This window comes from Canis lupus, chromosome 24 (assembly GCF_048164855.1).
Source record: "Canis lupus baileyi chromosome 24, mCanLup2.hap1, whole genome shotgun sequence".
NCBI lineage: Eukaryota > Metazoa > Chordata > Mammalia > Carnivora > Canidae > Canis > Canis lupus.
The window spans coordinates 38849929-38922017 of NC_132861.1; the positions used below are offsets into that span (position 1 = coordinate 38849929).

The following is a 72089-nucleotide window of genomic DNA, read 5'->3' on the forward strand; positions in this document are numbered from 1 at the left end:
TGCCTTTTCTGAAAATTTCATACAGATGGAATCCTAAAACACTCTATATCTAACTAACAATGAAGTTTTGGGTCAGTGGCCACTGAAACAATTATTTTCTGTATTAAATTCTTTCTGATTTTACTAAGAAGCAATCTCTATTTAGTGCATGTATGGCTGTATGTTGTTCTTTTCCCAAAGAAAAGTTCTAAAAAATGCACCTTCCCACACCAAATAGTTAATTTTATTGAACAAACTTACTTCATAGGTAACAATTAGACTGCAGAAATAAAGATAATGTATTCTAGAAAATGGTCAAAATTCTTACATTAATCTAACATTTTACTAGTGAAAAAGTAGGTGCAGGCAAAGAAAGTTCTGTGTATTTTATTTAGGAAAAAAAAACTGTATTATTTTCCTTTATAGTTAGTTTAAAGGATCTCTAAAGCTTTTTACAAATGTAAATATAAAAATAAAATATAGTGTGCCTGTAATTTTTAAAAGCTATATTTTTTACCAAGCACAGTAATTTTACTCAGTAAATCAGTAAAAATTTGCGGAATGAACTTGCCCTAAGAAAAAATATCTTTTTAGGGGATTAAAACAATACAAAATGACTTAGTGTTTTAGTAAAATTTTGTCAATTTTATTAAAAGCAGGTTCTATTTCTTAAAATAATTTTAAGTTTCCTTTTTTTAAAAAAAGTCTATTTTGTGGTATTATTTCATCAGAGTAAGTTGGCCCAGTGAGACTGTCACTGACAAAGACATGTACAAAGTTAGCACCACATGTCTATAAATGTAGTTACCCAAAACCTTTCCAATAAAGCAATCTCCCTTTACTCATACACACATATATTTACAGCTAATAAATAACATTTAAAGCCAAAGCATTATTATTATATATATATGTATATATACATATACATATACATATATGTATAATGAAGTCTGCAGAAGCCAGAGTTCCTAGGGCCTTTACTGACTGGATTTATATTTTCTCAAGGTTATGCACCCTTGTTCAAAACCCAAATCCAGAAAATTAATGAATTAGCAATAAAGGGGGATGACAACAATAAATCTCACAATATTTTATTTTTAGAGAAAATTCATTCCAAGTTGGCTGACATCAATCACAGCATTCATCCTACTTTGTATAGGCATAATCATATTTCTCAAATGAAGGGCTGAAGTTCTAGCACCTCTGGGATAATTTTTACTCCAATACATCCTAATACTATATCCCTTGATTATTTGCTTTCCAAGGTATGCTGAATAATAAATGTACATGTGGGATTTCATGTATGAGTAATATGTTCAGATACCCACACATGTTCACAATTTGGATTCCCAGCAATAGCCTTTGAGACATTTTACTTCTTTATCAATTTATATTAAGATATAGATCATTCTGAAGATATGATAGCTAGTTTATAAATAACTGTTCACTCACTCTTGACTAGTTGTTAAAAACAACATCTCCCATGGCATTTCATGTGGCAGTGGCAATTGAGAATTTTTTTAATTGCCCACGATGGTTTTTAGCACTGTTTATGGGTAAATACTTTCACCTCTAAACTTAGTAAAAATGGTCGTTGTCTAAAATTTATAAGACTTTACATGATGCATGACCTTGAATACATATTTTCTTTAAAACCAAGGAAGAAAAAGACATTCTCAAAGTATGACTGAAGCATGACTGAGATAAATCTAAAATGGAATAGTGCCTATAGGATATTAAATGACCTCAAATTGATGAATATAATTTCTGAAGTCTGATAATGAAATTGTGGTATCATCTCCTTCCCCCATAGTTAAAATTATGTGTTTGTTGAAAATAACAAGCTCATGTAAAACACCAACCTAGAAAACACTGTTAAAATATAATCTTGAGACAAGAGGGGGCAGAGATTAAACAATAAACTGTAAAGCCTACTGAGACTGAAATGGTCTGAATTTTATATCTCTTTTAATTTGTAATTTAGCAATGATGCAACCAGCTGCAGGGAAGTTTTAAAGTTTCAGTGATTTATCATCTTCATTTTCTATTCCTCTCCTCAAGTCTCTAGTCCCTGGTTAACTCCTGGGCAACACAGAACCCAATGGTAAGAGAAGAATCATTCCAAAAAAAGTCAGACGTTTTGACTGGTAAGTAAATGGGTCCAACTCATGCCACCAAAAAAAAAAAAAAAAAAAAAAAAATCACTTTCTTTTTTCAGACTTGAAGAAAACTTTGAGAAGATATCAATCCAGAAAATGCAGACTTCCAATTAAAATATGAGATTCTACTCAATTTTAGGCTATGGCTAAACTCACTAGATAAAGAAGGCATCTTCTTTCCCATGGGCCAAAACAGTCTTATCTCTTTCTCAAAAGACAAAACAGTGATTTTCAAATCTATAATCTTTTAAAGTTAGATGTGCTATTTGGCCACTATACTCCTCAAATTGAATTAGCCACTTTTTTGAGTGTTTGAGACTGTATCCTAAAACAACTAACAAAGACAGAGCTGGGATTAATACTCAGTAAAATTCTCTTTGAAACACCCAAAGCACTGGGCATCCTTTGTAAAAGTTACTTCATTCTTCATAGAATTTATGTGCTGTTCTTCCTTCTGTAGATTTGCTCAGGTTCTGAGAAAAAGCAGAGGAGGAAGGGCAATTTATTATTTGCTTAGTGTTTTACAACCATCCTCCCTCCCACCTTCATGATGAAAAAGTATTCAACTGGAAGTTCAGAACAAAGGTTATGGGATCAGATGTGGAAAATGGCAGGAAAGACTCTCTAAGATCTATTTAGAGGTGTCCCAATAAAGACTATCATTTTTAGAAGACTGAACCAAATGATTTCAAAGAAGGTATCATTTAAGATTTCTTAATCCTAAAACCTGTCAAATGAAATGCCTGATTCTTTTCTTTTCTTGTGATGAGTCTTCTAAAGAGTTATATCAGAAGATAAGAGACAGAGAACTTTTGTTTTAATTTAGTCACAGAAGAGGGAAACTGCAGAAGGTTATTAGTCTGATTCATAATTACTTCCTAGATAAAGTTCAGATGTATAAAACAAAAGCCACCTAAATATCTGTGGTCTCAGTAATCCTATAAACAGATAAGGAATGTATCATTAATCTTTCTCAGATAAATGATTGTGACTTATATAAAAAATATGACCAGAAATATTCTTAAAACTGCCGGATATATTTCCTAATTTTTCAGGTTTTGCTTTTACATTCACATATAGATTTAAAGTTATGGATGATTTGGGGAGAATATGTGTGTACAAGTGTGTTTGTGTACATTTATATGTAACATAAATGCATGTATAAAACTTCACATGGGAGCCCCTTTTTTTTTTTTTTAAGATTTTATTTATTTATTCGTAGAGATGCAGAGAGAGAGAGAGAGAGAGAGGCAGAGACACAGGCAGAGGGAGAAGCAGGCTCCACGCAGAGAGCCTGACGCGGGACTCGATCCAGGGTCTCCAGATCACGCCCCGGGCTGCAGGCGGCGCTAAACCGCTGCGCCACCGGGATGGGAGCCCCTTTATAAAAATTAAATAAAATATAAAATTTTCTCAGATTTTTGATGAGGGAAAACAAAGCAATGAACCTCTGAGTAGAACAGTCTCCACTCAGATAAAAATTTATTTATACTGCCTGGCTTAATACCATTAACTATTTTTTATTTCAAGTTTATCTTGAGTGCTCTTATATTAATGTGTTTTTTTTACATTAATGTTTTTAATCAAGTGGTTTCACCTTATCGTTCAAAGTGTATGTCACAATTCTATTTTTGTAAAAAATGAAAAAAAAATAAATGTTATATATGCATAGAGAAAGTCTGAAAGAATATAAATTTAAATGTTAATTGGGAGTTGTCCCTGGGGTATAGTCACAGTGATTTTATTTTAGCCTATTTCTCCTAATTTATCCATAATCCATAATCTATAATTATCATGGATAAATTATAACATGAAATAGAAATTTAAAATAATAGAGATATTCTACATAGGGTCTTTAATATACTTTTCTTATTAGGCACTTCTTACTCTCTACTTTTGTCTATAAATGTAACAGAGAAGACATACCAGAAGCAATTGTTTTTTCTATTTCTAGATAATGTTGTGACCAGCCTTTCCCATTGTTCCTTGTGTCCCTGGATTGTATGACATGATCTAAGCTTCTCCCCCTTATGCTTCTAACCCATTAGTACTTGGTATCTGGCAAGGGAATTAGTAGAGAAATGAAAGTAAGATAATGTGAGAATTCAGGAGGGGATGGGGATGGTCACACACTTAATCTCCATTTAGTCTTTATACTCTGGAAAGATTCAGCTGCCATATGATTAGTCTTAAAGTTCAAGTAGGAAAAAGCCAGGGGATTGTTTTGAGATGGAAAAGAAAACTATCTCCTAAATTCTAACTCCATTAGCTCCCCATCGTTGGGGATTTTGAGATGGGTGCTTGGTGGCTGCCCCTTTGGCTCTCTGTCCTAGAGTCTGCTGCCACTTGGAACACCAAGGATTATGTGCTATAGTTGATGTTTTCCTCCCCTGAAGGAAGTATGCCCACAGCCACCATGATGACTACCGTGCTGTGTGCTCTGCACACAGGATCCATAAAGGTAGCAGGGATACAGTACTGAAAAAAGCAGCAGTAAAGATTTTGTAGTAGTGTAAGAACTAAAATAAAAGAACAGAAAGAGAAAGAAAAAAGAGGAAATACTGCCCAAAACAAGTGGGCCAGTCCGATGTATATACAGAAAAGCTAAGAAAGACCCCTTGAAGATTCTAGCCACAAGAATCAGTGCAAGTCTTTAAGTTATGGGATGAAGAGCAATGTATAAAGCCGTGTCCCCTAACTGCAAGCTCAGGATACCCAAGGAACTTTAGCCCATGATGCTCACCAGCCAGACTTCTTATTCAGAGACTTGTCATGGCATTTCACAAATACCACAGACGACTTTCCTTTCTGCAGATGAGACACTTTCTCCCTGGAACAGAAGATTACCCTGTAGAAGAAAATGAATGTGAACATGTCATATGGGAAAAGAGAAACAGTTGTTCAAAAAATATATGATTTGGTTAGGGCTATTTAAATCCCACCTGATCATTCTGATTAATTATTTTGATATTTCCAATAAGCTGTTTAAAATCAGGCCATTCTGGTCAGCGACACATCTGATTCAGAATTTGAGGGCCTCACCCACTGTTCAACAATAATCAGTCCAGACAGGCATATAGACAGCTTGGTGCAGCCTTAAAATCACAAGGCTTTCACCACAAGGTGATAGATACAAGATCATTATCTTGTATCCTTGTATCTGCCTTCAGGAATTCACAAACCATCCCTCAACTGTTCTGTTAGAGAAGCAAATGCTCTGCATAGCCTCTCAATCCACCTCCTTTTTTGTTTTTATGTGTTTTATTTGCTATAAAAGAAAATGACCAAAGATAAAAAATTTATCAATCCTAATTCAAAGAGTCATTGTTATTAACAATAACATTTTTATTAACACTATAATTTGCAAAATCCCTATACATTTACTATAAAAGTTTTAAATCCTACAGAGCTCTTGATGCAATTAATTTATAGATATATATGAGGTGCAGGTGGGGAGACAGGATGAGACTACAGAATCTCATTCTTCTTGAAAAGAAGATTAATCTTATTAATTAATCTTATTATTTATTATTATCATCTAATTATTAATGATTAATCTCATTAATCTTTGAATGTCAACATCTCTGAAATTCTTTCCATAAGTGTTTTGTGCTTGCAAGAGACAGTGTTAAATGAGAAGCTGAGATCCTCAACTTAAAATCTTAGCTCTCACTCAGTAATTGTGACCAATTCGGGGATTATATTTTCTTTCCATGAAATTCAGAAATATTATACCTCCATAGCAATGACAATAAAAAAACACCCCTCCTCAAAATTATAGGTGTAATTACCTAGGTGATAGAGTTTTAAAGAAAAATCTTGCTAAAATTCCACCTGAGTGTTGAAGGCTCCATTATCCCTAGGTAAGGATGCAGTGAGTCTAAAGTGAATGGAGAAAAATAAATTTAATTACTTTTTCTGAGTCTCTCCAGCTTTTACTCTGATCTTCTCAATAGCAAAGCCAGGGCTGCTCCACCAGTCTGACCAGCTGAAGTATGAATCACTCTTCCATTTGAGTTTCAACATTAGCAGTTCTCCAATATCCACCTCCGTGTAAATTAGAAAAGAGTATGTCTTATTAGCAGAAACTTCAGGCCTGAAGAAAAAAATCAGCATATTTGGTTAGTTTAGAAACAAGTTTTTTTGTTTTGGGTGTGTGTGTGTGTGTGTGTGTGTGTGTGTGTGTGTTTTCATTTTTCTTCCTCCCAAGACATAAATAGCTTTATTGTTTGGGAAATATTTTAAAAACGCAAAAAATGTCCAACAAAATACTCAAGATGAGGATCAATGGCATGTAGGGTATTTTAAATTTTTTTTTTAATTTTTTTATTTATTTATGATAGTCACAGAGAGAGAGAGAGAGAGAGAGAGAGAGGCAGAGACACAGGCAGAGGGAGAAGCAGGCTCCATGCACCAGGAGCCCGATGTGGGATTCGATCCCGGGTCTCCAGGATCGCGCCCTGGGCCAAAGGCAGGCGCCAAACCACTGCGCCACCCAGGGATCCCCATGTAGGGTATTTTAAAAGATATCTACACCCTTTTAATCTATTCTAACTTTTACACTAACAGTATGAATGATTTAATACAATTCTTAAGAAAAAATCCATAAATCAATCATTCAGAGATATTTATATTTTAATATATCCCCTTCCAATCTATATTGCTATGTGAACATGTTTACCTTGTTAAAATCATAGGATATATATAATTCTCTATTCTTTCTTTGTTTATTTCATATTTTACCTTCCATTTTTTGCCATATTTTACCTGGTTTTCTATAATTATAGTTTTTAGAAAATAGATTGATTTTATGGACTTTAAACCACAATTCATTTAACTATTGCCTCAATGTTGGATATTTATTTTGTTTCTAATCCATGCTATTATAGGTACCAATCTAATGGATATCTTTTGCCATAAAGCTTTAAAAAAAAAAACTCTGTTGAATTATTTCTTTTCCAAGTGTCCTACTCTTCTTCTGTTCTAAAGACCAATGATTATAGCAGGTAGCAGTGCCATTTAAGCCCACATGCTGGAGGTAAAACCATGTGGCTACTCACAGGGTAAAAGGGATGTTCTCACTCTCAGCCACAGTGCCATACAGAGAGATCTCGAAGGCCTGGTTGGTCTGTGCATCACTCTCAGTCCCAGAAAAATGTATCTTTACTTGGTAATGGAAGACTGTAGGGAGAAAATGTAGGGAACAAGTGCTAATCAGTTTTTATGCAAACACCACAGCCCCAGATAAGCAGGCAATTCAGAACCACAGAATTCTGAATCATTAAATAGGAAGTGCTCACGCATGACTGTCTGTGTGGTTTGGAAAGATTTCTTCATGTCTACACAGTGTTTGTTACTAGAAAATACAGACCTTGAATTCCACTCCCTTTCAGTAAAGTGTGGTTGTAGTCAATAGGAAGAATACAGGTGTGTATGAATTGCTAAGCAGTCCTAGAAAGTAGTCACCTTTGATGGGGCACAACGGAGATCACATCAAGTAGCCAAAATACCCATGACTCTCTCCATGAACTCTTCCCTTTCTTGGACATCTTATCCCCAAATATCTGTATGGAGCATATTTGGCATTTGTTAATGGGACGTGGGCATTTGTATGTGACTGTATTTCTTCATGTTTTATGGGTATGTCCGACTCCCTACCCTATGTGTAAATTCCCTCAGGCCAGAAGATCACATTTATATTCTTTATCCCCCTCACCATCTAGCACAAAGTAGATATTATAGCAGGTTCACAATCAAATTTAGTCATTGAATCACAGTGAGGCCATAAAGACTGCTGGTTCCTGATGTGTTCTGTATTAGGGAGAGCTTCTGGAAGCAGATACTTGGACTTCTACATTTCCTCTCTCCTCTCTGTATCGCTACAAAAACCCTGAGTAGATAGGATGAGGGAGGTTAAGGAGATAGGAAACTCCGCAGGCTTAACACACAGCTACTAAAGGGTGAAGAGAAACCGAGTTTGGGGTTGAATGGAGCCCTTGCAGGCATCACCACAGGTCAGAGCAGGGGAAGCTGAGACTGCCGAAGTTCCCCCAAGAATAGTGAATAGTGATGGAGCCCTGTGTGGCACTGAGCAGAATGCCTGGGTGATAAGCGAGATCTCCCAAGTCTTTGGAAGATTCCAGTCTCCTCTATACCTCACACACAGTTTCTCATTCTAAAGAGTCAAGGAAACAAAGGTTTCCTCATTGCTTAAAGGCTTCCTTGAATTCCTGCTGCTCCAGGCCTTTGGGCCACCAAATGAATGCTGTAGAGGTTCTAACAAACCACTTTACTAATGGTTGCCTCCACCAGATATATTTTACCTTGGAAAATTGTATTTCAATGCCATCGCTTTCCTCGGATTTCTACCTGGGCTCCACATAAGTTAGCTTTTCGGGTCGTAGTTCCTCTTGCCAGATTTCCCTGGTATCTCTTCTCCTGTTTCCCTTCAATCCCTATAAATCTTTCTCTAAACAAACTGCCAAGTTTGAAGTTCAGCTGGTACAAATTCATGACAAAATGGAAATATCTTAGAGGCTTGATATATTCTTCCCTCTCAGGAATAGATGAATTTAAAATACAGGTAGCTTTTGCCTTCATTGAAAGCAAACTTTAGGAGGGGAGCTTGGGTGCTCAGCAGTTGAGCATCTCCCTTTGGCTCAGGTCAGGATCCCAGGATCCTGGGATCCAGTCCCACATCAGGGTCCCTGCAGGGAGCCTGCTTCTCCCTCTGCCTATGTCTCTGCCTCTCTGTGTGTCTCTCATGAATACATAAAATCTTTAAAAAAAATAATAAAGCAAACTTTAGGAGTTGGCAAATGTTTTTCTGTGAAGGGCCAGATACTAAAAAATTTAGGCTTTGTGGGCAATACAGTCTCTATAATTACTTAACTCTGCTGTAGTAGAGAAAGCACCCTGAGCCAATACAAAAATGAATGTGTGTGGCTGTATTCTAATAAAACTTTATTTACAAAAGCAGATGGGGGGCTGGATTTGACCCATGGGCCACAGTCTGCTTGCTGACCTGGATAGATGAATGGTTTCAAATGAACTCTGAGCCAGGTACTAATGGGCTGGCCCATGCTAATGGTCACAACCAAAGAGGAGGGTGGCAAGCAAGGCTGCTGCATAGAGTAGTGCAGGTTGTGCATTGGGCCTTACTGGCAATGGGAATTGGGAGCTTCAGTAAAATGGACCAGGGTAACTCCATCTCTATCAATAGAAATACAAGTAAGGGTTCAGAGTCTAGTAACATCATCTTGCCACCTCCGTTGCAATGGACAGACTCAGTACATGGGAGGCAATGAGCATGACAAAAAAATAGGATCAAATTGATCTTCCCTACTCACAACATTCTCCAGCCTACCTTTGTAAGGCATCTGAGAGCGAGTCTTCAGGTACATTTTGCTGCCTCTTTTGGCTCTGACCTTATTGATCTCATAGCCCATGTTGTTGCAACGGTTCTTTCTGCAACTCAGGCAAAGCCCTTTCTCAAAGGCTTCCTTTGAGTTGCACCGGTAGGCCTTACTTGGATTTTCTTCATTCAACAGAGAGTCAATAAAGAGGTGAATGGACCGCTCATGGGAGCATTTCACTAGCTGGTCCACATCTGGGAAGAAAGAAGCACAAAGAAAATTCAATTCCATGAAAGTCCATAATAAGTGTTTCATCTTGCATGTCTAAACAAGCTTAGGTGTGTAGTCAGAATAAAATTACCCATAATCTAGTCTTATGACCTTTTGAGTGTAAGTCCTACTTAAGGAGGTATTCTTGGTGGCAGTTTCTCAGCTCTGAGTGTCAAAATTGCAAATATGCCGAGAACTTTTGCCTTTTCTGCTGTCTTACATTTGTATGTTTATGGAAATGTAATAAGAGACTTCAAGGTAGAAGCTGACTTCCCCAGTTTGTTACATCCTTCTCTTATATTGAAAACATAAAACACTTCTACATGCTTCTAGAAACAACATCATGAAAGGCAGAAATATTAAGTGAAAAGTATTTTATCATAGATACTATGTATAATTGAAGATTGTATCACTGCTAATGGTTTTTACATTAAATGAATCACAGAAATAATTAGCAATGTAATAAAAGTGTATCGCTTACCATAAACTTTTATAACTATTGAAAATAGTAACTTAAGCTGTAATTTCTAAAACCTATGTACAAAAGACCTGAGCTTACTGACTATAGGTTGGTTGCATTGCCCACAAAGGATGAAAAAAAAGCCCTTAAAACAAATTATAAATTTAACACAAACATAATTATTGAAGTAAATATTAAGATAATATTAAATTGCATTTTTTCCTTAAATTTTGAGATATTTATTGTTAGAGAATAGTGATTTGGTGGGATTTTTAAAATTCTTTTAAAGATTTATTTATTTATTTTAGAGAGAAAGAGAGAGAACATGTGTACATGAGTAAGGGGAGGCCCAGAGGGAGAGAATCTTCAAGCAGACTCCCCACTGAGGGTGGAGCCCCATGCACGGTTGGATCCCATGACCCATGAAATCACGACCTGGGCTGAAACCAAGAGTTAGATGCTTAACAGATTGAGCCACCCAGGTGTGCCTGATTTGTTTCTTATTTGTATGTCCTTTAAATGGCTGTCAAAGGGAATTTGGACTAATTAACATGTATTTTACTTTCAGTAAAATTCAAAATAACTCTAAAGGTTTCACAACCACATTCATTCAAAGTGCAATAACATGTGACCAGATATCATTTTATCCTGCTATTATCCAAGGCAGTGGAGTTTTCTTGTGTAGATCTCACCTTTCCTTTCTTTTATTTCTGGAAGTGCAGTACTCAGTGTAGTCTACAACATAATACATAAAATAAAAAGTGTCTGTCTGACCAAAGGAAGTAGTAAGGCTGTAAAGGTAATCATGCTGAATATGATAGCTTCTTCAGAAACATTTCTTGGCTAAATGTATATATTAAAACTACTTACTTGTGGGGAATGGGTAGGAGACTAGATCAGTAAGAATTAAGAACGAAACAGTTTAATTAACTTCTAAATCATAGTTACCTCCAAGGCCTCTCTCTGCAATCACACGGATGGCTTCCCCAATGTTACATCCTGGTTGAAAAGTGCCTCCATTAGGATAAATATCAACATGTCCTACTGGTTTCTGGATTCCAATACTTCGGCCAGGTGACCCTCTTGTGAATGTGTGTAAGACATCTACAAAATCTGCATCATCAGGAGAAAGACGACTTGGAGCTTCTGCATACTCAAAGTTAGGTCCAGCTGGATCTAGACCTTAATGGGGGGAAAAAAAAGTCCTCACAGATATTTAAATTCCCATTCATTTTGTCCTCCATTAGTTTCACCTTAGCATTGGATTGTTCATCATTTGAATTGTAACTGGCAGCCACATATGTTCTTATTAGCTCCTTATTCTGTAGTGATTGGATCCTTAGATTACAGAGAATATTAAAACTAGGCTTAGCGCCTTTAAAAGGAATTTGAGTTTCTTGAACTAGCTATTAAATAGCAATTTTCATTCAGGACAAGAAGAGCCTCTTTTATAAATTATTTTTGAACCTGGTGAGAAGGCCTTCAAACAGTGGTGGGTTCTTTCTTTTTCTCTAGTCATGCCAAATCATCCATTGCCTTTGCCCTGGTTGAGCGTCTTCCTTTTTCCGAGCAGCCTCTTGGATTAGTCCTTTTCCATTTTTCCCAGCACTGATATGAGAGGTGACATACATGCAATATACCACCACAGGAAAGAGCAGAGGGAGGAGGGAAATGAGCTTCCCAGGGACTCCATTGGGCTCTCTGTGCTTAACTCTGTTCTATTTCGCTTCTGACAGTAGGTGGTAAGCCCAGGAGAGCAAAGGCCCATATTCTATCCTACTCCAGAAAAAGAGCCCTCCCACAAGATAATCAAATGTCAGGGCAAACAAAGAGGAACATCACATACATATGGGAATTTGACAAGCATCCTATTCTCTTTCAGAATGACAGGCATCTCAACTTTTCTATGATAAATCTACTGGCATTGCCTTCTTACCAGTAATTCTATTGACCTTCTTATTGGTCAGACTTCCTGCAATGCCAGCAGCATGCGCTCCAAGGCTGTATCCCAAAAGATGGACATTGTCCAGAGGATACTGAAATTCCTCCTTTGGAAGAGAAAAAGAAAAAGGGGTTCTTATGGCTCTGTACAAAAAGATCAAAGCTAAAATGAAAAAATGAATATAAATACTGTTTTTGAAATACAGGCAATGCTGAAAATTAACTCTACTTATTTTAATTCTGTGTTATAGATCAAAGAAATATTCTAGTGTTGACATTTTCTCTTTCTTTAAAAACATATATGTAAGTTAGAAAGTTGTCCCATACATTTGAAATTGAAACATATGGAAATCTGAATTTCCATATATCTGAAAATATATGTATGCATGTATAGCTATATATTTATATGTAGATATGTGAATGTATATATGTGTGTATGTATCTGTATGTAGATAAACTATCTGTAAATACATACACATATATTAAACAGATATTTAGCTTTAACCCATTATTCCCTACTCTAAATACCCAAATCATTTTATTCTTTAAGGTTAGTCAGAAAATGACTTAAAACCAGAAAATATTACAGGGAGAAGGAATCATAGACACACACGGTCCAGCCTCTTTATTCAACAGATGGGAAGCCTGAGGCCCATGCAGATGATCTGATTTGTCCAGGTTCACTTTTCTGACAAGCAAAAGAGTCAAGAAAAGAACTTTTCTCTTTAAATGGTCCGTCCAATAAACAGAGCTTATTTTTTACCTCCAAGTATCTGGCTTAAATAATTGGGCCCCATCAGAGTATTAGGTTTGTTTTTTTTTTTTTCAGCCAACCCCAAGATACTTTTCAAAGGTAATTTTCAGAGGATGGCATCAGAGAATAAAGTGGATAAGGTGGCAGCTAAATCAGAACTCCTCACCCTTAGCCACTTCATATGCTACAGACCTTCCCTGACATTTTCTTCCTAGCTCAAATCAATCCGTCCCCTAACCCTCAACAAAAATCTGGATCTTTAATCTACACTAAGGAATGGGTATTGTTAATCTTTTCGTGAAAAAGATTGCTATTCTAATGGGTCAAAGCCAGGGTAACATTTCCATGTGCCAGTCAACTGGTAGAGAAAGATTTGGCTAAATATGACATCTTCTCTCTGCCCTGAAATAACAAGCTTTTGTCTGGTCTGCCCACTTAGTTCTTGGTCTCCCCAGATCTATTCACTATGAAAATATCAGAGGATAGGGCGGGGCTGGACTATGGCTTGACTTTACAGTTTTATCATTCTTATCATAATGCTGCTTTCTGGCTAAAAAAAATGCCCATGCTTATTCTGAAGATTTGAAATGCTCCAGAAAATATTTATATTTAAGTGAAAAGTAATAAAAACCAGTTTTTTGTTTAGTACTAGTGAAGAGATATGTTTTGGACACATGTCTTCTTCCCCCAGTCCTTACCGCCAACCAGTTGATGAACTTGGCCACATCTTTTCCCACCAGCTTGGTGTACCCTGCAGACACTGGATAATGCTGCTGGGCTCGTGACAGCCAGTCCACCACAATGACATTGGAGTCCGGTTCCCTCTTGTACAGGGCAGCCACAAGTTTTGGCACCCAACTCTCATACATTCCTGTCACCTGGAAAGGATGATACAAGCTTTCCTAAAATAACCACTTACAACTTGTCATAGATATCTCGGCCTAATACACTTCTATGAAATGGAAAGAAAACAAACATACAAACTTGAAAGGAAGCCCACCGCCTCAGAAAGAAAATTCAAATCATGCAAAAGAGTGTTCAGAGTGTGCCTGACAAGTTTGAGCATGCCAAAGAAGGGATGTGTTGAGCTGAGGAACAGCAGATTAGGGTTTACACCATCAGTTTTTAAAAACTTGTTTTATAAATTCTGTAAAACCAATAATTTATATGAAAGATCCATCTGAATAAGTTAAAATTCTGCAGAATTATAGACTATTTTAAAATAAATTTAATTACGTTCAATTAGGCTAATAAATCTTTCACAACTGCATTGTTTTGGAGGATGCAAATACACTTTTTTCCTATAAACAGTCATTTACGTACAACATTGGATGTGCTAATGAAAAAAATAGTTTTAAATGTACTATCCTAACAGAAGGTAAATTCTATTGGCAATCTCTTTGTTAATATATAAGAAAATGATCAGCTTTGGTTTAGATTTTTTTTTATAAGTCTCTCAAATTCTTAATTATCAAAGTAGAAATTAATGAGGTTTAATAGTCACACTTCCCAAATTATTAGATTGGTCCTGTTTGGAGATAAGGAAACTGGCAACTATAAATCTTTGCTTCTTGTTTTAAAAAGGCTCCCAAATTTAAAATCGAAAGAACTATAAGAGTTCTCAAGTTAACTCTATTTATGTAAAATTTTAAGTTTTCAAGGAGGGCATCGGACACCTCTGCAAAGATGCATACTTTTAAAAAAAATTGAAACACACTTAAAAACTGCAGATTGGAATACTGTGCACTATCTTGCCCTGAGCTCAAACATCCAGTAACCTGATTCAAATCCCCAAGTCTCCCTGCCCTTACCATAACCTGAGAGAAAATCATGTTGTAACCACTGTAAAGGTTACTTAAATATGTACTCAATGAAGAAGGTTCTGAAATACATGTTTAAAGTAACTTTTCAAGGGAGGCCTATAAAACCTACATTTTTCTTAGAATAATTCCAATAGCAAAAAATAGGACTCATGAGTTCTCAAACCAAGAGACTTCATTTGGAATTTTGATCTTATATAGTGGATTCTTTCAGATATGCTTACATTTTATTTAGTTTATTTTCTAGACTAAAACTATCAAAACATGAGCTCCTGATACTAACAACTGCACAATTTTTCACCTCATTGCTGTGCCCTGTGGTAGGAAAAAGCAAGCCTGAAACCCAGGAGATCTTGGTTTCAGTCCCAGCTCTTCCAATAATTACTTCTATGAATGGAGGCACTATTTTAACCTTTTAGGCCACCTATAAAACAAAGGGGTTGGGTTCAGATGATTCTGGAGTTACTTGCCACCTCATAAATGTCTTCTTGTATCCATTCTGACTCCCAATCTATTTGCAGTGATATAATACCAGCTCTAAAGCTATTGCCATTTCAAGCATGAAGAGGAAAAAAAAAAGTTTTAAAGCCCATTAGAAACTCATTTAAACCTTCTTTGAAGGCAGCCCGGGTGGCTCAGCGGTTTAGCGCCGCCTTCAGCCCAGGGCCTGATCCTGGAGACCAGGGATCAAGCCCCACGTCGGGCTCCCTGCATGGAGCCTGCTTCTCCCTCTGCCTGTGTCTCTGCCTCTCTCTGTGCCTCTCATGAATAAATAAATCTTTAAAAAAATAAAAAACCTTCTTTGAACCTGTCTCAGTGAGAGGCTGCTTTAAGATGTCTTAAGTGTGAAAGAGGGTACTTGATGGGATGAACAATGGTGTTATGCTATATGTTGGTAAATTGAATTTAAATAAAAAATAAATAAAAATTAAAAGTCTTAAGTGCAGCCTGGGTCTTTGAGGGAACAAGTTAGAATACCACCTAGCCCAAAACTCTGATAAATTGGTCCTGTCTCTCCTTCTCCTCTCTTAGCTGTTGGGAATTTGCTACCCTCTGCATCTTTTCAAGAAAGGATGATGTCAGGTGTTCAGAATGCAATGTTAACTACTGATCCTTTCAGCCAGGCTTGAGGACCTCCTACTACAATGAGAACTCTGGTCTATGAGACCTAAGCAGGGGCAAAGCTGCAGGACAGCTGTGTCCAACTTGTAATCTGGGATGTGTGCTCTAATGCACACTAAGCATTCTTCTGGATTTTCCATGAAAAGCTGCAGAATTTCCTTATTTCCCTTTGTCTTAGGATCTTGAGCTGCTAAACAGTTTACCTCACATAAGGCAGAAAAATCTCATTTGCTCTAAGCCCCTATTGTAAGTTTTTCTGTACTATCAATATTTTCAAGTTAGGCAATCTGTCAAAGATTAGGTAACCCAACTTACTCCTACAGTGACTGATACTTTTATTAACTGCCTAAAAATTAGTCCTTTCTTTTTTTTTAACTCAACATAAAATACTGCTGTAAGTGACCTGGAACAGCAAAGGAGTGGAAAACCCAAGCAATCACCTTTTAACTCTAAAAAGGTATTATTTACTAGGGTTTTTCTCTGAGATTCCTTAAATCAGCACAAATTTTTGAAATCTTTGATTTCAAAGACACACAGCTGAACTGAAGTCCTCCTGTCCACTCATTCCAGGTGGTCCAACTGAAGCAGCCAGGCAGTCCACCGAAATAAGCTGAGATCAGTTACCCAGTGTATCTGGATTAGTTATTGCATAGACCAACCAGCTCTTTATGATGAGACTCCATACCACAGCCGGTGGCCTTGGCACCTGAGCTCAGAGACTTAAAATGTCAGGACACACAAGGTAAAGAATATGGTGGGCTTAGTGGACCAATGATAGAAATTGGCACTGTCTACCAATACTGAATTAGCCATTTCATCTTTGCATGAGAAGGAACTATGCTTTTCAAAAATTCCTAAAGTATCAAGTTCTCACAGGGATAAGATTGAAATACTCAATTTATTCTGTCATATAAAATGTTTATTAAGCTTACTATACTTTTTCAAAAGGTATTTAAAGTTCTATATAAAATCAAAACATCTCTAAAACTACCAATGATTACCACTTATTTAAATATCTTATAAAAGACCTATGTTAAGAATTTTAATATGTATTTTTATCATAACATATGAAATTTACAATGTAAAACTAGTAAACTGATTTTTTTAAAATACACGTCCATGTAATTCTGTTAGTAGTTGCCTTCATCTCCATAAAAGTCTAGCAATTGTTCTAGATTGTTAATAAGAAAGGCACTTAAGTTACACAGGAAAAGAATGGAGATGGAAGTCAATCAAAAAAAAATCAATCAAAAAAAAAAGAAATCTGTCAATCATTCTCTAATTCATCTCATTAGAATTTATTTAGTATCTATTACTATATTCACAAGCTCTGACATAATGGCAGGATTATTTCTCTTTAACCTCCCATTTTATTTAAGTCCTTTTTATATAAAAAATGAAATCTGCTCACTTTGGTTTGAAAATATTAACCACCAACTGAAGTAGTTACATAAGAACTGTACCATGGAAAGTACATGTCTGGCACATTTAGAAGGCAGTACTTTAATCATAGTCTTTATTTTTAAGTTTTGTTTTTCTTTTTAAGAAGTTTTTATTTAAATTCCAGTTAGCTAACATGCAGTTTCACATGTAAAATTTAGTGATTCAACACTTCCTTACAACGTCTGGTGCTTATCACAACAAATGCACTCCTTAATCCCTATCACTTATTCATATTCTTTAAAAGTAAAAGTAAATGAGCACTGGCTGTTATACACAACTGGTAAATTATTGAACACTGCATCTGAAACTAATGATGTTCTATATGTTGGCTAATTGAATTTTAAATTTTTAAAAAATATTAGTTGAAAAAAAGTAAAAGTAACTGTAACCAAATGTAACCAAATATAACCACAGCTTTCACTTTTTCTAATCATTCTGTATGACACCTTGTCTCGCTAGCCTTCTTTCATTGCTAAAAAAGTTCCCGAAAGTTTACAATTGAAGAATTTTGGAAGTAGAGTCTAACCTCTTTGTCTTACACATCAGTCGACTGAGGCCTAGAGACGAGAAGTAGCATCAGTCACATCACAGAGCTGGAAAATGGCAAAGCCAGAACCAGAATCAATACTTCCTCACTCTACTCCAACCCTCTCCTCTTTCTGACAAGTTCTCCCTTAGGAGAAGACCTTTGATAATGTGCTGCATGAATCCGGATCACACCAGGTGTCCAAGGGCATCCTAAAGCGATAACCTACATTCTGCTCTGTAGTTGAGCAAAGCCTTGTTTTCTCACCTCATAAGAGTGGCTGGTTCGAGGGCACCAACTAAGTACCATAGTAAAATGAAGGATGGCCCTACGTGGGGGAAATACTTATGAACCTGTAATTTTAGATTCCACAGTCCTCACCCCAGCCAGAATTGCCTGCACTCAAGTTCAGAACAAAGCCATCAGAAAACAAGCAGAAATACGGGATATGGAGACTCATCATGGTGTTCCCAACAACTGGAGCAAGCAAGTCAGATGCCTGGTCTACCCCAATCTGCTCCTTCCCTAAGAAACTGTCTTACCGTCCAGCCATGGATCACCACAAAGGTCTTGCTGGTGTGATTGAAGTGGCAGTTAGCCACAGATTCTATCACTCCGGGAATGAGGTGGCAGGTATCCTCAGCTGTGTCTTCAGGGGTCCTTAGAGCAAATTTACTTTCGATATCTACAAAATCATTTCCTCCTGGAATTCCTAAAAAAGGAAAAGTTGGAGAGGTGGCTAATTGGAGGGTTGTCTGTTTTATTTGCTAGAATGGTATGTTTTAGGTTTATAAGCAACTACCACCGATGCTATTTTTGTTTCTATTTTGTCTAAATATATGTAGACTGAATGGAGAATGACTAATCCTCCATTCAGGTGAAAAAAATTGACAGAGACCAGAATCCAAATCTTTTGGTTACGATTCAAAACTCATTCTCCTAAAGAACATTGGCTATTGGCTCTTACATGGTAAAGTTCCACTTATCTCATGTATTACTTACCTCTTTCAATCTCTGGTTACATCTAAGGCATAATTTCAAAATATTATATAATAGGCTTGAGGAAATGTTGTTTCCTTTTCACTAGCATAATTTTTAAAAATATAAGCTATAAGAAAAGTTGGAAGCCTAGGGAAACTTTTGTATAAAATTGATCCCACACCCACAGCAAGGTAAATCAGTTAAAAATGCTTAGAAAATAATTCAGCGGGTTGTTCAGAAATACCTGTGCTATGTGAGAACTGGTTAATTCTTTTCCAATATTTCTTGTATCTGAAGTCTTTCACACAAAGTCAAAGCTTTAAAAACTATAGCAAAGCAAATTTGGGAAAGAATCTACTTTAACTCTTCAGAGTTAATCCCAAAGTGAATAAGAAGAGAAATAAAACTTCAGCCTACCTTTTGACTCTCTTAACAATAAATCTAAATTTTTATAAATTTCCATTTAATACTATAGTGAACACTTGAAGTAAATCTCATTTCAAATAAAATCAAACTCTTCTACAAGGTGGACAAGTCAAAGGGAAGTCATATTAGTGGAAATTATTTAATTTCTTGACAAGTAAAAAAAATTAAAACTACTATAAGAAGGTAGATTTTTGGGACACCTGGGTGGCTCAGTGGTTGAGCATCTGCCTTTGGCTCAGGGCATGATCCCGAGGTCCTGGGATCGAGTCCCACATAGGGCTTCCTGCATGGAGCCTGCTTCTCCCTCTGCCTGTGTCTCTGCCTCTCTCTGTGTGTGTCTCTCATGAATAAATAAATAAAACCTTAAAAAAAAGAAGGTAGATTTTTGTAGATTTTAGATTTCTCTATTTTTTAAAAATTGTATTATTTATTCATGAGAGACACACAGAGGCAGAGACATAGGCAAAGGGAAAAGCAGACTCTCTACAGGGAGCCTGCTGTGGGACTTGATCCCAGGACCCTGGGATCAAGACCTAAAAGGCAGACGCACAACCACTGAGCCACTCAGGTGCCCCTAGAGTTCTCTATTTAAAACTCAGAAGATAAATAACCGGTACTTCTAATTTCTTAATCTAAACTCACTCTTTTCACAATTCAAACATTGAAAATCTGAAATTTTAAATAACATTGCAAAGCCAGGCCAAAAAATGAAAAAAAAAAAAAAAAAAGAATGATATAGGCATTCAAACCAGGATTATCCTGTAATTAGCTGAATGCTGGCCAACATTTCCTTTTTAATTATTTTCTAAAATTCCTTAAGCAATATTGTGGCTACTTGCTAAGTAATTCTTTTTTTAATATTTTATTTATTTATTTGAGACAGAGAGAGAGAAAGAGACTGAGAATAAGCAGGGGGAGCTTTAGAGGGGGAGGGAGAAGTAGACTCTGCTGAGCAAGGAGCCCAGGATTCCAGGATGACCTGAGCCGAAGGCAGACACCCAACTGACTGAGCCACCCAAGCGTCTTGCTAAGCAATTCTTTATAGATGACAAGTTGATCACATACACACATTCACACACACACACACACACACACACAAATTTCTAGCATCTGAACATTCTAAAATAAGTTATTCAAATAAGAGCCTGTGGTAAACTATTGATATTTAAGGCTTTTTTCATTTCCATATTGCACTTGAAAGCCACTGACCCATCAAAAATACACTCTGCCTTCCATCTTATTTGAAGGTGTAGGTTTTCCTTTTCCTTCCTGACCAGGAAGTATTCTGGTGGCCTTATTATTTGCCTAACAGAAGAAAAAAATATTGTAAATTTTTAATCTACTCTGCTTTCAATGCCCAAGAGAGTTTTTTTTATTGTTAGAAAGTACTTTAGAAAATGTAAAACTAAATTAGTTTCACCTGTCCCATATCTCTCCACATCAAATAACTCATCCCTCCTCAATAATCATATTTTAACATTTGATCACCAATTTTTTTGAGGTAGAAATCACCCAAATGACATGACAGACAGATCTCACCCACCACCTATCTGTCAAACTGATATTTAAGACTATTGCCTTGGCACAATTCCAGAGGATGGCACTCACTTTGGTCTATTCTTCCCTCGAATTATGGATTACGGTAGCCCTCATGTTGCTGGTGGTTTTAAAATGACTAAAAATATTGTCGGACACTATTAAGTCTAGCTTTGCATATTTCCATGAAAAAAAAAAGGTCTATTAAACTCATTGATTTTGGGGCGCCTGGATGGCTCAGTCTGTTGAGCACCAATTCTTGATTTCGGCTAAGGTCATGATCTCAGGATCATGAGATCAAGGCCCATGTCAGCTACGTGCTGAAGGCGGAGCCTGCTTAAGGTTCTCTCTCTCCCTCTGCCCCTCCCTTCTTGGGCTCATGGGCTCACTCTCTCTATCTCTCTCTCTCTCTCTCAAAAAAAAAAAAAAATCGTAGCTCCTGTAGAGATTATCTGCATAGCCTTGAGAGGTCCAATTTTCACAACTAACATTTCCTGTGGGTACATAACTTCTGAATCAAAAAAATAGGAAATTCCTACATTCTCAAATTTGTATTTGGAGATTTTTATTTCACTTCTCAAGGAAACTATTTTCCATTTTAAGTTACAGAAAGCATACTGAAGCATTTGACAAGAAGATAGCACCATTCTATATGCTACGTGATATTTTCAATTCTATGTCAGTTCTATACATGAAATCATAAATGTTATTAGCGATTACAGTCAATCTTCCCTTCTCTTTGGTATTCTGATAGAAATTTTCACATTACTAGTGTTTGTAAGAGTGTCTCAGCATCCTAAAGATGAATGTACTTTCCAAGTCTCACCTTCTCACACAACTGATGTGGGTCAGTCAATATGTTTAGCTGTCCCAGTATACACTGGGATTGCTCTTGGCTGGCAGATGAACTGATTTGACTCAACTGTTACTAAGTGAATTATTGTTTTCCATACATAAAAATGGTATTAATGACTCTGCACTTACCTTTTTTAAGGGGGTAAGGATCTTTTTTATCAGGTGCCCTTAGAAAGTAAGGCCTTAAAATAGTGGAAGGGCAATTGCCTGAGGTATATTCCTTCATAAGAGCTTCCATTCTGAATTCAACTTATCACATCAGCATCACCACACCAACCTGTTCCCATCAGACATGTCCTTATTCAGCAGTAAGGTAAGATTTGGGGTAAGTTACAAGTTAATTCACTCCTTGACTATGTAATCTTCATTTCTAAATTCTTAAATAGCTAAAATTCTACATGTATAAACAAAGACAAGGACGTTTACTTAATGTGGATAATAACTTATGGAGATGAAATTATGTTAAGAGATCAAATTATTTCAAAGGTAAATTTATAGAAGGTACAGTATTGTTCCTAGAAAAGAAGGAACATTGAGCATCCCATAAAAGATAGTCTAAAGTCAGTTCACAATTATCCGATGGATACAATTAGTGTGCATATGAAGACATGAAGCACAAGACCTCAATTTTAATGAAATTCTCTTTGAATTTTCTACCCGACTATACACATACCTAAAGGACTTCATCAATAATTTACCTTCTCTCTGAAACTGATGGTCATACTTAACTGACTCAGGCAGCTTCTACAGAATGCCAAAAACCAAATGGAATGGGTGAGAACAAAATAAGATATGGTGAGGGGGGAAAGAAAATCAATATCCTCTGACTGAATTGATTGGTCTTTTCAGATATTCCAACATAGACAATTGCTCTTGACTTATTTAACAGGTTTGCTTTTCATTTCTTTAGAAAAAAAAAATGTTCATAAAACAGGAGCAGTAAACTATAGAGCCCAATTTCTCCTCCTGGAATAAAGCAAAGAAGGAAGGCGAAGCTAAAAACACATTGGTGGAAGAAAGTGAAATTTTTCCATTGTAACTCTACCTCTGTGTCTGACTTGCACTTTTCAATACTATCAATCAATCATTCCAGTGGTGAGCTCTGCTCCATTTGCAAATGGTATCAGCTATTTTGCTGTCATCACCCATCATATTTAACTTAGATGTTAGCCTGGAAATTCACTATGGCAGGTCAAATAGACTTATAGCTACTGAGTACTGATCCATATGCTCCTTGTCTAGCTCCAAGTTCCCTAATGAGGCCCTGCAGAAACTGAGGTGGCTTCAAGAATAAAGAACCTGAGGGCAGTGCCTCATAGCCTCACATTCTTCTTAGAAAAAAAAAAAAAAAAATCCAGAATAAATTAAGTCAGAGCCCAGAGAGGTGCTGTTTGCCATTTTCTCACACTCCTATCTTTTGGCTCTGAAATTGTTACATTCCTAGATTAATTCATTTGGAGGAGAAAAGGAGGGGAAATTTGCTGTGATGGGAGAAGCATAATATAAAGGGAGGAAGTGGTAGAGTGAGAGTGGGAGGGAAGAATAGGAAGGATTAATTTCAAGTCTACTTAAAAATGATTCCTCCCTTGGACCCCTTGGGTGGCTATGTCAGTTGTGCATCTGACTTTTCATTTTGGCTCAGGTCCTGGTCTCAGAATCCTGAGTTGGAGCCCAGCATCTGCTGGCTAGTGGGTGCTGAACCTGCTTAGGATTCTCTCTCTCCTTCTCCCTCTGCCCCCCCAACACTCCCCTCCCGGCACACTCCTGCTCTCAAAAAAACAAAAACAAAAAGTGCAAAATCGTTTAAAAAAATCCTCCCTTAATTTACAGCCAGCTAAAGCATGCATTGGTTAAAATCCAATTTAATTCATCAATCACAAAGTGTCCATTTAAATCGAAGAGTATGAATTAGAGTAGCTTAAGAGAATTTTGAGTGTGGTCTGAACTCCTCATTTTAGAATTGAGGAATTTAAATCCAGGGAGGTGACACTAACTAGACCAGGAATGTAGGGTCCTGAACTTCTAAGAAGCCAGCAAGAACAAGGGGCTCCTGCATGGCTCATTGGGTTAAGTGTCTGCCTTCCCTCGGGTCAGGATCCCAGAGTCCATAGGCTTCTCCCTCTCCGTATGCCCCTCCCCCGCCCCTTATATTTTCTCTCCCTCTCCCTCTCTCTTAAAATGAATAAATAAAATGGTTTGTTTTTTTTTTTTAATGCCAACCAAACAAACTGTGGACAACACATATTTGTGTGTTCTTCTATGGTAAAAGTAACTTTACACCATGGTGTATTTTCTGAAATAAGAATATGGAATTTGTTCTTACCATCTTTTGGGGCAGAGTTCAACACTATGGAAGGAAACTTGCCACTATATAAGATACTTAAGACTTTCTGATTGAACCTTTAGTGTTCTTAAACACGGAGAAAATACTTGTCTTTTTACCCACTCAGACTTGGTGAAATCTACATTTTTTTTAAAGATTTTATTTATTTATTCACGAGAACACAGGGAGAGAGAGAGAGGCAGGGCACAGGCAGAGGGAGAGGCAGAGGGAGAGGCAGGTCCATGCAAGGAGCCCGACGTGGGACTCGATCCCAGGTCTCCGGGGTCACGCCCTGGGCCAAAGGCAGGTGCTAAACCGCTGAGCCACCCGGGCTTCCCTGAAATCTGCATTTTTAAAAATAAATCTAACAGAAAGGGTCTTCTACAGCCCCTTGCTGAAATGCACTTTGAGCTGCTCTCAGAGTCAGGACAAAGAACCAGAACTCGAACCAGGCCGCCTGAGGGCACGTCCAGGCAACGCTGCCCTGAGTGCAATTTCACCGGAAAGGGAGAAGGAAACGTCGCCTGGCTTTAGGACTTGCTTCGGTCGCCTCCGGGTGGCCGTGGCCCGTTCCGTGCGCCACGCAAGGTGCAAGGGCCCGGGGCTGCCTGCACAGCGGCCAGGTGCGGCGCGGGGCCTTTGTCTTCCGAGGCAGAAAGACCTTCGCATCCCTGGGGCACCCGGCGGGCCGCGGCGGTGACCGGGGCTGTGGGAGCACGTAGACCGCCGCCGGCCGCGCCGCGTGCAGGGGGCTCCGCGCAGGGCTGGGTCCCCCGGGCGCCGCGGCGAGGGGCGCGCGCGGGGAGCGCCCCGGGCCCCCGAGGGTGCGCGCCCCCCACCCCGCGCCCGCGCCCGCGCCCGCGCCCGCGCCGGGAGCGAGCGCCCCGGGGCTCCCGCGAGGCGAGCGCGCCGCCTCCCCCGCCTCCGCCCCCCGGCTCGGCCCCCCGCGGCCCCGCGGCCGCGCGCCGGGGTCACCTTGGCCCGCGCGCCTCTCCCGCCAGGGCCGCGTCCCGCCCCGGGCCGCCCCCGACTCCCGGAAGCGCGGCCTCCGCCAGGGGGCGAGGGACAGCGCGGGACGAGGGCGGCGCGAGCGGCCGGAGCGTTCCCGCGCGGCGCCCCCGGCTCCCAGCCCCGCGGCTCGCTCGGGGAGCGTCCCGGGCCCCTGCAGCGCCGCCGCCGCTCCTGCCAGCTCCCCGCGCCCGGGGCGGCCGAGACCCAGCCGGCAGGTGCGGCGGGGCCCGCGCGCGGGACTTACGGGCGGCGGCGGCCAGACTCTGCAGCCACATGCCCAGGGCCACCAGGAGTAGGGCTCTGCTCTCCATCTCGGGGTGCGTCCGCGGCGGAGCAGGCGGGGGGCAAGTCGCCCTGTACAGGGGAGCGCAGGGCAGCCCGAAGTGGCTGGTTCCCTCCGAGAAGGAGGAAGACTCGAGTCTGACACTGTTCCCACTCCACGGCTGCTTAAGTGACTGGAAATATGCAAATAAACCTCATCACCTATTGGCTATAAAATCATAAGTTGGGGGGAGGGCCCTAAATTCGCTTCCAAGTATTTGAGCAAACTGTAAAGAGGATCAGCCCTGCCATCGAGAAGAGGGGAAAAGGGCAGAAGGGAAAATTAGCTTTCTCTGTAAGGTTTCTACTTGCTGTTCCTAAGGGCTCGGTCTCCCAAGGGCCCCCCTGCACCAGCACCAAGCACAGATTTATATGCTTTTATGTTCAATATTGTTAAGGATCACCAGTTTTCCAAGAAGGGGAAGTTAAGCTGTTAAAGTACATTTGATCAATACTTAAACTGCGCTTCTCTTTTGCTGGCTTCTGTTTGTAACTTGCAATGCTTTTGTTGTTGGTTGGTTGGTTGTTTTTCCCAAAATTCTCCTGGAAAATGTCAATTTAGGGACCCATGGACACACATTGTTCTGCAGCTTAGGTTTGCACAATCTGATGTATTAACATTGGCAAAATGGATTAGCCTATGTGGTGGAGAAAAAAAGCTTGCTCTAACTAGTTTCTAAATTTTCTCTGGCGAAAATTATGTGCGATCCTCAAGCTCATAAAGGAATCCAAGGATAGCGTTTTATCCTTAGAGACAGATTATTGAGGTCAAATAATATGAAACTAGATTGTTACTCTATGTGAAAGGACCCAGTCACCAAAAAAACACATATTGTATGATTCTATTTATATAAAAATCCACAAATAGGCACATCTTAGAGACAGAAAGTAGATTAGTGGTTGCTCGGAGCTGGGGAACAATGGAGATGTTTTTGGGGGAATGGTGATAAAAAAGTGTTCTAAAATTACATTATGGTTTTGGTTGTACAACTGGGTAAATATACTAAATAACATTGACTTGTACTTTAAATAGGTGAAATTTATGGTATGTGAATTATATCTTAATAATAATAGACCTATTAAAATGTATTGAGGTATGCAAGTAAAATAAGAATAATGAAATCACATTAGATATTGTATTTTTTGCCAAAATGTTCAGAATATTTTCAAATATCTTTCTAAATGTAAATAATCTGCATTAGCCAAGAAAAACAATTATCTTTATACTCCACACTTTACATCTGAGAAACAGGGTCATAAATCAAAACCTCCAATCCACTGTCTATATTGAATTATTTCTCTGAATATCTTTATTTTTTCTACTCATTCCATCTCCATCTACATTTGTATGTGAGAAGGATGAAAGGTCACAGAAATTAAACTGGGCTCACATTTTAAGTTTTCCTTATAAATGAAATACCTCTGATAATACCCCAATAATTCTAAATTTATTATTCTGTAAAATAGAGTTCTGTTGTTAATTTGATGCATTAAATGCCACAATACAAAATATTGTCTTGCACTTCAATTATTCAACAATATATTGTGCACATTCATTCTATACTACAAAGCATGTAGAGGAATTCTGAAACTTGTCAAGAATTAAACCACTCAGAAGAACTTTAGAACAGAATGTGCAGGACGTGAACAAATATGATATGGTAGTCCCCCAAAAATTATATAGTAAATTCTAATTGAAATAACACAAAATGAATAGAATTGCACAGTATGTGCTCAAGATAAAAATGACATATAAACATATAAATGACATATAAACAAAAGTGCAAAAATGCCTACTATCTCATATAGAATATATGTCTAATTTCTTTTTTTTTTAAGATTTTATTTATTTATTCATGAGAGAGAGGTAGAGACACAGGCAGAGGGGGAAGCAGGCTCCATGTAGGGAGCCCGATGCGGGACTGGATCCCGGGTCTCCAGGACCAGGCCCTGGGCTGAAGGCGGTGCTAAACCGCTGAGCCACCCGGGCTGCCCATGAAGTTGATTTTCACACATAAATATTGTTTGCTGAAATACTCCACTTCTGCACTCAGAGAACTACAAGATTTTATGTAATTGCTAAAGGGAAGTCTGATTCCTATAATCTATGTTTAAAACGACTTCCCAGGTTAACGGATAACAAAATCAAAGAAATTAAGGGTTAGAGGGTTTTTGGTTTTTTGGTTTTTTGGTTTTGTTTTGTTTTATTTTTAACACAAAACCAGTTTTGGTTTTGCAAAACAAAACCAGTTATGGTTATGCTGCATGTCCATCAGAGTGGAAGAGATTTCCAGGAAGAATTAACTCCTAGCAACTCAGCCTGGTTTTAAAAGAGAGAGAGAGAGAGAGAAAGAGAGAGAGAGAGAGAGAGAAAGAGAGAGAGAGAGAGAATTTGGCTCCAATAGCTGGGACAGAGAGTGAACAAGTGGGTGTGGTGGCAACGCGCTCTCCTGATTGGCTGTTCTTAGAGATGCCTGCGTTGTTCTGAGAAGGCTTAGTTGATCTGCAAGTCCGGATTCCCTGTGCCTCCCTGAAATGCCTCATCCAAACTTCAGCAAAGTTATTTCATTATTGATAGTATGATGCTTGACTTTTTTTCATAATTGACATTTCTTTTGAAACAGGCTTAAAAATCTTCAGATTAGAAGAAGCTAAACTGTTTTAGAAACGTTTAACAAACCAGCACTTTTACCGCAGGATACTTGCTCCTGGTAGAAGTTTAAAATGATGTAAATAAAAAATTAAATGGGTACACTTAAATAGGTTCTATTACCTATCATTTATTATTTACATTGAGGGACTGCTATTTGCATATTTGCATACACTGAGCACTTTTCATCTCCTGCATTTAATCATTATCAAAAAAAAAAAAAAAAAAAAAACCACCCTGGACTTAATAATAATATCCCCATTGTACAGTTGAAGGAAGATGAAACTCAAAGCAGAATAAATAACAGAAACCACAAATCACAAAAATTTTTTTCTTTGGTGATCCCAAGAAAAAAAAAATTGTTATATTTTAATCTTGCTGCAATTACAAACTGGAAAAGGCTGAGAAGCAGATGTTTGTCGGGCATGTATAATTTAGGGCATATATGTTTTGCGGCCTTTTTCTTCTAAATTAAAATAACGAAATGTCTAAGTGGGCTCTAAAAGAACATCAATACTAAAGTAGATCTGGTTTTTATCACAAAAATTATATTTAATGTAGGAAAGAACCATAGCTAACGAAAATAAAATTTACATATATAAACTCATAAAAAGTACTTAAAAATCTATTGACTTTTAATAAGAAAAAACAAAATCAAAATGTTAACCAAAAATTGCTGTGAAAGACTTTTCCAGTGCCACTTAACATGCACATATGCACAAGCTGCATCTGTCGGGGATGGTGATGTGACAGTGAGGGTGAGGATGAGTTTGAAATCATAGCTCTGGGATCTGGTGCCTGAGGCTGAAGCTGTCCTAAAGGACAGTTGATAAGTAGAGATGCTGGTCTTGCAGACTTCTTTTATTCATTACCTAGCAAAGCTATGTTGAAGAAATTCCACTTAGCAGTTCAAAAAAAGGTTAAATTCAAAGAGAATTTAATTCTCCATTGGTAAAGTTGGATATTGTATTTTGAAAAAGAGGAGTACAGATAAATATTATTCTTAGCCGATTTGCTACTATCTCCTTCCCCCACCAGGTTTAAATAAAAGAACCAGTGTTATTTTCTTTGTTTTGGGGATAAAGGAATTGTGAAGTATGAAAGGAATTGTTTCAAATGATAAAAGTATGGTGTTAGAAGATCTAGACACATTTTAAGTATTTTAGTTTTTTGAGTTGGGGATATCCATCCACTCTTCTCTTCCAAAAACAAAAGAAAGCAAACAACAACAGCAACAAAAAGCTCAAGAAAAATAAATAAATCATGTTTTAATATCAGCATTAAAATATTAGTCTAAATAAAGTTCAGAAGAGAAAAAAAGATAATTTTTAAAAAGAGAGTGAAGAATAATTTAAAAAGCCAATGCAGGGATCCCTGGGTGGCGCAGCAGTTTGGCGCCTGCCTTTGGCCCAGGGCGCGATCCTGGAGACCCGGAATCGAATCCCACGTCGGGCTCCCGGTGCATGGAGCCTGCTTCTCCCTCTGCCTGTGTCTCTGCCTCCCTCTCTCTCTCTCTCTCTCTCTCTCTCTCTGTGTGACTATCATAAATAAATAAAAATTTTAAAAAATTAAAAAAAAAAAAAAAAGCCAATGCATTGCAATGGCATGGCCTGAAACAAGGCCATATGGTAATGGCGACACATCAAAACGTAGCAGAGACAGATTCTATCACAGCAAAAATGTGATTGGTTTAGGGGGAGAAGGGTGTAGGCCTTTTCTAGAAGACAGCTTATAAAACACAAAATGAATGTCCCACAAATAACCTATTGGATTTATGACCCATGTTCATGTTTCATTAGTTTTATCTAAAAAAAAAAAAAAAAAAAACTAAAAACCGAAATCCATGTAGGAAATAAAAGGAGACTTTCTTTGAAACCCTGTTCATGACTTGAATATGTGATCACCAGTGTTTTTGCTGAGGACTACACATTCTGAGGTAACTTCAGACAAAACATTAAAGACCTGAAAATGAGCTAAGCTGACAGAGGCTCAGATATGTTTGAAGTGCCCCCTGCTGACTTCTGGTGACACAGTAAGGTTTCAAAAAAAAGAAAAAAAAAAAGCTATATTGAGAGCTTCCAACAGAATTCACTTGAATAATCATTACGCTCTTATTACTTCAATTTTTCTCATTTATTTTGTTAAATTATATGTAACATGAAGGAAGATATTGTTCTTGCCATTTCTGTGGTCCTTCCCACATCCCTTTTTTGTATATGTTTGTAGAAAGCTTACACATTTACAAGCATAAATGTGTTTGTAAATGTGTGCTGTGAGTTCATAATCTTTTTTTTTAAGCTTTATTTATTTCTTTATTCATGAGAGACACACAGCGAGAGAGGCAAAAACATAAGCACAGGGAGAAGCAGGCTTCCTGCAAGAAGCCCCATGTAGGACTCGATCCTGGACCCCAGGATCATGCCCTGAGCTGAAGGCAGGCACTCAACCACTGAGCCACCCAGGCGTCCCTGTGTATGTTCATATTCATCTACAAATTCACAACTTACTTTTTACGGTAATGTCGGCATACTATAAGAAGTGCTCTGCAACTTATTTTTTCACATAATATGTGATTTAGAGATGAGTTTATGAAGAAGACTTCCCTTTATAAATTTTAGTGGCCATGTGAGTTTCCCTTATGTGGTGGTACCATCATTTATTAAACCAGACATGATTAATAGTTATTTAGATCTTTCGATAATATAAACTGGACTAGGGGCACCCAGTATATATATATATATATATACTATATATATATATATACTGGGCTAAAATGAAAAAGACAGACTTTAAAATTATTGACTCAAAAAGTATAAATATTTATCATCTTAATAAGTAAAGCCTCCTGTCTGCTAACGAAACTGCACAAATTTAGATTCCTATCTACAGTGTAGGAGAGTTGAGTGATTGTAGTAGATATTCTGGCCATTACGGTGTATTACTGAACTATTTAATCTCTACCAACTGGAAAGCGAAAAATGGTTGGTTTGGTTGGTTGGTTCGTTTATTTTAGATAATAATAGCTAGCTCTCATACACCACTTGCTATATGTGCCAGGTATCATTCTAAGAGCTTTACATATATGACTAATGTAATATAAAATAACTTTAAGTCATATATCATACAATACACCCATTTAATACAATTAAATTGTTTTTAATATGTTCAGCTATGTGTGAACACGACCAATTTTAGAACATTTTAATCATGCCCAAAGGTCTGTATCCATTAGCTGCCACTTCCCTTCCTTCCTTCCCCAGCCGCATCCCTAGGCTACTGTCTCTATAGTTTTACCTATTCTGGATATTTTATAAAAATGAAATCATATAATATGTGGGTTTTGTGACTGGCTTTTTTATTTATTATATTTTTAAAGTTCATTCATCTTTTTTTTTTAATTTTTATTTAGTTATGATAGTCACACACAGAGAGAGAGAGAGGCAGAGACATAGGCAGAGGGAGAAGCAGGCTCATGCACCGGGAGCCTGACGTGGGATTCAATCCTGGGTCTCCAGGATCGCGCCCTGGGCCAAAGGCAGGCGCCAAACTGCTGCGCCACCCAGGGATCCCAAATTCATTCCTCTTAAAACATGAGTATTTTGTTCCTTTTCATTGACAAATAATATTTCATTATATGCATATAACATATTTTATTTATCCATTTATCAGTTAATGAATATTTGAGTTGTTTCCATTTTTTGGCCACCATGAATGATGCTGCTAATAAATATTCATGTACAAGTTTTTGTGTGAGCAGTGTGTTTTTAATTCTCTTGGGTAAATATGAAGGAGTAGAATTGCTGGGTCATATGGTAAGTAACTCTAAGTCTTTTAAGGACTGCCAGTTTATTAAGTACCTCTTTCTTCATAGAGTTTCCCAGATTTCCTTCTGAGAGTTTGTTACAATCTCCTTGTAATAGTATAGCAAAAATAGTGTTAATTTGTTGATTGCTAGACATATAATATATTATTTACTATCTATTTGTTGCCTGAGATGGTAGCCTTACAACAATGGGGATGAAATCTCAGTCATAGCCTTGTTTCCCTACCACCAAAAATAGATTTGGGCACCACTGTAAGTACTCAGACATTTATATGAACAAATGATTGAATAAAGGAAGAAAAGAAGGAAAAGTTTAAAAGATGAAAATCAGTATTACTACAAGGTATTTACATTTATCTTAAAATTTATTTTTCTCCTTTCCGTGGCAAAAATAGTTGAGTAAAAAAATCCAGAATTAAAAGGATAAATTGAAACCTTTTTTTAAAAAGATTTTACTTATTTATTTGAGAGCGAGAGATAGTGAGAGAGAACAAGTGAGGAGGAGAGGGAGAAGCAGGAAGCCTGATGCAAGGTTCGATCTCAGGACCCTGGGAGCACGGCCTGAGCTGAAGGCAGATGCTTAATCAACGGAGCCACCCAGATGCCCGGAAACCTCTGAAGTCTTAAAGAAGCTTACATATGACTGAACATGGCAATGTAATGCCATTCACCAATGAAAGGTGAATGCAAAGGTAAATGCAAATCAGAACCAAATCAAGAAGATCCAGATCTGAGCTCGCATTGTCATAAATATTTGTGATGATATGGTAATGCTTTTTAATTTTCTTGAATGATTTGAAATGTTATAGCAACCAAATATTTTATAAGCGATATTTTTCTCCCACTTATATTGATATTTTAGTATAAAACTAACCTTGCCATCAGTGTCTGGGCAGCTCGGTGGTTGAGCATCTGCCTTTGGATCAGGCTGTAATCCTGGGATCCTGGGTTTGAGTCCCATGTTGGGCTCTCTGCAGAGAGCCTGCTTCTCTCTCTGTCTATGTCTCTGCCTCTCTCTGTGTATTTCACGAATAAATAAATTTTAAAAATCTTTTTTTAAAAAAATAACCTTGCCATTTTAATGACTTTTTGTCATTACTAATAGAGTTAGAGTACTATTTACTATTTTATCAAAAATTATGTATATGTTGTCCAGTACCAATTCCAATATCTTTCATTCAAAATATGTAAGCAGTCTAATAATAATACATTGTGTCACATGTGAGCAGTCTTCACCATTATAAAGGCTACTATAACTATAAGGCATCATATTCAGAATTGAGAATTTGCCTGGACTCGGAGAATTCTCAGAAAACCACCTGGAAAAATTAGCATGCAAATTGATCTTTAGAATTATTTCTAAAACCTTTATTTATGGGATGCCTGGGTGGCTCAGCAATTGAGCGTCTGCCTTTGGTTCAGGGCATGATCCCGGAGTCCCAGGATCAAGTCCCACATCAGGCTTCCTGCATGGAGCCTGCTTCTCTCTCTCCCTCTCTCTCTCTCTGTCTCTCAGGAATAAATAAATAAAATATTTAAAAAATAATAAAACCTTTATTCTTTGACTTCACACATCAATTACCATATGTCTTCTCATTACACAGAGGTTTGATTGACCCTTGTCCAAAATTCTACACAGCTCATATCCTACCCTAGATGCACTCTTTGGACTATTTCAAGCTACGAGTCAACCCAGTTGACTTATTACCTAAGAGCAATGAAAGAGAGGAATAAATCTGCCAGGACCTTGAGCCCATATTATTAAGGGCCTTCTCTAGAGGCCTTGAACTCAATTTGTCTGCTTAACTGGCCAGAAGAAAATAGGGAGTCTCTCATCATCCCAGTCCAGCTTGAATGCCAAAGACTTTTCCATATTGGACTTCAGCTGTAGCAGCTTCACTGAATATTTCCAAGGAAAGCAAGTCATGAGATCTTGACAGAGAACATTGAGAATAGGTGTCAAAGTCCATAGTGAGAGGAGAGGAGACCACGAAAGTTGGAGCTCTGGGCCTCTTCCTGGTTGCTAGAACCCTGGTCCAGGAATCACTTCGACAACAATAGTCTCAGCTGGAATGCTCCATTCAGTCAAGCACTATGAATCCTTACCTGTAATTTGCTGAAGCTAGCTGACAAAATCTCACTGAAGATGACTGCTAACCCTTTAAGGAATTGTGCAAGCTGGTTAATGGCATTTGAGCTTGAAACAAGCCATTACCGGAGTATGGAAATTGGCAAATAGTACAATTCTAAACTAAGTCTGTGTAAGTCTGTGTGTGTGTGTGTGTGTGTGTGTGTGTGTGTTTTCCGCAAGACAGTAGGCTGAATATTTACCATTATAGCACCTATTCCTACCCCAGAAAGCCTGCATATAAAACATAGGTTCTCAACCAAGAGGGATTTGGGCTTCAGGTACATTTTTGGTTGTCATGAAAGGTAAGGGCGGTAGGTGTTACTGCCATCTAGTGGATAGAAGCCAGAAATGGGGCTGAACTTTTTTTTTTAATTTTTATTTAAATTCTTGTTAGTTAACATACACTGCAACATTGGCTTCAGGAGGAGACCCTGGGTGGCTCTTAAGCATCTGCCTTCGGGTCAGGTCATGATCCCAGGGTCTTGGGATTGAGCACCAAGTCAGGATCCCTGCCCATCAGGGAGTCAGCTTCTCCCTTTCCCCCTGCCCATGCGTGCTCTCTCTCTTTCTCTCAAATAAATAAATTTTTTAAAATATTGGTTTCAGGAGTAGAATTCAGTCATTCATCACTTAGATACAACACTCAGTGTTTATCACAAGTGCCCTCCTAAATACCCATCACCCATCTATCCCACCCCTCACCACACCTCTCTATGTCAACAAGCAATTTGTTCTCTATCCTTAAGAGTCTCTTATGGTTTGTTTTTCTATCTTTTTCCCCCTTCCCTCATGCTTATCTGTTTTGTTTCTTAAATTCCACATATGAGTGAAATCATATGGTATTTGTCTTTCACTGACTGACTTATTTCACTTAGCATAATACATCTAGCTCCATGCACGTTGTTGCAAATGGCAAGATTTCATTATTTGTGATGGCTGAGTAATACTCCATTGTATATATGCACCACATCTTCTTTATCCATTCATCAGCTGATGGACAATGGGGCTCTTTCCATAGCTTGACTATCATTCATAATACTGCTATAAATATCAAGATGCATGTGCCCTTTCAAATCTGTATTTTTGTGTCTTTTGGGTAAATACTTAGTACTACAATTACTGCATCATAGGGTAGCTTTATTTTTAACTTTCCTCCACAGTATTTAAAGTATTGGTGCTACACCAATTTGCATTACCACCAAAAGTGCAAGGGAGTTCCCTTTTATCCACATCCTTGACAAAACCTGTTGTTTTTTGTTACGTTAGCCATTGTGACAGGTGTGGGGTGATACCTCATCATGGTTTGGATTTGTATTTCCCTGTTGATGAGTGATATTCAGTATCTTTTGATGTGTCTGTTAGCAATCTGGATACCTTCTTTATAAAAGTGTGTATTCATGCCTTCTGCCCATTTCTTGACTGAGATATTTGGGTTTGAGGTATTCAATTTGATAAGTTCTTTGTATATGTTGGATACTAACCCTTTATCCAATGTTATTTGTAAATATATTCTCCCAATCTGCAGACTGCCATTCTGTTTTGTTGACTGTTTCCTTTTGTGCAGAAGCTTTTTACCTTGATGAGATCTCTATAGTTCGTTTTTGCTTTTGTTTCCTTTGCCATCAGTGACATGTCTAGTAAGAAGTTTATACGGCCAAAGTGAAAGAGGTTGATACGTGTATTCTCCTCTAGGATTTTGATGGATTCCTGTCTCGCATTTAGGTCCTTCATCCATTTTGTATTTATTTTAATATATGGTATAAGATAATGGAGTCCACCTCAAGAATTCTTTCTTGGCACCTTGAGCAAGAAGGCGGAAGAATAGGGGTCCTCGTTTCACCTGCTCCCCTGAATTTAGCTAGACAACTATTAAATCATCCCGAACACCTATGAAATGAACCTAAGATATAAGAAAAGAATGGCTGGAATTCTACAAATAGAAAAGCAACCATTTTTCCAAGGTAGGAGTGTGGAGAAGAGAAACAGAGGAGATTTATCAGAAGATACACAGAGCAGGGAAGGAGCCTGTGTAAGTGGACTACTGGAAAGTGATACAGCCCTGGACTATAAAATCAGGACCTTTAGAAATCTGCTCCAGTGAGAGACTTCCCTGTCTGAAAGGTGAAAGGAAGTGGTGAAGTGGAGCAGAATCCCAGGTGGGACAGTAGGGTCTCAATATCCCGAGAGTCACAGAAAGAATCGTTCACCATAAACTGCAGACTGAGGCCCGATTTAGTGACCAGTCTCCATTGGGTCCCTGCAAAGAACTGGAATTCGGCAACCCTCCGCCTTCCCCCAGGAGAGGTACAGCAGGTATGCCCATAACCGGGCCAGTGCTTCTCTATGCCAGGACCCTGTAAAGGACAGGAACAGACGGACCCTCCACTTCTTCCAAGAGGGGCAGAGCAGGTGCATGCACCATCCAATCAGGCAAACATACTGTGCCCTGCAAAATGCACAAATGAACATCCCATCAACTTCTCCTGGGAGGATGGGAGTGATTACACATCATAGGAGTGTTCAGAACTTGGCACACAAACACTTCAGCTCGGGGGCTAGAGATCAAGCAATGGCCTTTTTTATTTTTACCCTCTAAAGAGCATAGAAAGCCTTCAGGGAACAAAAGCCACACAGAGCAACCAGTTTACACCGAGCTCAGCCCACTGGTAAGGGGCAGTGCAACTCAGCCAATACACAGACACCTGAGAATCAGTGTAGCAGGCCCCTCCCCTGGAATGCCAGCTGGAAGAACAGGAGAACCACAAGTTTACTGACCAAACAGGACTGGAAATCTCCAGCACTAGGGGAAAATAGTATATAGAACTCAAGGTTTTTTTCCTTATGATTAATTTATCTTTCAGGTTAAATTTTTCCAATTTTCATCTTTTTTCCCATTTTAACAGTTTTATTTTATCAACTCTGATTTGGTTTTTTTTTAAGATTTTATTTATTTATTCATGAGAGACACAGAGAGAGGCAGAGACACAGGAAGAGGGAGAAGCAGGCTCCCTGCAGGGAGCCCAATGCAGGATTCCATCCCAGGATCCTGGGATAATGACCTGAGCCAAAGGCAGAAGCTCAATCCCTGAGCCACCCAGACATCTATCAACTCTTTGTTTTTAATTTAACTCATTTTTTAACTTTTATTTTTTACATTTACATATAATAGATATATTCTTCATTTTTGGCTTACTTTCACTATATTCAATTTGGTTTTTGCTTTCTTTTAGTTTTGCTTTCTTTATCCTCTTTTAAGTTAGTATCTTCTAACACAAAGACCAAAATACACTCAGAACCAAGTGGATCACCCTGTTTTGTCCATCTGTGAGATTTTATTGACTCTCTCCTTCTCTTATTTTCCACCTTTTTTCTTCTTCTTCTTTTCTTTTCTTTCTTTTTTTTGGGGGGGGTACTGTTTTTTTTTTCTTTGTCTTTGTCTTTTTCTTTTCTTTTCTGGTTTCTGAAATCTTCAGATTTGTCTAGTGTATTTTGCTTGAGCCATGGTTGATATTTTTTATTTTATTCTGTAGTTTATCCATTCTTCTCAAAACAAAATTACTAGAACAAGGAATTAACAAGAAAAGAAAGAACCAGAGGCAATGCTCTCTGACACAGATCTAATCAATATAGATATAAGTAAGATGTCAGAGATGGAATTCAGGATAACAATTATAAAGTTACAGGTTGGGCTTGTAAAAAGCATAAAAGATAACTAGGCAATCTCTTAGTGCAGAAATGAGATCTAATAAGGTCGAAATTAAAGATTCTCTAACTGAGAAGCAGTATAAATTGGATAATCTATAGCTAGGGTAAATGAGGCAGAAGAGAGAGTAAGTGTGACATACAATACAGGTTGATGGAAAGGAAGGAAGCTGAGAGAAAGAGAGAAAAACACTAATGGACCCTGAAGAGAGGCTTTGAGAAATCAGCGATGTCATAAACAAAGCAATATCAGAATCTTTGGGGTGCCTGAGGGCAACGAAAGAGAAAGAGGGCCAGAAGGAATATTTGAGCAAATCATAGCTGAGAATTTCCCTAATCTGGGAAAGAAAACAGACATTCCTGTCCAAGAAGTAGAGAGGAATCTCTTCCCAAATTAATAAAAATAGATCAACACCCCCAACATATAATAGCAAAGCTTGCAAAGTTCAGAGATAAAGAGAATACCCTGAAACCAGGTTTCTAACCTACAGAGGTAAGAACATTAGACTGATCAAACCTATCCACAGAGACCTGGCATGCCAGAAAGGGCTGGCATGATATATTCTGGGTACTAAATGAGAAAGATATGCAGACAAGAACATTTTATCCTTCAAGGTTGTCATTCAGAATGTAAGGAGAGATCGCTTCCAGGACAAACAGAACTGAAAGAATATATGACCACAAAGCTTGCCCTGCAAGAAATATTAAGCTGGATTCTGTAAGTGAAAGGAGATCCCAGGAGTAACATAGACCAGAAAGAAACAGAGACAATCTACAGAAACAGTGACATTATGGGTAATATAATGGCACTAAATTCAGATTCTTTCAATAATTACTCTGCATGTAAATTGGGCAAATACTTCAATCAAAAGACACAGGGTATCAGATTGGATAAAAAAGCAAGACCCATCCATATGCTGTCTACAAAGTACTCATTTTAGAGCTAAAGACACCTAAAGACTGAAAGTGAGGTAATGGAGAACCATTTACCATGCAAATGGACATCAGAAGAAAGCTGAGGCAACAATCCTCATATCAGACAAATTAGATTTTAAACCAGAGTATAGTAAGGGATTAATAGGGACACTACATCATACATAAAGGGTCTACTCAATAAGAAGTTCTAACAATTATAAATATTTATGCTCCTAATTTGGGAGAAGCCAATTATATCAACCAATTAATAACCAAATTAGATAAATACATTGATAATGATAAATTAATAGTAGGGGACTTCAACATCCCACCCACAACAATGCACAGATCAACTAAGCGGAAGACCACAAGGAAACAAGGGTTTTGAATGACACACTGGACCAGATGGGCTTCACAGATACATACAGAGCATTCCATCCTAAAGCTACAGGATACACATTCTTCTCAAGCACACAAAGAACATTCTCCAGACTAGATCACATACTTGGTCACGAATCAACTGATACCAAAAGACTTGGATTATTCCCTGTTCAGACCACAATGCTTTGTAACTTTAACTCAATCATGAGAGGAAACTTGGAAGGAACTCAAACACTTGGAGGTTAAAGAGCATCCTACTAAAGAATGAATTGGTTGACCAGGAAATTAAAGAAGAATTTATAGAATTCATGGAAAAGATTGAAAATGAAAATACAACTGTTGAAAATAGTTGGGGTTCAGCAAAGGCAGTCCTAAGAGGGAAGTATGCTGCAATACAAGTCTCTCTCAAAAAAACTAGAAAAGTCTCAAATATACAATCTAACCTTAGATCTAAAGGAGCTGGAGAAAAAAAAAAAAAAAAAAAACAGCAAATAAAGCCTAAACCAAGCAGGAGAAGAGAAATAGTAAAGATTAGAGTATAAATCAATGAATTGAAAGAATTAATAAGATCAATAAACCCCTAGCCAGACTTTTCAAAGAGAAAAGAGAAAGGCCCCAAACTAATAAAATCATGAATGAAAGAGGAGATATCACAAACAATACCAAAGAAATACAAACAATTATCAGAACATATTATGAGTAACTATATGCCAACAAAGTAGGCCATTTGGAAGAAATACATGCATTCCTGGAAAACTTATAAACTATCAAAACTGAAAGAGGAAGAAATTTTTAAAAGCCTGAACAGGCCAACAACTAGCAAGGAAATTGAAGCTGTTATCAAAAACCTTCCAAAAAACAAGAGTCCAAGGCCAGATGGCTTGCCAGGGCTATTCTACCAGACATATAAAGAAGAAATAATACCTATTCTACTGAAGCTGTTTCAAAAAAATAGAAATGGAAGGAAAACTTCCAAACTCATTCTTTGAGGCCAGCATTACCTTGATCCTAAAACCAGACAAGACCCCATCAAAAGGAGAATTACACACCAATATCCTTTATAAACATGGATGTCAAAACTTTCACTAAGATACAAGCCAAAAGGATCCAACAGTACATTAAAAGGATTATTCACCACAACCAAGTGGGATTTATTCCTGGGCTATAAGAGTGGTTCAAATCTGCAAATCAGGTGGGGAGGAGCAAGATGGCGGAAGAGTAGGGTCCCCAAATCACCTGTCTCCACCAAACTACCTAGAAAACCTTCAAATTATCCTGAAAATCTATGAATTCGGCCTGAGATTTAAAGAGAGACCAGCTGGAATGCAACAGTGAGAAGAGTTCGCGCTTCTATCAAGGTAGGAAGACGGGGAAGAAGAAATAAAGAAACAAAGGCCTCCAAGGGGGAGGGGCCCCGCGAGGAGCCGGGCTGAGGCCGGGGCGAGTGTCCCCAGGACAGGAGAGCCCCGTCCCGGAGGAGCAGGAGCTGCACCGACCTTCCCGGGCGGAAAGGGGCTCGCAGGGAGTTGGAGCAGGACCCAGAAGGGAGGGGATGCCCTCGGGCTCCCGGGGACAGTAACAGAGCAACTGCGCGCCCAGGAGAGTGCGCCGAGCTCCCTAAGGGCTGCAGCGCGCACGGCGGGACCCAGCGGGACCCGGAGCAGCTCGGAGGGGCTCGGGGGAGGCTTCGCGGAGGGGGCTGCGGGGCGGGAGCAGCTCGGGGGGGCTCGGGCAGAGGAAGAGGCTCCGTGCAGAGGGGCCTGCGCGGTTCCAGGAGCAGCTCGGAGGGGCTCGGGCGGCGGCTCCGCGGAGGGGGTTGCGCGGCCCGGGAGCGCGAATCCACCAGCGCAGGCTCCGGAGCACAGGGCGCGGGGACACAGCCCAGGATCCGGCCTCCCCCGGGACAGGCAGAGGCCGGGAGGGTCCAGGACCGCAAGGAAGCTCCTGCCCCGAGCTGAGCAGATCAGCGGCCCCGCCCCGGAGCCTCCAGGCCCTGCAGACGGAGTTCCTGCCGGAGCTGAATCCAGGTTTCCAGAGCTGCCCCGCCACTGGGGCTGTTCCTCCTGCGGCCTCACGGGGTAAACAACCCCCACTGAGCCCTGCACCAGGCAGGGGCACAGCAGCTCCCCCAACTGCTAACACCTGAAAATCAGCACAATAGGCCCCTCCCCCAGAACACCAGCTAGACTGACAACTTCCAGGAGAAGCCAAGGGACTTAAAGTACACAGAATCAGAAGATACTCCCCCGTGGTTCCTTTTTTTTTTTTTTTTTTTTTTTTTTTTGGTTTTTTTTTTTTGTTTGTTTTGTTTTTGTTTTTTTGTTTTTTTGTTTTGTTTTGTTTTGCTTTTTGATTTGTTTCCTTCCCCCACCCCCCCTTTTTTTTTCTCCTTTCTTTTTCTTTCTCTTTTTCTTCTTTTTTTTTTCTTTCGTTTTTTTTTCTCTTCCCTTTTTTTTCTCTTTCTATTTTCTTTCCTTCTTTCTCTCCTCTCTTTTTCTCTTTTTCCCAATACAACTTGCTTTTGGCCACTCTGCACTGAGCAAAATGACTAGAAGGAAAACCTCACCTCAAAAGAAAGAATCAGAAACAGTCCTCTCTCCCACAGAGTTACAAAATCTGGATTACAATTCAATGTCAGAAAGCCAATTCAGAAGCACTATTATACAGCTACTGGTGGCTCTAGAAAAAAGCATAAAGGACTCAAGAGACTTCATGACTGCAGAATTTAGAGCTAATCAGGCAGAAATTAAAAATCAATTGAATGAGATGCAATCCAAACTAGAAGTCCTAACGATGAGGATTAACGAGGTGGAAGAACGAGTGAGTGACATAGAAGACAAGTTGATAGCAAAGAGGGAAACTGAGGAAAAAAGAGACAAACAATTAAAAGACCATGAAGATAGATTAAGGGAAATAAACGACAGCCTGAGGAAGAAAAACCTACGTTTAATTGGGGTTCCCGAGGGCGCCGAAAGGGACAGAGGGCCAGAATATGTATTTGAACAAATTCTAGCTGAAAACTTTCCTAATCTGGGAAGGGAAACAGGCATTCAGATCCAGGAAATAGAGAGATCCCCCCCTAAAATCAATAAAAACCGTTCAACACCTCGACATTTAATTGTGAAGCTTGCAAATTCCAAAGATAAGGAGAAGATCCTTAAAGCAGCAAGAGACAAGAAATCCCTGACTTTTATGGGGAGGAGTATTAGGGTAACAGCAGACCTCTCCACAGAGACCTGGCAGGCCAGAAAGGGCTGGCAGGATATATTCAGGGTCCTAAATGAGAAGAACATGCAACCAAGAATACTTTATCCAGCAAGGCTCTCATTCAAAATGGAAGGAGAGATAAAGAGCTTCCAAGACAGGCAGCAACTAAAAGAATATGTGACCTCCAAACCAGCTCTGCAAGAAATTTTAAGGGGGCCTCTTAAAATTCCCCTTTAAGAAGAAGTTCAGTGGAACAGTCCACAAAAACAAAGACTGAATAGATATCATGATGACACTAAACTCATATCTCTCAATAGTAACTCTGAATGTGAACGGGCTTAATGACCCCATCAAAAGGCGCAGGGTTTCAGACTGGATAAAAAAGCAGGACCCATCTATTTGCTGTCTACAAGAGACTCATTTTAGACAGAAGGACACCTACAGCCTGAAAATAAAAGGTTGGAGAACCATTTACCATTCGAATGGTCCTCAAAAGAAAGCAGGGGTAGCCATCCTTATATCAGATAAACTAAAATTTACCCCAAAGACTGTAGTGAGAGATGAAGAGGGACACTATATCATACTTAAAGGATCTATTCAACAAGAGGACTTAACAATCCTCAATATATATGCTCCGAATGTGGGAGCTGCCAAATATATAAATCAATTATTAACCAAAGTGAAGAAATACTTAGATAATAATACACTTATACTTGGTGACTTCAATCTAGCTCTTTCTATACTCGATAGGTCTTCTAAGCAAAACATCTCCAAAGAAACGAGAGCTTCAAATGATACACTGGACCAGATGGATTTCACAGATATCTACAGAACTTTACATCCAAACTCAACCGAATACACATTCTTCTCAAGCGCACATGGAACTTTCTCCAGAATAGACCACATATTGGGTCACAAATCGGGTCTGAACCGATACCAAAAGATTGGGATTGTCCCCTGCATATTCTCGGACCATAATGCCTTGAAATTAGAACTAAATCACAACAAGAAGTTTGGAAGGACCTCAAACACATAGAGGTTAAGGACCATCCTGCTAAAAGATAAAAGGGTCAACCAGGAAATTAAGGAAGAATTAAAAAGATTCATGGAAACTAATGAGAATGAAGATACAACCGTTCAAAATCTTTGGGATGCAGCAAAAGCAGTCCTAAGGGGGAAATACATCACAATACAAGCATCCATTCAAAAACTGGAAAGAACTCAAATACAAAAGCTAACCTTACACATAAAGGAGCTAGAGAAAAAACAGCAAATAGATCCTACACCCAAGAGAAGAAGGGAGTTAATAAAGATTCGAGCAGAACTCAATGAAATCGAGACCAGAAGAACTGTGGAACAGATCAACAGAACCAGGAGTTGGTTCTTTGAAAGAATTAATAAGATAGATAAACCATTAGCCAGCCTTATTAAAAAGAAGAGAGAGAAGACTCAAATTAATAAAATCATGAATGAGAAAGGAGAGATCACTACCAACACCAAGGAAATACAAACGATTTTAAAAACATATTATGAACAGCTATACGCCAATAAATTAGGCAATCTAGAAGAAATGGACGCATTCCTGGAAAGCCACAAACTACCAAAACTGGAACAGGAAGAAATAGAAAACCTGAACAGGCCAATAACCAGGGAGGAAATTGAAGCAGTCATCAAAAACCTCCCAAGACACAAGAGTCCAGGGCCAGATGGCTTCCCAGGGGAATTTTATCAAACGTTTAAAGAAGAAATCATACCTATTCTCCTAAAGCTGTTTGGAAAGATAGAAAGAGATGGAGTACTTCCAAATTCGTTCTATGAAGCCAGCATCACCTTAATTCCAAAGCCAGACAAAGACCCCACCAAAAAGGAGAATTACAGACCAATATCCCTGATGAACATGGATTCAAAAATTCTCAACAAGATACTGGCCAATAGGATCCAACAATACATTAAGAAAATTATTCACCATGACCAAGTAGGATTTACCCCTGGGACACAAGGCTGGTTCAACACCCGTAAAACAATCAATGTGATTCATCATATCAGCAAGAGAAAAACCAAGAACCATATGATCCTCTCATTGGATGCAGAGAAAGCATTTGACAAAATACAGCATCCATTCCTGATCAAAACTCTTCAGAGTGTAGGGATAGAGGGAACATTCCTCGACATCTTAAAAGCCATCTATGAAAAGCCCACAGCAAATATCATTCTCAATGGGGAAGCACTAGGAGCCTTTCCCCTAAGATCAGGAACAAGACAGGGATGTCCACTCTCACCACTGCTGTTCAACATAGTACTGGAAGTCCTAGCCTCAGCAATCAGACAACAAAAAGACATTAAAGGCATTCAAATTGGCAAAGAAGAAGTCAAACTCTCCCTCTTCGCCGATGACATGATACTCTACATAGAAAACCCAAAAGTCTCCACCCCAAGATTGCTAGAACTCATACAGCAATTCGGTAGCGTGGCAGGATACAAAATCAATGCCCAGAAGTCAGTGGCATTTCTATACACTAACAATGAGACTGAAGAAAGAGAAATTAAGGAGTCAATCCCATTTCCAATTGCACCCAAAAGCATAAGATACCTAGGAATAAACTTAACCAAAGATGTAAAGGATCTATACCCTCAAAACTATAGAACACTTCTGAAAGAAATTGAGGAAGACACAAAGAGATGGAAAAATATTCCATGCTCATGGATTGGCAGAATTAATATTGTGAAAATGTCCATGTTACCCAGGGCAATATACACGTTTAATGCAATCCCTATCAAAATACCATGGACTTTCTTCAGAGAGTTAGAACAAATTATTTTAAGATTTGTGTGGAATCAGAAAAGACCCCGAATAGCCAGGGGAATTTTAAAAAAGAAAACCATATCTGGGGACATCACAATGCCAGATTTCAGGTTGTACTACAAAGCTGTGGTCATCAAGACAGTGTGGTACTGGCACAAAAACAGACACATAGATCAGTGGAACAGAATAGAGAATCCAGAAGTGGACCCTGAACTTTATGGGCAACTAATATTCGATAAAGGAGGAAAGACTATCCATTGGAAGAAAGACAGTCTCTTCAATAAATGGTGCTGGGAAAATTGGACATCCACATGCAGAAGAATGAAACTAGACCACTCTCTTTCACCATACACAAAGATAAACTCAAAATGGATGAAAGATCTAAATGTGAGACAAGATTCCATCCAAATCCTAGAGCAGAACACAGGCAACACCCTTTTTGAACTCGGCCATAGTAACTTCTTGCAAGATACATCCACGAAGGCAAAAGAAACAAAAGCAAAAATGAACTATTGGGACTTCATCAAGATAAGAAGCTTTTGCACAGCAAAGGATACAGTCAACAAAGTCAAAGACAACCTACAGAATGGGAGAAGATATTTGCAAATGACATATCAGATAAAGGGCTAGTTTCCAAGATCTATAAAGAACTTATTAAACTCAACACCAAAGAAACAAACAATCCAATCATGAAATGGGCAAAAGACATGAACAGAAATCTCACAGAGGAAGACATAGACATGGCCAACATGCATATGAGAAAATGTTCTGCATCACTTGCCATCAGGGAAATACAAATCAAAACTACAATGAGATACCACCTCACACCAGTGAGAATGGGGAAAATTAACAAGGCAGGAAACAACAAATGTTGGAGAGGATGCGGAGAAAAGGGAACCCTCTTACACTGTTGGTGGGAATGTGAACTGGTGCAGCCACTCTGGAAAACTGTGTGGAGGTTCCTCAAACAGTTAAAAATATACCTGCCCTACGACCCAGCAATTGCACTGTTGGGGATTTACCCCAAAGATACAGATGCAATGAAACGCCGGGACACCTGCACCCCGATGTTTATAGCAGCAATGGCCACGATAGCCAAACTGTGGAAGGAGCCTCGGTGTCCAATGAAAGATGAATGGATAAAGAAGATGTGGTTTATGTATACAATGGAATATTACTCAGCTATTAGAAATGACAAATACCCACCATTTGCTTCAACGTGGATGGAACTGGAGGGTATTATGCTGAGTGAAGTAAGTCAGTCGGAGAAGGACAAACATTATATGTTCTCATTCATTTGGGGAATATAAATAATAGTGAAAGGGAATATAAGGGAATGGAGAAGAAATGTGTGGGAAATATCAGAAAGGGAGACAGAACGTAAAGACTGCTAACTCTGGGAAACGAACTAGGGTTGGTAGAAGGGGAGGAGGGCGGGGGGTGGGAGTGAATGGGTGACGGGCACTGGGTGTTATTCTGTATGTTAGTAAATTGAACACCAATAAAAAATAAATTAAAAAAAAAACATCTGCAAATCAATCAATGTGATACATCACATTAATAAAAGAAAAGTCAAGAACTATATGATCCTCTCAATTGATGCAAAAAAGGCATTGACAAAATACAGCATCCTTTCTTGATTAAAACTCTCCACTATATACAGATAGAGGAAACATACCTCAATATCATAAAAGCCAAATATTAAAGGCCCATCATGAATATCATTCCCAATGGGAAAAAACTGAAAGACTTACCCCTAAGGTCAGGAACATGACAGAGATGCCCACACTCACCGCTGTTGTTCACCATAGTACTAGAATTCCTAGCCTTAGAAATCAGACAACAAAAAGAAATAAAAGACACTCAAGTTGGCAAAGAAAAAGTCAAACTCTCACTCTTTGCAGATAACATGATCCTTTATGTGGAAAATTCAAAATACTCCTCCCCAAAATTACTAGAACTCATACAGCAATTCAGCAACGTGGCAGGATATAAAATCAATACATAGAAACCATTCGTATGCTTATACACTGAGTCAAAAGAAAGAAATTAAGGAATCAATCCCATTTATAACTGCACCAAAAACCATAAGATACCCAGGAATAAACCTAACTAAAAAGGTAAGGATCTGTACTCTAAAAACAACAGAACATTTATGAAAGAAATGGAGGAGGACACAAAAAGATGGAAAAAACATTCCATGCTCATGGATTGGAAGAATAAATATCATTAAAATGTCTATCTATGCTTCTCAGAGAAATCTGCACATTCAATGCAATCCCTCTCAAAATGCCATGACATTTTTCAGAAAGTCTATTTTACAGAAATAACCACATTTAAGATTATTTCATATAATTCTAAAATTTTTATGGAACCAGGAAAAAAATAGCCATTGTAATGTTGAAAAAGGAAACCAAAGCTGATAGCATGACATAGCCTGACTTCAAATTCATTTACAAAGCTGTTATCATCAAGACAGTATGGTATGGCACAAAAACAGACACATATGTCAACAGAACAGAATACAGAACCCAGAAATGGACCCTCAACTCTAAGCTCAACTAATCTTAAACAAATTAGGAAAGAATATCCAATGGAAAAAAGACAGGCTCTTCAATATATAGTATTGGGAAAATTGGACAGCCACATACAGAAGAATGAAATTGGACCATTTTCTTACACCATACACAAAGATAACCTGAAAATGATGAAAAACCTAAATGTGAGACAGGAATCCATCAAAGAGCAATACTCTTCAACCTCAGCCACAGCAATTTCTTGGTAGACACATCTCCAAAGGTAAGGGAATCAAAATAAAAAAGAACTATTAGGACTTCATCAAGATTAAAAACTTCTGCACAGCAAAGGAAACAGTCAACAAAATTGAAAGGCAACCTACAGAATGGGAGAGGATATTTGCAAATGATATATTGGCTAGTATCCAAGATCTATAAAGAATTTATTAAACTCAACACCCAAAAACCAAATAATCCAGTCAAGAAACAGAAGACATGAACAGGCACCTCACCAAGGAAGACATACAAATGTCCAACAGACACATGAAAAAACTCCCCATCACTTGGCATCAGGGAAATACAAATTTAAACCACAATGTGATACCACCTTACACCAGTCAGAATGGCTAAAATCAACAAGACAGGAAACAACAAATGTGGAGAGGATGTGGAGAAAGGGGAACCCTCTTACACTGTTGGTGGGAATGCGAACTGGTAAAACACTCTGGAAAACAGTATGGAGGTTCCTTAAGAAGTTAAAAATAGAGTTATACTATGACTCCGCAATTGCACTACTAGGTATTTACCCCAAAGATGCAAATGTAGTCATCCAAAGATACACTTGAGCCCCAATATTTATAATAGCAATGTTCACAATAGCCCAACTGTGAAAAGAGCTCAGGCGTCCATCGATAGATGAATAGATAAAAGAAGATGTGATACAGATAGATGATAGATAGATAGATAGATAGATAGATAGATAGATAGATAGATAGATAGACAGATAATGGAATATTACTCAGTCATCAGAAAGGATGAATACTTACCATTTACATGTAAGTAGATGTAACTGGAAGGTATTATAAGTCAATCAGAGAAAGACAATTATTATTTGGTTTCACTCAAATGTGGAATATAAGAGACAGAACAGAGGATCACAGGGGAAGAAAGAGAAAAGTGAATGGGAAGTCACCAGAGAGGGGGAAAAAACCAATGAGAGACTCTTAACTATGGGAAACAAACTGAGGTTTGCTGGAGGGGAGAGGAGAAGGTATGGGGTAATTTGGTGATAGGCATTAAGGAGGGCACATGATGTGGTGAACACTGGGTGTTATATGCAACTGATAAGTCATTGCACATTACAACTAAAACGAAGTATATACTTCGTATTGGCTAAATGAACTTAAATTTAAAAAAAAGAAAGGTCCAGTTTCATTTTTCTGCATATTACTCTCCAGTTTCCCCAAATCCATTTGTTGAAGACACTGTCTTTTCTACACTGGATATTCTATCCTGCTTTGTTGTAGATTGGCTGACGATGAACTTAGGGGTCCATTTCTGTCTTTCCTTTTAAGAAAAAATAATGTTAATTTTTAAATTTATTTGAGAGAGAGAGAGAGAAAGTGAATGGGAGAGGGAAGAAGGAAAGAAACTCAAGCAGACTCCCACCAAGCATGGACCCCAACTGGGGCTCCATCCCACAACCCACAAAATCATAGCCAAAGTCAAAATCAGGAGTTGGAGGCTAAACCGACTGAACTACCCAGGAGTCACCTTTTCTTGGTTTTATATTCTGTTCCATTGGTGCCCATACCATACTGTCTTGATGACTACATCTTTGTAATATAGCTTGAAGTCCAGAATTGTGATGCCTTCCGCTTTTCTTTTCTTTTTCAGGATTGCTTTGGCTATTTGGGGTCTTTTGTGGTTCCATACACATTTTAGAATTGTTTGTTTGAGCTCTGTGAAAAATGTTGATTTTTTATAGAAATTGCATTATATATGTAGAATACTTTCGGTAGTACAGACATTTTAACAATGTTCTTCAAATCCATTAGCATAGAATTTTTTTCCATTTTGTTGTGTCCTCTTCCATTTCTTTCATGAATGTTCCTATAGTTTTCAGAGTACACGTCTTTTACCTCTTTGGTGACGTTTATTCTTAGGTATCTTATGGTTTTTGGTGCACTTGTAAATGGTATTCTTTGATTTCTTTTTCTGTGGCTTCATTGTTGGTGTATAGAAATGCAACAGATTTCTGTAAGTTTATTTTATACCCTACCACGTTGCTGAATTGCTGTATGGATTCTAGCAATCTTGGGATGGAGTCTTCTAGGTTTTTCACATAAAGTATCATGTCATCTACAAATAGTGAAATTTGACTACTTCTTTGCTTATTTGGATGCCTTTTATTTCTTTTTATTATCTGATTACTGAAGCCGAGACTTCCAGTACTATGTTAAATAGTAATGGTGAGAGTGGACATCCTTATCTTATTCCTGACCGTAGGGGAAAAGCTCTCAGTTTTTCACCAATAAGGAGGATATTAGCTGTAGGCTTTTATGATCTTTATGATGTTGAGGTATGTTCCATCTATCCCTACCTTGTTGAGGTTTTTATCGATAATGGATGATGTATTTTGTCAAATGCTTCTTTCTGCATATATTGAGAGGATCATAGGGGTTTTATCCTTTATTTTATTAATGCGGTGTATCACATTGATTGATTTACAAATATCACACCACTTCTGCAGCCAAGGAATAAATCCCACTCAATTGTGGTGAATAATTCTTTAATGTATTGTTGAATTCAATTTGCTAGTATTTTGTTGAGAATTTTTGCATCCATGTTCATCAAAAATATTAGCCTGTATTTCTCCTTTTTAGTGGGGTCTTTGTCTTGGTTGGATTCAAGGTAATGCTGGCCTCATAGGAGGAGTTTGAAAGTTTTCCTTCCATTTTATTTTTTGGAATACTTTGAGAATAGGTATTAACTCTTTTTTAAATGTCTGGTAGAACTTCCCAGAGAAGCCATCTGGCCCTGGACTTCTGTTTGTTAGAAGATTTTTGATAACTGATTTATTTTCTTTTTTTTTAAGATTTTATTTATTTATTTATTCATGGAGACACACAGAGAGGGGGAGAGGCAGAGACACAGGCAGAGGAAGAAGCAGGCTCCATGCAGGGAGCCTGACACGGGACTCCATCCCGGGTCTCCAGGATCACACCCCAGGCTGAAGGCGGCACTAAACCACTAAGCCACTGGAGCTGCCCCTGATTCAATTTCTTCGCTGGTAGTGGGTCTGTTCAAATTTTGTATTTCTTCCTGTTTCAGTTCCGGTAGTATATATGTTTCTAGATATTTGACCATTTCTTCCAGTTTGCCAGTTTGTTGTCATATTATTCTTCATAATATTCTTTTATAATTGTTTATATTTCTGTGATATTGCTTGTGATCTCTCCTCTTTCATCCATGATTTTATTTACTTGAATTCTTTCTCTTTTGTTTTTTGAGAAGTCTGGCAAGGGGGTTTTCAATTATATGAATTCTTTGAGAGAACCAACTTTTAGTTTCATTGATCTGTTCTACCGTGGGGTTTTTTTGTTTGTTTGTTTGTTTATTTGTTTTTATACCATTCATTTCTGCTCTAATCTTTACTATTTTCTTCTTCTACTAGATATAGGTTCTAGCTCCTTTAGGCGTAAGGTTAGACTGTATACTTGAGACATTTTTGCCTCTGAAGATAAGCCTGTATTGCAATATATTTTCTTCTTAGAACTGCTTTTGCTGCATTCCAGAGATTTTTGGGCTGTCATGTTTTCATTTTCATTTGCTTCCATGTACTTCTTTAAATTTCCTCTTTAGTGTTTTGGTTAACCAAAAGATTGAAAAAGAATGAATATTCTTTTGCAGGATGTTCTTTAACCTCCATGTATTTGAGATCTTTCCAAAATTTTTCTTGTGGTTGACTTCAAGTTTCATAGTATTGTGGTATTTAAATATGTATGGTTGACCTAAGTCCCTTTTTTGTACTTGGTAGAGGCCTAATTCATGACCCAGCATATGATCTTTCTGGAGAATGTTCCATGTGCACTCACAAAGAATGTGTATTCTACTGCTTTCGGGTGAAATGTTCTGTTAAATTCATCACATCCAATTGGTCATTCAAAGCCATTGTTTCCTTAGATGATCTGCTCATTGCTGTTAATGGGGTATTAATGTCCCCTGTAATTATCGTTTTATTATCAATGGGTTTCTTTATATTTGTTATGAACTGATTTACATATTTTGTTTGCTCCCAAGTTAGGGGCATAAATATTTATAATTATTAGATCTTCTTAATTGATAGACCCCTTAATTATGATATAATTACCTTCTTTATATCTTGTTGCAGTCTTTGGTTTAAAATCTAGGTTGTCTGACATAAGTATAGCTACTCCATACTCAAAAGCTTTCTTTTGACGTTCATTAGATAGATAGTTCTCTGACCCCTCACTTGCAGTCTGCAGATATTTTTAGGTTTGAAATGGCTCTCTAGGAGGCAGCATATAGGTGGGTATTGTTTCTTTTATCCATTCTGATACCCTGTATCTTTTGATTGGAGTATTTAGTCCATTTCCATTCAGAGTGATTATCGAAAGATATCAATTTAGTGTCATTGTGTTTCCTGCAAAGATGATGTTTCTGGTGATGTTCTCTATTCCTTCCTTATCTTTGTTGCTTTTGGTATTCCACACACACACACACACACACACACACACTCAAAGAGTCCCTTTATTCTCCCTCTGCCTGTGTCTCTGCCTCTCTCTCTCTCTCTCTGTGTGACTATCATAAATAAATAAAAATTTTAAAAAAAGAGTCCCTTTAATATCTGTAGGAGTCCTTGTTTAATGGTCACAAACTCCTTTAGTTTCTGCTTGTCTGGGAAACTCTTTATTTTTCCTTCTATTCTGAATGACAGTCCTGCTGGGTAAAGTATTCTTGGCTGCATTTTTTTCCTATTCAGCATGTTGAATATATCATGCCACTCTCTTCTGGCCTGCCTAGTTTCTGTGGACAGATCTGATGTTACCTTATCTGTCTCTCCTTGTAGGCTAAGGACTTTTTTTCCCTCACTGCTTTCAGGACTTTTTTCCTTGTGTATTTGTGAATTTGACTAACATATGTCTTGGTGACAGCTGGCTTATGTTGAATATAGAGGGAGTTCTCTGTGTTTCTTGGATTTTGATGTTATGTCCTTTCCCAGATTAGGGAAATTTTCAGGAACAATTTGTGAAAATACACATTTTGTCCCTTTTCTCTCTCTTCATCTTCTGGGACTCCTATAATATGAATGTCATTGTGCTTTAAGGAGTCACTGAGTTTCCTAAGTCTACATTCATGATCCAATACCATTCTTTCCCTCTTCTTTTCAGCTTCATTATTTCCTATAATTTTATCTTCTATATCACAGATTCAAGATTCATTCTCTGCTTCACCCATCTTCATTGTTATGGCATCCATTTGGGTTTCCATAACAATTATAGCATTTTTAATTTCAGCCTGACTAGATCTTAATTCTTTTATCTCTGCATTAAGGGATTCTCTACTGTTTTCTATGCTTTTTCAAGCCCAGCTAGCATTGTTATAATTGCTTTTTTTTAAATTCTAAGTCAGACATTTACTTATATCTGTATTTATTAAATTCCTGGCCATCCCTTCTTCCTGTTCCTTCTTTTGAGGTGAATTTCTCCCTCTTTTCACTTTGGAGGTCAAAAAAGTACAAATAAAAGTAAAGGAAGTTACAGGATGCCTGGGTAGTTCATTCAGTTAAGAGTCTGCCTTCAACTCAGGTGATGATCACAGAGTCTCAGAATCAAGCCCCGTGTAGGGCTTCTTGCTCAACGGGGAGTCTGCTTCTCCCTCTTTCTCTCTTTTTCTCTCTCTCCCTCTCTCTGGTCCTCCTCCCTCTTATGCATGCTCTCTCTTTCTCTCACTCACTCACTCACTCTCTCAAATAAATAAATAAATAAATAATCTTCAAAAAAATAAAGGAAACTAGATCCTAAGTATGTTTTGGTCTGCTTGTTGAGAGTTGCTTGATCCTAAAAATAAAATAAAATTTAATTTAATTTAAATTTAAAATAAAATAAAATAATTTTTAAAACTTCTTTCTGTAACCAAAAACAAAACAAAATGAAGGAAGCCAGAGCCTCTTTCCCCAGTGTTGAAACTTTGCAACTTTGCAGTACTGTTAGTAGAATTGATGCATGCAAGGGGTTTGTGCTGGTCTTCTGGGTGAGGAGTCCACTCCTCAAATTCTCAGGTGGACTTGCTCCAGTAGAGATGCACATGCATGGCACAAGGGAGTGGAGCTTAGTTGGTGCAAGTGGCTCCAGCCTCCACTTGGTGGTGCTGTTTTTTTTTCTGAGGTAAGTTAGTGTTGATGGGTTGAGGATGAAAATGGCTTTGCCCTACTCTCTCATCTTTGGAGCAGGAAGATCTACTTACCACTCTTCAGAAAGCCCTCACAGACAGGCAAACTATCATCCCTTTGGTGTCCCTGGCTTCCATCTGATCCCTGCCTTCACCCTGTCTGTGTCCAAGCTGTCTGCTTGCCAGGCTGCATAATATTCCGGCACCTGCAGAGTCTTTTGCCCCCTGAGAGGCTGTTTCACTTCTACTAACTGCACTCCAAGGAGGGGAATTCGTTCTCTGCATATGACCCAGGGGATCCTTAGACCATGCTGTCCACTCCTAGGTCTCCACCATCCTTCCCCACTGGAGCACCACTAAGACCACCAAGAATTGATCCTGGTGATGCTGCAGCTCTCTGAAACTTTGGAATCTGTGCTCTGGTATTTATACAAAACTTGCAGTATTTAAACCTCTCCTTTTCCCAGTGAGTGGATAACAGGAAGAGTTTTTCTTGTGCAATTCCCTGCATGTATATATAAGCAGGAAAAATGATCACTGTGTGGAAAGCAGTTGCTGCAGACAGTTGATTTAGGGAAGTAAAGAGCCTCAGATGCTGTGGAAGGGAGGGAGCTCTGACTGTAGAGAGAGGAGTGAGAGAGAAAGAGTGAAAGAGTGAAAAAAGAGTGGAAATACATGCAGGGAATTGCATTCATATGAAATGCCAGTGGTTTGTCATTATGTTAAGTCATATGTCAGTACTTCATTTATTTACATGACACACAATATTCCATTATATGAATATACCACATTTTATTTACCCACTTATCAGTTGATGGACCTTTAGATTGTTCCAACTTTTTGGCTATTTTGAATAATGCTGCTACAAATATACATGGATACAAGTTTTTGTGTGAACTTGTGTTTTCACAAAGGAGTAGAATTGCTGAGTAACCCTGTGTTTAATCATTTGAGGAATTTCCAGACTGCTTCCCAAAGTAACTGCACCATTTTGCACTTCTAACACCCATGTATAAGGGTTCTGATTTCTCTCCATCCTCACCAACACTTCTTATTATCTGTCTTCTTGATTATAGACATTTTAGTGTGAAGTGTTACCTCATTGTGGTTTTGATCTACGTTTACCTAATAGCTAATGATATTGAGGATCTTTTTGTGTGTGTACTAACTATTTGTATATCTTCTCAGAGGAAATGTGGATTCAGATCTATTGTCAATTCTTCAGTTGGATTATTTGTCTTTTATTATTGAAGCATAGAGTTTTCCATGTATTCTATACATAACCACTTATCAGACATATAAACTTCGTGATTTTTTTCCAGGTCTGTGGATTGTCTCCTCGCATTCTTGATGGTGTTCCCTGAAGCATATAGGCCTTGTTGTTGTTGTTTGAAATTTTGATGGAATCCAATTTATGGATTTTTTTCTTCCATAATGAATGATCATATCTAAGAAACCACTGCCTAATTCAAGGTCATGAAGACTTACCCTAGTTTTCTTCTAAGAGCTTTATAATTTTATCTCTTATGTTTACATCTGTAATCCATTTTTAATTTGAATTAAATTAGTCAACATATAGTTCATTAACAGTTTCAGATGTAGAGATCAGTAATTCATCGATTCCATATAACACCCAGTGTTCATCACATCATATGCTCTTCTTAATGTCTGTCACCTAATTGCCCCAACCCCCCACCACTCCCTTTCAGCAACTCTCAGTTTGTTTTCCCTGGTTAAGAGCTTCCTGTGGATTGTCTCCCTCACTGATTTCTTGCCACTAAGTTTTCCTTCCCTTCCCCTAAGATCCTCTGTGCTGTTTCTTATATTCCACATATGATTGTCTTTCTCTGATTGACTTATGTCACTCAGCATAGTACCCTCTAGTTCCATTGACATAAATGTAAATGGTAAAATTTCATCCTTTCTGATGGCTGAAGAATATTCCATTGTATACTTATACCACTTATCCATTCATCTGTCAATGGACATCTCTGCTCTTTCCATAGTTTGCTATTGTGCACCTTGCTGATATAAACATTGGGGTGCAAGTGCCCCTTCATTTCACTAATTTGTATATTTAGGGTAAATGCCTACTAGTACAATTGCTGAGTTGTAGAGTAGTTCTATTTTTAACTTCTCGAGGAACTTTCATATTGTTTTCCAGAGTGGCTAAACCAGCTTGCATTCCCACCAACAGGGTAAGCGGGGTTTCCCTTTCTCCACATACTCATCAACATTTGCTGTTTCCTCACTTGTTAATTTTAGCAATTTTGACTGGTTTGAGGTGGTATCTCATTGTGGTTCTGACTTATATTTCCCTGATGCCAGGTGATGGGGAGTATTTTTTTCATGTGTCTGTTGAACATTTGTATGTCTTTTTTGGAGAAATGTATGTTCATGTCTTCTGCCCATTTCTTAGCTAGATGATTTATTTCTGGGGTGTTGAGTTTGCTACATTCTTTACACATCTTGGATACTAGTCCTTTATCTGATATGTCATTTGTAAATATCTTCTCCCATTCTGTAGTTTACCTTCCAGTTTTGTTGACTATTTCCTTTGCTGTGCAGAAGCTTTTAATCTTGATGCAGTCCCAATAGTTCTTTTTTACTTTTGATTCCCTTGATTTTAGTTTTTTGCTTTTGATTCCCTTGCTTTTAGAGATGAAGCCAGTAAGAAGTTGCTGTAGCTAAGGTCAGACAGGTTGCTACCCGTGTTGTCCTCTAAGATTTTGATGGATTCCTGTCTCACATTGAGGTTATTCTTCATTTTGAGTTTATGTATAAACTCATTTTGAGTTTGTGTATAGTATAAGGAAATGGTCCAGTTTCATTCTTCTGCATGTGGCTGTCCAATTTTCCCAGCACCATTTATTGAAGAGTCTGTCTTTTTTCTATTGGATATTTTTTCCTGCTTTGTTGAAGATTAGTTGACCATAGAGTTGAGGGTCCACTTCTGGGTCTCTATTCTGTTCCATTAACCTATGTGTCTGTTTTTCTGCCAATAGTGTGCTGTCTTGATGATCACAGCTTTGTAATATAGTTTGTTGTCAGGTACTGTGATGCCCCCAGATCTGGTTTCCTTTTTCAACAGTATTCTGGATATTTGGGGTATTTTCTGGTTCCATACAAATTTTAGGATTATTTATTCCAGCTCTGTGAAAACTATTGATAGTATTTTGATAGGGATTGTATTGAATATGTGAATCGCTCTGGATAGTATAGACATTTTAATAATTTTTGTTCTTCCAATCCATGAAGCATGGAATGTTTTCCATCTCTATGTCTTCTTTAATTTCTTTCATAAGAGTTCTTTAATTTTACAGTATAGTTCCTTTATCTTTTTGGTTAAGTTTATGCCTAGGTATAGTTTTGGGTGCAATTGCAAGTGGTATCAATTCCTTACTTTCTCTTTCTTCAGTCTCATTGTTACTATACTGAAATGCAACTGATCTGTGTGCATTGACTTTGTATCCTGCCATGTTGCTGAATTGCTGTATGAGTTCCAGCAATTTGGGGGAAGAGTCTCTTGGGTTTTCCACATAAAATATCATGTCATCTGTGAGGAGTGAGAATTTGACTTTCTCTTTGCCAAATTGAGTGTCTTTTATTTCTTTTTGTTGTCTGATTGCTGAGGCTAGAACTTCTAGTACTATATTGAAAAACAATGGTGAGAGTAGGCGTCTCTGTCATGTTCCTTAAGGGGGGAAAGCTCTCAGTTTTTCCTCATTAAGAACGATAGCCTCTGTGGGCTTCTTGTAGATGGCTTTTATGATGTTAAGGTATGTTCCCTCTATCCTTATACGGTGGAGAGTTTTAATCAAGAATGGATGCTGTATTTTGTCAATCTTTTTTCTGCATCAATTGAGAGGATATGTTTCTTGTCTTTTGTCTTATTAATGTGATCTATCATGATGATTGATCTGTGAATGTTGGACCACTCTTGCAACCCAGGAATAAATCCCACTCGGTCGTGGTGAATAATCCTTTTATTTTTTTTTTAAGATTTTATTTATTCATTCATGTCAGACAGACAGAGAGGGAGGCAGAGACACAGGCAGAGAGAGAAGCAGGCTCCATGCAGGGAACCTGATGTGGGACTCTATCCCAGGACTCCAGGATCACGCCTTGGGCCGAAGGCAGGCACTAAACTGCTGAACCACCCAGGGATCCCCTGAATAATCCTTTTAATGTACTGTTTGATCCTATTGATTTGTATCTTGGTGAGTATTTTGACATCCATGTTCATCAGAGATATTGGTCTGTAATTCTTTTTATGGGATCCTTGTTTGGTTTGGGGATCAAGTTATGCTGACTACTTTCAAGTTAGAAACATAAATATAATTGTTAGATCTTCTTGTGTAGACCCCTTAGGTTTGATATAGTGTTCCTCTTCATCTCTTACTATACCAATTTGTCTGATATGGAGATTACTACCACTGTTTTCTTTTAGGTCCATAAACATGGTAATTGATTCTCCACCCTCTCACTTTCAGTCTGGAAGCCACTTTAAGTCTAAAATTAGTCTCTTGTATGCAGCATATGAATGGGTCTCATTTTTATCCAATCTGATACCCTGTGTCTTTGGATTGGAGCATTTGGCCCATTTACATTCAGAGTAACTATTGAAAGAATATGAATTTAGTGACAACGTATTACCTGTAAAGTCCCTGTTTCTGTAGATCATCTCTATTTCTTTCAGGTCTATGTTACTCTTGGACTCTCCTTTCACTTACAGGATCCTGATTAATATTTCTTGCAGGGCTGGCTTGGTGGCCACATATTCCTACAGTTTCTGTCTGTCCTAGAAGCTATTTATCTCTCCTTCCATTCTTTTTTTTTTTTTTTTGTCTCCTTCCATTCTGAATGACAACCTTGAAGGATAATATTCTTGTCTGCATATTTTTCTCATTTAGTACCCAGAATATATCATGCCAGGCCTTTCTGGCATGTCAAGTCTCTGTGGATAGATCTGAAATCAGTCTAATGTTCCTATCTCTGCATGTTAGGAATCTTTTCTCTCAAGCTGGTTTCAGGATATTCTCTTTGTCTCTGAAATTTGCAAGCTTCACTATTATATGTTGGGGTGTTGACCTACTTTTATTGACTTGGGGAGGGATCCTCTCTATGTCTTAGACATGTTTCCTTCCCCAGATTAAGGAAGTTCTCAGCTATGATTTGCTCAAATATCATTTCTAGCTCACTCTCTCTCTCTCTTCACCCTCAGGCACCCCAATAATTCTGAAGTTTGTTTGTTTTATGGCATCATTGATTTCTTGAAACCTCTTTTCATGGGCTATTAGTTGTTTTTCTCACTTTCCCTCAGCTTCCTTCCTTTCCATCAACCTGTCTTCTATGTCACTTACTCTCTTTTCTGCCTCATTTACCCTAGCCATAGAGTATCCAATTTAGACTGCATCTCAGTTAGAGAATTTTTAATTTTGGCCTGATTAGAGCTCATTTCTGCACTAAGAGATTCCCTAGTGTCTTTTATGCTTTTTTCAAGCCCCACTAGTAACTATAATTGTTACTCTGAATTCCATTACTGACATTTTATTTATATCCATAATGATTAGATCTGTGGCAGAGAATATCACATCTGTTTCTTACCTTTATTGTGAATTTCTTGTTCTAGTAATTTTTCCCAGAATAGAATGGATGAACAAGTGAACAGTACCAAGACTATCAACCATGACACAAGTAAATACACACTAGATAAAACTAAAGGGTTCAGAAACCAAAGCAGAAAAGAGAAAGTAAAATCAAAAGGAAAAAAAAAGGAATGGGAGAGAATACATTCTCACAGAGTGAACAAAACAGGGTGATCCACTTGTTCCTGAGTGTATTTTGGTCTGTGTGTTAAAAGACACTAAATTCCAAGATTGTAAAGAAAATAACATATATATGTTGAATATATAATTGAATAGAGTGAAAGGAAGCCAAAATTAAAGAACATATCTATAAAATGTAAATGTAAAAAATGAAAGTTTTAAAAGACTTTAAAAAAAGGGTTGATAAAATAAGAATAAGAAGTTGATAAAATAAGAAGAATAGTTGAAAAGAGAAAAAAGAAAAAAAGAAATTGAAATTTTTAAACTGAAAGATGAAGGAATAAGGAGGAAAAAACCTCAAATTTTATATACTATTTTCCCCTAACACTGGAGTTATATAGTCCTCTGGGATTCATAAACTTGCTGTGCACCTGTTCTTCCAGTTGGTCTTCTGGAAAAGGGTATGCTGTGAGGCTTCTCTCTTTTTCCCTGGGTGGAGCTGCACCACTCCTTGCCAGGGGTTGGGCTCAGTGTAAGCTAGTCCTTGGTGTGACTTTTGCTCCCTGAAGGTTCTCTGTGCCTCATTAGAGGGTCAAAATAAAAATGACCATGCCCTGATCTTCAGCCCCTGAGCTGCAAGATCACAGCTCCTTCTCTTCAGCAAATGCTCAGGGATAAGCATCTTCACTTGTGTGTGTTCCAAACTCGCAGACTCCTGCCTTGTGTGCCCACATGGATCCTCCTAGGAGAAGTTGGAGGGTCTCTCTTTACTGAACATTGTAGGGCCCTGGCACTGAGAGAGGTTGCTGGATCGTGCTCACATTTGCTCTACCCCTCCCGGGTGAAGGCGAAGGGGCATCTAGTACTGTCCTTTATAGGACCCCTGTCCTGAAAGCTGTTACCTGCTCCTGCCTACACCCACTGTGCCCCACCCAGGGGAAGGCAGAGGGTCATTCAATACTGTCCTTTACAATGTCCCACCCTGAGAGCTGTTGCTGGGCCATGCATGCACCCCCACCCCTCCCAGGGGAGGCAGAGAGTACCCTAATTCCAGTCCTCTGCAGGGTCCCCAGGTGGAAGGTTGTCACTCAATCAGGCCCTGGCTCTTGGTTTGTGGCAAACTGAGTTGAGAGCCCCCACCTGGGCTCACGAACTAACCAGTTTCCCTGCTCCAATTCTTACTAGCACGGGTACCACCATTATTCTGCGACTCCAAGGATCCTGAGACCACATTATCCCACCTAGATTTCTGCCCTTTTCACCACCTGAGCACCTTTCAAAAAGAGATGTCTCTCACTGGAGCAGATTTCTAAGGGTTCCAATTCTGCCCTCCAGGGCAATATCATTTTCTGAAAGTCAGCTCTTGGGCACTCTCTCCCCTCACCATTTATCTTCTGATATCTCCCCTCAGATTCACTTATCCACACCTCCTACCTTGCAAAAAGTCATTGCTTTTTTACTTGTAGAGTTCCAGATATTCTTTTCTTACATCTCAGGTTGAATATATGGGTGTTCAGAATGATTCCATAGTTACCTAGCTAAATTCAAGGAACCAGTTGAAAAGAAGTCCCCCACTCTTCTGCCATCTTGCCTTGATATGTTCTTTACAGATCTAAGATATCACCTCTTTGGGTGATATGTCATTTGCAAGTATCTTCGCCCATTCCATAGGTTGCCTTTTAGTTTTGTTGACTGTTTCCTTTGCTGTGCAGAAGCTTTTTATCTTGATGAAGTCCCAATGGTTCATTTTTGTTTTTGTTTCCCTTGCCTTAGGAGTTGTGTCTAGCCAGAAGGTGCTGTGAGTGAGGTCAAAGAGGTTGCTGCCTATGTTCTCCTCTAGGATTTTCATGGATTTAGGTCGTTCATCTATTTTTGAGTCTATCTTGGTTTATGGTCCAGTTTCATTCTTCTAAATGAGACTTTACAATTTTCCCAGCAGCAATCGTTGAAGAGAGTGTTTTTGCCATTGGATATTCTAAAGCTATTGGCTAGTATGTTGGTGAGGATTTTGGCATCCATGTCCATCAGAGATATTGGTCTGTAATTCTCCTTTTTGGTGGAATATTTGTCTGATTTGGGGATCAAGTAATGCTGCCCTCATAGAATGAGTTTGGAAGTTTTCTTTCAATTTCTATTTTTTTAGAACAGCTTCAGAAGAATAAGTATTAATTCTTCTTTAAATACTTGATAGAATTCCCCTAAGAAGCCACCTGGCCTGGACTCTTGTTTGTTGAGAGACTTTTACTAAAGCTTCAATTTAAACAAACAAAAAAAGCTTCAATTTCCTTGCCGGTTATGGGTCTTCTCAGGTATTCTATTTCTTCCTGTTTCTGTTTTGGTAGTTTATATGCTTCTAGGATTGCCTAATTTGTAGGCATGTAGTTGCTCATAATATATCCTTAAAATTGTTTGTATTTTCTTGATGTTGGTCATGATCTTTCCTCTTTCATTCATGATTTTTATTAATTTTATTTTTTATAATTATTATAATTATATTATTTTTATAATTTTCTTTTTCTTTTTGATGTCTGTCTAGGGGTTTATTGATCATGTTAATTCTTTCTAAGAGGCAGCTTCTCATTTTGTTGATCTGTCCCACTAATCTTCTGGTTTCTATTTCATTGATTTCTGCTCTAATCTGTATTATTTTCCTTCTCCTTTTTGGTTTAGGCTTTATTTGCTGTTCTTTCTCCAGCTCCTTTAAGTATAGGGTTAGCTTGTGTATTTGAGATTTTTCTAGTTCCTTGAGAAAGGCTTGTACTGCAATGTATTTCCCTCTTAAGACTGCCTTTGCTGCATCCCAAAGGTTTTCAACAGTTGTATTTTCACTTTAATTTGTTTCCATGATTTTTTAAAATTCTATTTTAATTTCCTGGTCAACCCATTCATTCTTTGGTAGGATGCTCTTTAACTTCCAAGTATTTGAGTTCCTTCCAAATTTCCTCTTGTGATTGAGTTCAAGTTTCAAAACATTGTGGTCTGAACATATGCAGAGAATAATCCTAATCTTTTGGTACAGGTTAATACCTGGTTTGTGACCCAGAATGCGATCTGTTCTGGAGAATGTTCCATGTGCACCTAAGAAAAATGTGTATTCTGTGCTTTAGGATAGAATACTCTGTATGTATCTATGACGTCCATCTGTGGAGTGTGTCATTCAAAGCCTTTGTTTCCTTGTTGATCTCCTGCTTAAATGATCTGTGCATTGCTGCAAGTGGGGTGTTGAAGTTCCCTAGTATTACTGTATTAATGTATTAATGTATTTTTTATTAATTCATTTATGTAATTGGCTGCTCCCTAGTAAGGAGTATAAATATTTAGAATTCTTAGATCTTCTTGTTGGATAGACCATTTACATATGATATAGTGTTCCTCTTCATCCCTACTACAGTCTTTGGTTTAAAATCTAATTAGTCTGATATGAGGATTGTTATCCCAACTTTCTTTTGAAATCCATTAGCATGATAAATGGTTCTCCACTCCCACTCTCTCACTTTCAATCTGGAGATGTCTTTGGGTCAAAAATGAGTCTCTTGTAGACAGCATATGGATGGGTCTTGCTTTTTTATCCAATCTGATACCCTATGTCTTTTGATTGGAGCACTTAGCCCATTTACATTCAGAATTACTGTTAAAATATATGAATTAGTGTCATTGTATTCCCTGTGAAGTCTGTTTCTGTTGACTGTCTCTGGGCCTTTCTGGTCTGTGTCTTTTGGCATCTCTCTTCACTTACAGGATCCCCTTTAATATTTCTTGCATGTCTGGCTTACTGATCACAAATTCCTTAAGTTTCTGTTTGTCCTGGAAGCTTTTTATCTCTCCTTCCATTCTGACAGTCTTGCTTGATAAGGTATTCTTGTATGCATGTTTTTTCTCATTTTGTGCCCTGAATATATCATGTCAGTCCTTTCTTGCCTGCTAGGTCTCTGTGGATACGTGTGCTGCCAGTCTAATGTTTCTACTTTTGTTAGTTAAAACAGACTTCTTGTCTCGAGCTGGTTTCAGGATTTTGTCTTTGTCTCTGAAATTTGTAAGCTTCACTAGTATATGTTGGGATGTTGATCTATTTTTATTGATTTTGAGAGGGGTTTTATGTGCCTCCTGGACTTGAATGCATGTTTCCTTCCACAGATTAAGGAAGACCTCAGCTATGATTTGCTCAAATATACCCTCTATCCCTCTCTTTCTTTCTTCTTCCTCCAGGACCCCAATCAATCTAATATTGTTTTGCTGTAGTATCACTGATTTTTCAAAGCTTCCTCTCATGATCCTTTAATCATTTTTATCTCTTTTCCTCAGCTTCCCTACTTTCCAAAATTTGTCTTCCATGTCACTGACTCTCTTCTGCTTCATCTACCCTAGCTGTTAGAATGTCCATTTTAGACTGCAACTCAGTTAAAGCATTTTTTATTTTGGCCTGATTAGATTTTAGTTCTTTTTATTTCTGTACCAAGAATTCCTCTAGTGTCTTTTATGCTTTTTTTTAACCCAGTTATTACCTTTATAATCAATATTCTGAATTCTAGGTCTGACATTTTATTATATCCATATTGATTAAACCTATGGCACAGAATATTACTTCTGGTTCTTTATTTTGTGGTTGAATTCCTCTTTCTAGCCATTTTGTCCAGAGAAGAATAGATAAACAAGACAACAAAAAAGAAATAAAAGGTAAAAATAAAAATATCAAATGAAATATACACTAGACAAATCAGAAGAGATCAGAAACCAAAAAAAAATTTTAAAAGGGGGGAAAAGAAAGAATATGATCCAACTGATAACAGAATAAGGTGATACACTAGGTCCTGGATGTATTTTCTCTGTTTGTTAGAAGTGCTTGATCTCACATTTGTAAAGAAAGAAAAACATATGTATATACAAAAATGAAATTGAATACAGTGAAAGGAAGCTAAAAATGGAAAATACATCTATAAAATGTAAATATAAAAATGAAAGTTAAAAAAAAAGACTTAAAAACAGAGTTGATAAAACAAAAAACAAGTTGAAAAGGAAAATTTTAAAGTAAAAGATGAAAGTATCATAAGAAATAAACCTTGAATTCTATAAACTATATCCCCCTAGTGCCGAAGTTTTGCAGTTGTGTGTGTTCTATAAACTTGATATTCATCTGATGTTCCACCTGGGACCTGCTGTGCTGATTCTCTGGTGTCTTTTCCTGGGTGGAGTTGTACCTCCCTTTGGCATGGGGCCAGGCTCTGTGTAAGCTGCTTGGTGTTGCCCTATGTGGCCTGTATTTCCTGAAGGCTCTCCACACTGCTTTAGAGGATGAAAATTAAAATGACAGTGCCCCAATCTCCAGCCCCAGAGCTGAAAGATTCAGGCTCCCTCTTTTCAGTAAACACTCAGACAAAAGCAGTCTTTACTTATGTGTGTACCAAACTCTACAGACTCCTGTGGTGTGTACCCAGCCAGATCCTCCTGGGGGAGGGAGGAAGGTGGCCTGGGGCCTGCCACTTATAGGGCCCCTGCACAGAAAGGGGTCATCCAATAGTGCTGTGGTTCCACTTTATGGCAAACCTAGCTGAGAGCCCATTCCCTAGCTTTCTGACAGTAGCCGGTTTCCCCACTTCAATTCTTGAGAACTCTGTTAGTTCAGGCACCCCTTTCTTTCTGTGAGTCTAGGAATCTTGAGACCACACTGTCTCATGTAGGATTATGCCCCAATTCTCCACCTGAGCACCTTTCAGGCAGGGACTTCTCTCACTAGAGCACATTTTGAAAGGTTCTGATTTAGTGTTCCAGTGCTGTATCACTTTCCTGTGGCTGCCTTCAGAGGCCCCCTCCCCCTACCATTTTATCTTCTGATATAACCCCTCAGATTCCCTTCACACATCCTACCTTGCAAAAAGTGGTCAGTTTTCTATTTGTAGAATTCCATCAATTCTTTTCTTACATCTCAGGTTAAATTCACAGGGGCTCAGAATGATTTGATAGCTATCAAGCTAAATTCAAAAGACCAGATGGAATGAGGTTCCCTTCTCTTCCACCATCTTGCTTCCCTCCTGCCTATAATCCAAGCTGAGTTCATTTTTATGAATGCTGTGATATAGGGATCTGAGTTTCTTTTGACCATGGATATCCAGTTCTCCAGCAGCATTTGTTGAAAAGACTATTCTTTCCACAAACTTATTCTTTCCACTTACCACAAATGTGAAGATTTATTTCTGGACTCTTGATTCTATTTATTTGACTATATTTCTATCTTTTAGTCTGTACTATACTGTCTTGATTGTTATTAGGAAGCTATTGATTTTTTAGTAAGTTTGAAAGCAAATGTAAAACCTCTAACTTTACTCTCTTTTAACATTTGTTTGGTTATTCTGGGTTCTTTGAATTTCTATATGTTACTAGTCTCTAATTTCATCCCACTGTGTTCATAGGACATTTTTTATATAATTTAAATTATTTTAAATATACCGAGGCTTGTCTTTTACAGCATAGCATATGTTCTATTCTATAGAATATTCTATGTTCACTTAAGGAGAATTAATATTCTGCTAGTGTTGGGTGAAACGTTCAATAGATGTTTTATCATATGTATTTTTAATTTTCTGTATGTTATGATGTTTGGATATCTTAATATTTCTGGCTGGAGGGAGCCTGCCTCTCACTGGGATATTCAATTTTTAAAAATAGTAAAAGACCTGGGACTGCCTAGGTGGCTCAGTGGTTGAGCATCTGCCTTCAGCTCAGGTAGTAATCCTGAAGACCTGGGATCAAGTCCCACATTGGGCTCCCCGGGAGGGAGCCTGCTTCTCCCTCTGCCTATGTCTCTGCCTCTCTCTGTGTGTCTCTCATGAATAAATAAATAAAATCATTTTAAAAAATAGTAAAAGACCTAATTGGGAATATGACTTTGATAATGCAAACTAAACAATCCAGAGCCATATTTCTCCATCCAGCTTTTTACCTCAGGAGGCAATATTTCTGTCTTAATTATTCCCAGGCTATACATTAAGCAACTAGAGATCACCCTTATATAGCTCAAAACCCACTAAAATTACTCAATGAGGTTTTTTTTTTTTAAAAATTGTGGTGAAATACATATAACATGAAATTTACAGCTATAAGAATTTTAAAGAGTATAATCCAAGTGGTATTAGATACAGTCACATTGTTATGAGATTCTCACCACTATAAATCTCCAGAGCTTTCATCATCCCAAATCAAAACTCTGTACTCATTAAATTAAAACTTTCCAGTTATTCTCCTTCCCCTGGTAACCACTACTATAACTTCTTTCTCTATGATTTTGACTATTCTAGGTCCTTCGTATAGGTGAAATCATATAATATTTATATTTTATGGCTTATTTCATTTAGCACAATGTGTTCAAGATTCATCCATATTACAGCATATGTCAGAATTTCTGTCCTTTTTAAGGCTAGATAATATTCCATTGAATGCATGTATCACATTTTGTTCATTCACATTTGCATCAATGAACATTTAGGTTATTTCCACTTGTTGGCTATTGTGAGTAATAAAATTGGTACATACTGTAGGGAGCCTGCTTCTCCCCTCTGTCTATGTCTCTGCTTCTCTCTGTCTCTCATGAATAAATAAATAAAATATTTTTTAAATAAATAAATAAAATTTGTGCATAAATATCTATTTGAGACCCTGCTTTCAATTCTTTTGAAAATTTACCCTTAAGTACAATTGCTAAATACAGTAGTTCTACATTTATTTCTTTGAAGAACTTTCATGCTGTTTTCCACAGAAGCTGGATCATTTTACATTCCCACCAGTAATGCACAGGGTACCAATTTCTCAACATCCTCACCAACTTTTGTTATTTTCTGTTTTGGGGTTCACTTAGTTTATAGTAGCCACTGTAATAGATGTGAAGCCTTTCTCCAGATTCTCTTCTTGGATATTCTATTGTTGCATATTCACCCATAATCTCTTCCCCCCAGGTGTCTATATAAGACTTAGTCTCCCTAAAACATTGCTGAGCACCATCTGGTCCTTGTCTCTACCTGAGGTCTGAGTTAGGAGAAACTGAAACCAGTCTTTCATGAAGCCCTCAGATAAGCTAGAATATAAAAAATAAGATCTTCTCTGCTTCCTTTGGTTCAAAAGAGGGATTGGGAACTGGGCTGCTGCAGTCAATGGTCTACATGTGTTTTCACCTGTAATTTCTTGCCTTAGGCATCTGTGGATTTTAGTCTCCCTCTAGCTTTTCTGACCTCTCTGCCTAGATAGGAATGAAAAAAAGAGACCAGTTCTTCAGGCTGCCCCCAAATTAGTTTGCAAATAAGGTCAGCTTTATTCCTTTGGTTCAAGGGAGGAAACTGGGAATTGGGCTGCTTTCTCTTCTAAACCAAGCCTGTCCACAGGGATGTGTAGAGGATGGGATAGGGAAAAGGCAAGCAAAAACATCACAAAGTTTCCTATTTAAATATCAGAAAGGGAGACAGAACATGAGAAACTCGTAACTCTGGGAAACGATCTAAGGGTGGTGGAAGGGGAGGTGGGCGGGGAGTGGGGGTGACTGGGTGATGGGCACTGAGGGGGGCACTTGATGGGATGAGCACTGGGTGTTATTCTATATGTTGGCAAATTGAACACCAATAAAAAATAAATTTACATAAAAAATTTTTTTAAATGCATCTTTTTCTTGACGGGGTGTTCATTAGTTACCATTGACTTTGCTATAGACTTGTAACTATTTTTCAGAGCTTCCTATTAGTTTGTTTTAGCAAGATTTTGAATGTATATTGATGTCTCCATGGAAGAACAAAGACTGAGAGCTTCCTAATGTGTCATTTTGCTGATGTCATCCCTTTCCAATAAGTTTTGGCCACCATAATCAAGATACAGAAAATTTTCATAATGCCAGAAAGCCCTTTCATTCTACTTGTAGAAATTTCATATAAAGGAAATTAAAAAGTATATATATCTATCTCTTTCTGTCCATTTTTGAGATTCTTGCATATTGTTCTGTATATCAAGGGTTTGTTCTTTGATATTGCTGAGTTATATTTCACTGTAAATATGAATCCATGTTTATCTAATTTATCTAATCACTTGTTAGTAAACATTTGGATTATTTCCATTTTTTTGCTATTACACAAAGATTTTGTGAATATTCTTGTTTGTGTGTGTGTATAGTTTGTGTGTGTGTGTATATATATTCTCTGTGTGTGTATATATATATATGTTCTATATATATTCTCTCATAATGACTGATTTTGAACATGTTTTTCATGTGCTTATTGACAATTGGTTATGTTTTGTTCATGTATTTTACCTAATTTAAAACTGCTTTGTGAGAAGGGAGGAATTAAGATGGTGGGGTAGTAGGGGGACCCTGAACTTGCCTCATCCTTCAAATACAGCTAGATCAACATTTGAACAACTGGGAAGATGATCTGAGGATTAAGGAAACAACCTGCACAAGTTGGAGTAAGAGAATGTGGCAGATGCAAAGTTCAGAACTATGACTTGGGGGAGAGGGAGGCTGTGTGGCTGCAAAGGGGAGGAAACCCTTTTCCCAGAGCAAAGTCAGGAAGAGGGAGAAAGTAGAAAGAGCCCAGTGGGTAGGGATGACAAATAAGCTGCGGTGAGGAGATCCCCTGGGTAGCACAGGAAGAGATGGCTCTCCTCCCTGGAAGGCATTTGGAAGAGCAGATTTTGCCTCTCCAAAGACAAAAGGCTAGCCAGGGAGCCATTGAGTAGGGCTCAACACCAGGGTCAGAGATGTATGCAGAGGGCAGAAAACCTCTTACAACAACTTTCACTGTGAGTCTCAATAGGCTTAAACTTCTGTGTGCATGCTGAGTAGCTGCTTTTTGGCAGCTAAACTGAGCACAAAGCAGAGACTGGAGCAGATTGCAGATAACCTGTTTGCCACTTTTTGCTGTCTGCCACAATAGATTCAAGCCCCTGTGTGACTGCTTTTCTGGGACAGAAGGGAGTAGAGGACTGAGTAGAATGGAGATGACTGACAACTTGATTCCAGCATTTCACAGAATATTACAATAAACTTTAGCCTCTGAGCACACACTGTATGATGGCTTTTCAGGGACTGGATAGTACTGGGAATGCCCTGAGCCTCTCCTCCAGGGGACAGGAGTGGGCCCACACCTTACCAGACTCTTTAGAACTTAGAGTTTTGAATCCCAGCCACCAGACAGAGATAAAATGCAGATCTCTGGCTCTAGGTGTGCCAGTTGGCCCAATGCAGACAGGTTAAGGGCAGAGAGCTGACAAAAGCATGGGACACAGGAAATTGTTTGCTTTTTCAGAGGGCCTCCTGAACAGCGGTGGCCAGGAGTTTCACTCCCCAGGGACAAGAGGGCGGTGGTGCCATATTCCATCTCTACCACCATCTCTCCCTTTTCCTGCACACAGCACAGTCCTACTTCAGAAACACACCACCTCCACTGGAGTTTGGAGTCCCCTACACTCAACCCCACCCCCCTGTTCTTGGCAGAAGCATCTTTACAAGGGCAAATCAGTTTGTGAGTCAGCCCAGCAAGCCTCTCCCTCAGAAGACCAACACAGGCCTCCATATCTACCAAGTCTACTAATTAAAGAAAGTTTCAAAACATCAGCTTCTGGTAGAAATAAGACCAAGTGTGCTTTTCTTTTTTTCTTTCTCTTCTTAATTAAAAAAAAATTTAAATATTTTATTTGTCTGTTTCTTATTTTTTATTCTTTATCCTTTATCATATATTATTCTTTTTTTCTTTCTTTTTGTTTTTTAAAGATTTTATTTATCCATTCATAAGAGACACAGAGAGAGGCAGAGACACAGGCAAAGGGAGAGGGAGAAGCAGGCTCCCTCCAGGGAGCCTGATGTGGCTTTCAATCCCAAAACTCCAGGATCACGCCCTGAGCCCAAGGCAGAGCCCAACCACTAAGCCATCCAAGCGTCCCTATTTTTTTCTTCTTCTTTCTTTAATCTTTCTTTTTCTGTATCAGGCTCATAATCCTTTCTTCATTTGTTGGTTCATTTGTTTCTATCTCTTATTTTTTGAATCAGCTTATTTTCTCTCTCTTTTCTTCTTCCCCTACTTGTTCTTTTTTTACTTTCTTTTTTCTTATTTTTTACAATCAGGCTTATACTTTATTATTTATCTCTTTCTATCTTTGTTCCCCTTCCTCTTCTTTTATCTTGGATTAGGCTTTTGTTATTGTTTTTCATTTTTCCTTTTCATTTTTCTTGTTTTACAAGCTTATCTTGACAAACAAATCAAAGTAGGTGTCCTACTTAAAGGTCCAAGCACTCCCCAACACAAGCAAGGAGGAACTCTGTAGAGGAAGAGTCAGTGGAAAAGAGGATCCAAAACACAGCAAAGTATACACAGCATACACCAGGAATATTTCCTGAAGTTGTTGTTGTTGTTGTTACTATTCTTTGGTTGGGGGGGGGGGGTCTCTTTTATTTTTTTCTTTCCTCCTTTATTTTCTGGACACAATGACTATATGGAGAAATTTACCCCCAAAAGATCAGGAGGTGATACTCACCACCAGGGATTTAATCAATATGTATATAAGTAAAATATCTGAACTAGATTTTAAAATAACAATTATAAAGATACTAGCCAGACTTGAGGAAAGCATAGAAGAGACTAGAGAATCCCTCACTATAGAAATAAAATAACTGGGCAGCCCGGGTAGCTCAGCAGTTTAGCGCCACTTTTCAGCCCAGGGCCTGATCCTGGGGACCCAGGATCAAGTCCCACGTCGGGCTCCCTGCATGGAGCCTGCTTCTCTCTCTGCCTGTGTCTCTGCCTCTCTCTCTCTCTCTGTCTCTCTATGTCTCATGAATAAATAAATAAAATCTTAAAAAAAAGGAATAAAATAACTAAAATCTAATCAGACTGAAATTTAAAATGCTATTACTAAGGGGAAAATGCTATTACTGTCATGCAGTCACAAATGGAGGTTTTAACAGCGAGGATAAAAGACAGAAAAAAATAGTCAGATAGAAGACAAAATGGTGAATAAGAAAGCTGAAAAGAAGAGAGGCAGACAACCACTGGATCAGAAAGAGAAACCTCCATAAAGCATGACTCCGTAAAGTGAAATAATATCCAGAGTAGGGGTCCCAGAAAATGAAGGAGGGGGTGGCAGATGATTTATTTGAACAAATTATAGCTGGGAACTTCCCTCATCTGGGGAAGGAAATAGGCATTCAAGTTCAGGAGACACAGAGAAGTCCCTTCAAAATCAATAAAAACAGGTCAACACCTCAATGTATAATAGTGGAACTTGCAAATTTCAAAGATAAAGAGAAAATCCTGAAAGCAACTCAGGACAAGAAGTCTTTAACTTAAGAGGGTAGAAACATAATGCTGGCAGGAGACTGTCCACAGAAATCTGGCAGGCCATGTTGATATATTCAACCTGCTAAATGGGAAAAAAAAATATGCAGTCAATAATTCTTTATCCAGCAAGACTGTCATTCAGCAGAGAAGAAGAGATAGTTTCCAGGACCAACAAATACTAAAGGAATTTGT

General features: G+C 38.3%; 1 protein-coding gene across 1 annotated transcript; it reads right to left on the minus strand.

Moving 5' to 3' along the window:
• Window positions 1-1054: 1054 nt before the first annotated feature.
• Window positions 1055-25422, minus strand: LPL (lipoprotein lipase). The gene is made up of 10 exons (XM_072796393.1): window positions 25206-25422; window positions 18372-18541; window positions 13617-13796; window positions 12160-12271; window positions 11172-11405; window positions 9505-9747; window positions 7199-7319; window positions 6052-6234; window positions 4882-4986; window positions 1055-2611 (listed from the first exon to the last, which is right to left on the minus strand). Coding segments are annotated over exons 1-10 (1416 nt in total). The 5' UTR covers window positions 25273-25422; the 3' UTR covers window positions 1055-2610.
• Window positions 25423-72089: the final 46667 nt, after the last annotated feature.

Coding starts and splice junctions, on each gene's coding strand:
- LPL (XM_072796393.1), bottom strand. CDS start 25,272: ATGGAGAGCAGAGCCCTACTCCTGGTGGCCCTGGGCATGTGGCTGCAG. Junction 18,542..25,205: donor GAGTCTGGCCGCCGCCGCCC/GTAAGTCCCGCG, acceptor TTCCTTTTTTAG/GAATTCCAGGAGGAAATGAT. Junction 11,406..12,159: donor GAAGGTCAATAGAATTACTG/GTAAGAAGGCAA, acceptor CCCCCCATTAAG/GTCTAGATCCAGCTGGACCT.